The sequence below is a fragment of the Gorilla gorilla genome, chromosome 11, assembly GCF_029281585.2.
Source record: "Gorilla gorilla gorilla isolate KB3781 chromosome 11, NHGRI_mGorGor1-v2.1_pri, whole genome shotgun sequence".
In the NCBI taxonomy this organism is placed as follows: Eukaryota; Metazoa; Chordata; class Mammalia; order Primates; family Hominidae; genus Gorilla; species Gorilla gorilla.
The window spans coordinates 125352840-125424535 of NC_073235.2; the positions used below are offsets into that span (position 1 = coordinate 125352840).

At 42.1% G+C, this 71696-nt stretch overlaps 3 protein-coding genes, 1 non-coding gene and 1 pseudogene across 4 annotated transcripts; 2 read left to right on the plus strand and 3 right to left on the minus strand.

Annotated features, from left to right (window-relative positions):
* The first annotated feature begins 1370 nt into the window (after positions 1 to 1370).
* Positions 1371 to 38676, plus strand: MOGAT1 (monoacylglycerol O-acyltransferase 1). Its single transcript, XM_004033274.4, has 6 exons — positions 1371 to 1587; positions 16534 to 16712; positions 17455 to 17659; positions 22534 to 22708; positions 23261 to 23460; positions 38482 to 38676. The coding sequence occupies exons 1-6, from the start codon at positions 1494 to 1496 to the stop codon at positions 38634 to 38636; spliced, it is 1008 nt and encodes a 335-aa protein (XP_004033322.3). The 5' UTR covers positions 1371 to 1493; the 3' UTR covers positions 38637 to 38676.
* On the minus strand, positions 7383 to 12346 carry LOC109025833 (ras-related protein R-Ras2-like; annotated as a pseudogene).
* LOC115933888 (small nucleolar RNA U13) lies at positions 26063 to 26167 on the minus strand. The gene has a single exon (XR_004069731.2). It is a non-coding gene; the product is annotated as a small nucleolar RNA U13 (small nucleolar RNA).
* On the minus strand, positions 27987 to 28494 carry LOC134756682 (small ribosomal subunit protein eS17-like). Its single transcript, XM_063695239.1, has one exon. It carries the CDS (start codon positions 28470 to 28472, stop codon positions 28065 to 28067), a length of 408 nt encoding a protein of 135 aa, XP_063551309.1. The 5' UTR covers positions 28473 to 28494; the 3' UTR covers positions 27987 to 28064.
* A 14425-nt stretch (positions 38677 to 53101) lies between the features above and the next one.
* LOC101124540 (large ribosomal subunit protein eL31-like) lies at positions 53102 to 53482 on the plus strand. Its single transcript, XM_055380557.1, has one exon. The coding sequence runs from the start codon at positions 53105 to 53107 to the stop codon at positions 53480 to 53482; it is 378 nt and encodes a 125-aa protein (XP_055236532.1). The 5' UTR covers positions 53102 to 53104.
* Positions 53483 to 71696: the final 18214 nt, after the last annotated feature.

Genomic DNA, 71696 nt, shown 5'->3' on the forward strand with positions numbered 1-71696 from the left:
AGCTCTCACTCTTTGAGCTCTTCTTGGAGTTCAGCCACAGGACCTTTGCATATGTGCTTCCCTTTGCCCGGATGACTCCTGGGTTAACTAGATTTGGCTACAGCTCAAGTAAGGGCACTTCTTCAGACACTTCCCTGACCATGCAGCAGTCTTGGTTTTGGAATCTTCTAGTCATTCATAGTAGGGTCTTACTTGTAATTATACACCAAATTGTGTAGTTGTTTTGCTTATGTCTGTTTCTCCCTGTACTCTGAGAACAAGACAGTGAATAGCTTGTGTCAGGCCTCTGAGCCAAAGCTCAGCCATTATAACCTCTGTCACCTGCACGTACACATCCAGGTGGCCTGCAGGAGCCAAGAAGCCTGGAGCAGCCAAAAAAAAAAAAAACGCAAAGACGTAAAACAGCCAGTTCCTGCCTTAACTGATTAACCAACATTACAACATTTTACCATTGTGACTTGTCCCTGCCCTACCTTAGCTGGTCAATCGACTTTGTGACATTCTTCTTCTGGACAATGAGTCTTATGATCTCCCCACCCTGTACCTTGTGACCCCTTCCTCTGCTAACAATAGATAACCACCTTTTACTGTAATTTTCCATTACCTAGACAACTCCTATAAAGCAACCCCTTCCCCATCTCCCTTCGCTGACTCTCTTTTCGGACTCAGCCCACTTGCACCTAAGTGAATAAACAGCCTTGTTGCTCACACAAAGCCTGTTGGTGGTCTCTTCACACGGACGCGCTTGACAGCTGGTTATCCCAGCGCCCGGATGGTGCTCAGCACGTGGCAAGTGCTCAATAAATGTGGGTTGAATGAATGAATGGGTGAAAGGTTCCCGGAGCTCCTGTAGGGAACTGAGGACCCAAGAGTGAGGAAGCCAGGTCCCCTTCCCCCTCCCCGGGGAAATTGGAGGTGGCGGGGGGACACAGATCAATAAACTAAGAAACAAGTCTCGCTCCTCTCTCCAGCTGGTGTGCGATTCCTCAAACTAACCCTTCCCCAATCACAGAGGGTTCGAATGAAGGGGTGGGATGCTGAAGGCAAGCGCTGGGTGATCGATCAGCTGAACAATGGTCAGATCCTGGTGGAGATCCCAGGTCCTCAGCCAGGCGGCAGGAGCCCGCGCTGCCCGGCTCGGGCTGGCTGCCAATTGACCCATCTCCCCGTCCCTCGTGTCCCACGCGGCGCGCTCTCGCCAGCGCCCGGCGCGCCAGCCAATGCGCCCGGGCCGCTGCAGCTGCTCCGGGGCCAGGGCGCTGGGCCAGCTCTGGCGCCCGGCTCTTGTGATTGGCTGCCCCCAGCCTCAGCCCAGCGCGCCTTCCCACCCAGGGCGCAGTTGGGTCCCCGCTCGCTGCCTAGCCTCTGCCTTTCCTCTCCGCCCAGCCAGTGACCAGCGCGGGGCCCGGATCCGGCGGGCACTTCCCACAGGCGCCGCAGAGCAGCGTGGGTGCAGGCTGCAGTGGCTGGCGCCGTCCTCGCCCGGCCAGGCCATGAAGGTAGAGTTTGCACCGCTCAACATCCAGCTGGTGCGGCGGCTGCAGACGGTGGCCGTGCTGCAGTGGGTCCTGAAATACCTGCTGCTCGGTAAGGACCCCGCCCCCCGGGCCGCGGGGCTTGGGCTCCGTATCCTCCCTCGGGACGGTCCGGATTCCAGGACCTGCATAGAACCTTCCAACCCTCGTTCCCCTGTCGGCCAGAGCAGGCAGGTCAAAGAGAGCGTTTGGTTTCCTCACGAGAACCTCATCGCTAACGACTGTTTAATTTTATTTTCTCCTGCGTTATTTTTTTAAATTGAGGTGCACCTTGCCTACAATAAAAGGCGCAGTTATTCGGATACAGCTCAATGACTTTTGGCGACTGTATCTACCAAAATGTAACCATGACCCCATCGAACGCATGAGCACTTTAACCCCTCAAAAGTTGGCAAACTCGTTTCTCGAACTGTTGATTCATAGATGGCAAAGTAATGCCTCAGTAATTAAAACCTGGTTCCTTCCCCCTCTTTGTCTCCCCACCCTCCTGACAAAGAGCAGTGTTCCCTTTCCCGTTTTGGAGACTTCCTGGATGCATAGCAGTACCTTTCTGTAAAGAAGGCTGCACCACTCATTGCATTTGGTTGAGAGGTTTCTCTCTGGAAATAATTTGACTCAGGAGCGTGTGTGTTCCAGTTGGTTCCCAAGTTGAGCCCATGAAACATACACGAGCCGAATCATTAGATGGGGCAAAAACTTGGGTGGTTTTTGTTTTTGTTTTTTGTTTTTTCCTTCATATTTGTTCTGCTCTTGAAATAAATAGGGGTGATGTGGGAGGAGGGAGGAATTTGGGGGAGACCCTTCTATTGAAACATAAACTCTTCTGAAGACTAAGATCGTGTGTATGCTGTAAGATCATGGATTGTACAGCGTTGGGGTGGTAATAATAGTAATAAACCCATTGCATTGGAGAGTTTTACACTTTTAAAACTGCTTTTACATTTCGAAAGCCTGAATCAGTGGTTCTCAACTCTGGCTCTAGATGAGAATCACTGGAGAAGCTTCTAAAAAATACAGATGCCCAGGTTCCATCCTGGAATTTGTTTATTATTATTATTATTATTATTATTATTATTATTATTATTTTTGAGACGGAGTTTCACTCTTGTTGCCCACGCTGGAGTGCAGTGGCGCGATCTCGGCTCACCACAACCTCCGCCTCCCGGGTTCAAGTAATTCTTCTGCCTCAGCCTGCCGAGTAGCTGGGGTTGCAGGCATGTGCCACCACACCTGGCTAATTTTGTCTTTTTAGTAGAGACGGGGTTTCTCCATGTTGGTCAGGGTGGTCTCGAACTCCCAATCTCAGGCGATCCGCCCGTCTTAGCCTCCCAAAGTGCTGGGATTACAGGCGTGAGCCACCGCGCCCGGCTCATCCCTGGAATTTCTAAGTCATTTGTTTCAAAATGAAGTCTGTACACCTTTTTTTTTCCTTTTTCCTCTTTTAAGAACTCTCCAAGTGACTCTCCTGTGCTGCTAGGTAGAATTTACCAAAAAAAAAAAAAAAAAAAAAAAAAGTAATTCAAAGTGTTAACTTATTAAGTCCTCACAGGCTACACCGTGAGGCAGGGTTGCTCTGGATCAAAGCACCATGGAGATAACAACACACAACCTTATCTAGCGCTTGGTATATGCCAGGTGCTGTTCTAAGCAACATCCATGATTAACTAGCAATTTTCACAACATCCCTGTGAGGTAAGGACTATTCCTACACTCCTGGTACAGATGAGGGAACTAAGAGGTGAAGTAAATTGCTCAAGGCGATGCAGCTAGCAGGACGTGGTAGAGCTGGTTTCAAACCCAAGTATTCTGCCCAAAGTGTCTGCTTTAACCACTAAACTGCTCTCTTAAATGGCCTGAACTTGGAGTCCGACTTCCTAACCGATCATTCAACACATCTCTGATAGCCACTGTTCTTTTCTTTCATGGCACTTATCATTGCTTGTATCTGTGTATGGCTGTGGTGACTTGAGAAAGTTCTCTATGGCTGTCTTAGTCTACAAGCTTAGTGAGGAAACACACAGTATATGTCTGGCCCATGGAAGATATACACAAATACTTGAGATATACACAAATTCTTGAGATATACACAAATACTTGTTGAATGGCTGTTTCTGGTCTATCACCCAGAATAGGAATTATGCACCCACCAGATCCCTAGAGTATTAACTCATGTAATCCTCACAGCAACCTGGTGAGGGAGGGACTACCCCTTACCCTTATTTTACCAATGAAGGACCTAGGAGATAAAGGGAGTTACTCAAGATCACATGGCCCAGTAGTGGAAAGTCGAGACACATGTGACCGCATGTGAGTGGATTAGTGACGAGGACATGGCAGATGCTGAATGACCTGTGTCTAATTTGAATCAAACTACAGTGGTTCTAGATCCAATTCACCTCAATGTTTTTGTTTCACACATTTGACATTTGTGTTAGCAGGAGCATATTTTGTATTATATATCTTGGAAATTATATTGTGGGAAATTTCAAACATACAGAAACTAGAGAGAAGAGTATGAATTCCCATATACCCATGACCTAGGTTTATAATTATTTAATAATTTGCCATATGTGTTTTATCCATTATTTTGCAAAAATATTTTAAAACAAATCACTTTTTTTGTATAATTTTTTTTTAACTTTTAGGCTCAGGAGTACATGTGCAGGTTTGTTATGTAGGTAAATTGATCATCATGGGGATTGTACAGATTATTTCATCACCACAATAATTGGCATAGTACCCAGTAGGTAGCTTTTCCTCCTCATCCTCCACCCTCCACCCTCATGTGGGCCACAGTGTCTGTTGTTTCCTTCGTGTCTAGTGAATTCACACATTAAGATATTTTAATACTAAATACTTTAGTTTGCATGTTTTAAAAATAAGTATTTGGTGTGTAACCATAGTACTCTTGTCATACCTAGCATAGTTAACAAAAATTACTTAAAATCATGTAAAACAAGTTCAGATATCCTAAATTGTACCAAAACTACACCTTTTTTCTCGTTCTTTTTTCTTTTTGGTAGAAATGGGGCCTCCTTATGTTGCCCTGGCTGGTCTCCAACTCCCAGGCTCAAGTGATCCTCCTGCCTCAGCCTCCCAAAGTAACGGGATTACAGGCGCTAGCCACTGCACCCAGACGAAATACACTTTTACTGGCAATTTCTTTGAGCCCAAATCCAAATAAGACCCATGCATTATATTTGGTTTTTATGTCTTTCAGGTAGAACAGTGTCTCCCCTTTGTTTTCTTGTCAGTGAAGCCTTGATGAAACCATTTGACATGGGTCCTGCAGGATGTCTCACTTTGTGAGTTTGTCTGCTTCTTTGTAGGGTTAACTTGTTCCTCTATCCCTTGTATTTCTTTTAAAAGATGGAAGTTAGAGCTAAATGCTCGATTAGATTTAGATGAAACCTTCTGGGCAAGACTTCTTCCCAGGTGTTGCTGTGCACTTCATGTGACATCACATCAGGATGCACACAGTGTCTGCTTGTCCCATTATTTGTGTCTACAATTGGTCAGTGGGTCTAGGAAGCAAGTAATCCGAGGTGATGACTGGCATGCTGCAAACTTTCATCTAGTGATTTAAGTCGTGATGCTTGCCCGAATTACCTGTTTTATTTGAAACTGCAAAATGGTGATTTTCTTTTTTTTTTTTTTTTTTTTTTTTTTGAGACGGAGTCTCACTCTGTCGCCCAGGCTGGAGTGCAGTGGTGTGCTCTCGGCTCACTGCAAGCCCCGCCTCCCAGGTTCATGCCATTCTCCTGCCTCAGCCTCCTGAGTATCTGGGACTACAGGCGCCCGCCACCACGCCCGGCTGATTTTTTGTATTTTTAGTAGAGACAGGGTTTCACCGTGTTAGCCAGGATGGTCTCGATTTCCTGACCTTGTGATCTGCCTGCCTCGGCCTCCCAAAGGGCAATTTTCTTATTCTATCATTTATTCTTCATTTATTAGCTAGAATTTCTGCAGTTAAAAAATTTGTCTCATCATGTAGCACCATTTGACTACCCTACAATTCAATTCTTACAGGAAAGAAAGGATAAATACTCTCTTCTTTCCATTTAATTATCAAGTTTCAAGTAAGGAGTTGATATAATAGTTACTTCCAGTGGTGACGAGAGATGTTTTATTAATGATGTTTTAAGATCTCTAAATCAAAATTCCAGAATGCATTTTTCTTCCCATCACCAGGAAAGTGAGTTTAAGCTATTAGTACTTGGAATATATTTTAAAGTAGCAAAATGTTTCATTTAGTAATAAAATCAAACAGTAAGCCCTCCTTCTCTGACCCCCAACCACCCTTCCCAAGCAACCACTGATCTCCTTTTTTTTTTTTTTTTTAATGCAGACGGGGTCTCTCTATGTTGTCTAGGTGGTCTTGAACCCCCTGGCTCAAGGGATCCTCCCACCTTGACCTCTCAAAATGCTGGGATTACAGGTGTGAGCCACACTGTGCCTGATCTGATCTGATCTGATCTGTCACCACAGATTAGTTTGCATTTTCTAGAGTTTTGTATAAATGGAATCACATCATATATACTCTCTTTTTGTCTGGCTTCTTTCACTCAGTGTAATTATTTTGATACTATTTCTCATATATATCAATAGTTCATTGCTTTTTGTTTCTAAGCAGCATCCTCTTGCATGGATATATTGCAAATTGTCCAGCCATCTATTGATGAATATTTGGCTCATAGCTATTATGAATAATACCACCATGAACTTTCACCTACAGATCTTTGTATGAACATATACTTTCTTTATGCATAGGTAAACCAAGAATGTAATGCCTTGATTATATGACAGTCGCAGGTTTAACTTTTCCAGAAACCACCAAAGTTTCTTCCAAAGTATTATATCATTTTACATTCTCACTGGCAGGGCATGAGAGCTCTAATTGCTCCATGTCCTTACCATCACTTGATGTAGTCTTTTTAATTTTTGGAATTTTTTTTCTTGTGATACTGATCAATTTTAATTCTAGCACTTGAAGCTATATAAGGGTATGCTCTATAAACTTCATGGGATTTTTGTACACGTTCAATAAAGTGACAACTTTGTACTTTAGTATCTAAAAATCAGGAACATGCTTTTGAATTGTTTAAACACAATCCACAGAATTAAAAAACAAAATCAGAAGCCATCCACAATTACACTAATTGTCAACTAAAGTTTTACACTTCATACTTGAGATATAACAGTCAATATCTAGTAGGGAATACTGAAAATGATTTCAGAGTCTCATCCTGTTGTACTCTATTGGGAAGGTTTCTTGAGCAGATATGTGACTGGCCAAAGGTGGGTACAACCAAAACCAGACCAGCAAGTAAAAGTTCTACCACAGCTTCTATAGTTTCCACTTTTTATGTTTTGTCAGTTAAAAGTGAACAATAAGAATTAAATACTTATCTTTACATATTTACAAGGTATGTTGTGAAGTATATTTGCTCATAAACATATAAAAATACTTATTGGCCGGGCACAATGGCTCACACCTGTAATCCTAGCACTTTGGGAGGCCGAGGCGGGTGGATCACGAGATCAGCAGATCAAGACCATCCTGGCTAACACGGTGAAACCCTGTCTCTACTAAAAAGCTACCACGCCTGGCATATATATTTTAATGAAATCAGAAATTTTGAAGCAGCCTTGGCATTTCCTTTAAATTTGTCTGGAAATGACTGTTGTATTAGCTTCATGGGAAGGACTTACCAGCTTCTAGGTCTAAGGCGAATGTGGTGATCATTTGTCTAAGGCTAGAAAGGTACTAATGAGATGTAAACTATAAGGAGAGAAAAAGAAGATGAGGGCTTTTCCTGGAGGCTGATAGCTAAAACTCAAAGGATTCTAGAAAATGACACAGTAGCAGCCTTTCTTGTCTTTTTCTTTCCACGTCGATTCTGGTGAAGAACGAAGTTACTGCTCTTGAAATTTCCTTATAACTTGGACAAGTTAATGGAAAGCTTAATCTACATTCATTCTAATCTTTGCTAATGCCTTCTGGGTATGCTGCCTTAAGTTGCCGTACTAACTGTGTCCTTCCTGTGTTACTTGTCTTTAATGATCCAGATCTGCTTTATTGCCAAATAAAATCATTGGAAACTCATCATAATCTTTCACTCTGAGAATCTGTCTTTGAAATGTATAGATTTTTTCCAAAACTGCCTTGACCTGTGACTCAAAAGACCAACAGGAAGCCCTCACCAGTTTTGATATTCTGTTGTCTCATGGCTCCAACCAAACTCTTCTTGTTCTGCTTTATCTAAAATATCTAGCCAGCCTGCTGTGTTATCAGTCACACACTGCTTTGCATAGGAATCTTAAGTGATTGGGTCATAACCCATTAGAAAATAGGACTGGATTAACTGGATGGTGAGTGCTGACTTGCCCACACACTTCCCTCACTGACCACCAGGAGCCAAGAGAATGTTGCTGAGCCACAATTTTTGCAGTTTTAATAAGTGTGTAGTGGTGTCTCGATGTGGCTTTAATTTGCATTTCCTCAGTGACTAATGACCGTGAGCATCTTTTCATGTGCTTAGTTGCCATCTCTATTCCTTGTTGAAGTATCTGTTCAAATCTTTTGCCTGGTTTTTATTGGATTGCTTGTTTCCCTATTGCTGAGTTTTGAGAGTTCTTGTGTATTCTAGATATAAAGTCATTTAAAAGCGATGAGCTTTGTATAGATTTTTCTTTCAGTCTACGGATTATCCTTTCAATCTCTTAACAGTGTCTTTTGAAGAGCAGAAGTTTTAATTTTGACGAAGTCAATTGTATCCATTTTTTTAATAGGTTGTGTTGGGTGTCGTATCTTTAAAATCTTTGCTTAATCTGGCTGAGCGTGCTGGCTCACGCCCGTAATCCCAGCAATTTGAGAGGCCGAGGCAGGTGAATCACCTGAGGTCAGGAGTTCAACACCAGCCTGGCCAACGTGGGGACACCCTGCCCCTACTAAAAATATAAAAATTAGCTAGGCGTGGTGGCGGGTGCCTATAGTCTCAGCTACTTGAGAGGCTGAGGCAGGAGAATTGCTTGAACCCGGGAGGTGGAGGTTGCAGTGAGCTGAGATCGTGCCATTGCACTCCAGCACCTGGGTGACAAGAGCAAAAAACTCCGTCTCCAAAAAAAAAAGTTCTTTCCTTAATCTAAGGTCACAAAAATTTTCTTCTATATTTTCTCCTACCAGTGTTAATAGTTTTAGGTTTTCCATATAGATCTATGATCTATTTAGGGTTAATTTTTGTGTGTGGTACAGTGTCTAAATCCATTTTTCTGCATATATGTAATCCAATGGTTCCAGCTCTTTTTTGAAAGATCACTATCTGCTCTCTACTGCATTGCCCTTGTGCCTTTATCAAATATCAATTGCCCATATATGCATGGGTTTATTTCTAGACTCTCTAGTCTGTGCCATTGATCTGTTTATCTATCTTGATGCCAGTACCCTGTTGTTTTGATTATTATAGCTTTATAATAATTCTTGAAATCAGATACTGTTAGTCTTCAAACTTTGTTGGTGTTGTTGTTTTTCACAGGTGTTTTGATTATTCCAAGTCCTTATCAGTTCCATATGCATTTTAGGATCAGGTTAACAATTTCCACACCAAAAAAAGCCTCCTGGGACTTTGATTGGGATTGCTGTTTGATTGGAATTAGCTTATAGTTTAATTTGTAGAAAACTAACTGAACTGATTACAGTACATATGTCCTAAAACCAAGAACATTTCTCTTCCATAGCCACAGTACAATTACCCAAATCAGAAAAATAACAATACAATACTATGACCTATAGACATTATTCATATTTCAGAAGTTCCCTTGTCCTGTATAGCAAAGGAATCCACATGTTGTATTTAGTTGTGTTAAACAGAAATTTTGGACAGTCATTGTTTTGGACTCAGCTCCTGCACTAGGCTCCAGCAGACCTGAGCAAACCAAAGTGGAGCCACTCATCCTATGTGCCACATGATCAAACTTGAAACTTCAAGGAAGCAGGTAGATCTCCAAACAGACCAGTTTTCCTGAAAACAGGAGATTCAGTCTGCCTGAGTCCGTGTAATAAGGAAGTCTGCTTTGCTTTAACTTTATGAAAAAGAAACCTGAAGTGACATGACAATAGCCAATCCACTTTTTCTTCCCCCTTGTTCTGTTTTCCTTGTTTCTACCTTACCCACTGTTCCACCATTTCTCGGTAAAAGCTCTCCTTCTATTTGGCAGAATGGAGGCTGCCCTGATTCATGAATAGTGAATAAAAGTCAGTTAGCTCCATAACTAAATTTGCTGTAATTTTGTCTTTTCACATTATTTTGTCTTTTTAGTTCCTTCAATCTGGAAAATTTGGAGAAAGTACATTTTAACATTACGCAAGGGATTCTTGGGCTTTCATAAACACTAGTATGTCTCTTTTATTATGGACTATCTCCATGGATTTCAGTTTGAACTATACAAAGTATTTGTGTTTATAGAAACCTTCCTGAAAGATTTAGAACATGGGGCTGGTTTCAGCCAGATCTTTGTTATAATTTATTTGCCTTCGTCAGGCAAGGAAGTAGGTTCAATATTGACTGTGCTATAAAACAAGAAAAAGGTATTTCCCTGTATGTAACACTTTTTAAAAGCAGTGTAGAATAAACCCACATATGAAGAAAACTAGGCTGCAAAATTCCGCAAAGGGGTCTGATGAGATTTGTCTTTTAGCACAATCCTTAAAAACTCTGGGAGGCAAGTTCTCTTAAAATAGAAATTTTTAAAATCAGAAGAATTTACACTTACATTCTTATATTCTACAGATGGCATGGATAGGTATTTAAAAAATACAGTGTCTCCGGGAATAAGAAGGAAAAGAGGTGCTAATGGATTTTTGCTTGCCTCTGAATTTTACTTACTTTCTCCATACTACGTTAAATGGTTAAAATAAGTATGGAAACAGTTTTCATGCAGAAAAAAATGAAAATTTTTTGGAAGAGAATAGGAAGAAAGAATACATATACAAGTTAAAGTCTTAAATTATTTCTTAATTATGGTCATTATTTAATGCAAGTAAATAAACATTCAGTGGCTTTCACAATGTTTTGGCTGATGCAGGTTGCTCATGGAGATTTTATAGAACAATTTCACTTATTGTAAATAGCTAGGTGAGTGGAATGGAGTCAGAAAGGGTAGCGACAACAGAGGGAAAATCATTAATGTATGGGAATTGCCTGTGTAAGCACTTAAGCGCTTTCCAGAAGCCACAGACCTGGCCACCACTCCTTGCCGAAAGTCTTCAATTCATGGAAACTGAAAATTTATGTCCCTGATTTTGCTGGACCAACCCTTCTCCAAGTCTCCAGACACCAACTAGGTATTCTATAGTTCAGTTCTGATGCCGTCTACCTGCAGCTAGGTCTCACAGGTGAAGAGCTCAGTCTACAAGACTGTCCCAACTTTAGATGCCAACCACAAGTCCAGGTTGGCACTTGTGCTTCTTTCTGACGGCTACAAATTGAGGATTCACACGACCTCCTCCTCGGACTCTGTCATTTGCTACGATGGCTCATAGCACTCAGGAAAACACTTATGTTTGGCAGTTTATTATAATGGATATGATAAATGATGTAGATGATTAGGTACCCAGGAAGAGGTCTGAAAGGTTCCAAAGCACAGGAGTTTCTGTCCCCATGGCGTTGGGGTACACCAATCTCTCAGCTTGTGATTGTGTTCACCAACCCAGAAGCTGTCTGAACCCGGGACTTTATGGAGCCTTCCTCATTTAGGCATGATCAGTTACTAACATGATCAGTCACTAACTCCATTTCCAGCCCTTCTCCTCTCCCTGACGATGGGGGTGGGGCTGCAGGTTCCAAGCATCTAGTGCCTGCTTAGTCTTTCAGTGACCAGCCACCATCCTGGAGCCCACCAAGAGTTGCCTCATTAGAAGAAAAGACAATTGCTGTCACTCAGGAAGTTCCAAGGGATTGGGAGCTCAGCGTCAGGACTGGGGTCCAAATATTAAGAACAAAAGATGGAAAGATGTACCTAGCACCCCTGTTGATCAGGAAATTACAACCGTTTTAGGAGCCCTAGGCCAGGAACTGGAGGCAGAGACTAAATATTATTATGTCACAGACACGGTACTTACAACTAACAATACTGCATTATATACTTGTTTACACAAATGTTTGTTACGAGGGTAATTGCACGTTAACTGCTCTTACCACAATAAAATAAAAATTTTTGAAAACATATTCTTTTTTATCTAGATTTAGCAACTTTTTAGCATTCTGCCACATTTGCTTTCTCTCCCTCTCACCACACACACACACACATACATGTGCACACACACACTTTGTTGTTGCTGCTGAACAATTTAGAAGAAACTAAATTGTAAACATCATAACACTTCATCTCTAAATACTGTAGCATGTACCGCCTGAAAACAAGAATTTTCTGTATAATCAAAATCCTACTATCATACCCAAGAAATTTATCAGGGATATGATAATCTTATTTAATATATGGTTTATATTCAAATTTCCCTCATTGTCTTCAACTTTTCCTTTATAAGTAGACCAGTTCCTATACCTTTAATTTGTTTTTAAAGCTTTTATAAGGTTGATTATTTTTAAACAGCCCAAGCCAGTTATCTTGTAGAGTGCCCCCCAACCTGGACTTGACTAAGGTGATGGAATGTATTTCCCATTAGATCCTGTGAGGAGGCATCATGTCATTTTGTCCCTTTATTGGTGGTGCTAAATTTGATGATCACACATACACTTTGCTGGAGCCTTACTTGTTTCAAACATGTAGTAAGGTTCCAGTGATGGGGGCATTGTGGCATTCACAGTAGCCAAAGGTGGGAGCAACCCAAATGTCTGTCAACAGATGCATGAATAAGCAGATTACAGTGTATATGTACGTGGGAATATTGTTCAGCTATAAAAAGGAATGAAGTACTGATGCGTGCTACAACATGGATGAACCTCAAAACCTTGATGTTAAACAAAGGTCTGCAAAAAACTTGATGTTAAACAAAAGTCTACAAAAGGTCACATATTATACCATTCCATTCATATGAATATCAAGAGTGGGTAAATCCACAGAAACAGAATACAGCCAGGTACAGTGGCTCACACCTGTCATCCCAGCACTTTGGAAGACCGAGGCAAGTGGATCGGTGGAGCTCAGGAGTTCGAGATTAGCCTGGGCAACATGGCAAGATCCTATCTTTACAAAAACTACAAAAATTAGCCAGGTATCATGGTGCGCACCTCTAGTCCCAGCTACTTGGGAGGCTAAGGTGGTAGGATCACCTGAGCCCAAGAGGTCGAGGCTGCAGTGAGCCATGTTCATGCCATGGCACTCCAGCCTGAGTGACAAAGTGAGACCCTGTCTCAAAAAAAAAAAAACAGACTTCAGATTGGTAATTGCCAGTGGTGGAGCTGAGGGAGGAATGGGGAGTAACTCCTTAATGGGTAAAGGGTTTTATTTTGAAATAAGGGGATGTTTGGGAACTAGATGGTGGTAGTAGTTGTACAACATTGTGAATTAAATGCCACCAGAGTGTTCTCTTTAAAATTGCTGGTTTTTTATGTTATGTGAATTTCACTTAAATTAAAAAAAAAAAAAAAGGACCGGGCGCAGTGGCTCACGCTTGTAATCCCAGCACTTTGGGAGGCTGAGGTGGGTGGATCACCTGAGGTCAGGAGTTCTAGACCAGCCTGGCAAACATGGCGAAACCCCGCCTCTACGAAAAATACAAAAATTAAGCAGCCATAGTGGCACGTGCCTGTAATCCCAGCTACTTGTGAGGCTGAGGCAGGAGAATCACTTGAACCCGGGAGGTGGAGGTTCAGTGAGCCGAGATCACACCACTGCACTCCAGTCTGGGCAAAAAAGTGAGACTCCGTTTCAAAAAAAAAAGTGAGTGAGGGACAGCTTCCTCAACAATCTGGAGAAAGTAGAATCTATGAGAGCTAAGTGAAAATAGAGTGCCATTGATAGGAAGCCAAGTTGTGGTTTTTAATCCAGAATAGAGATAAATCAACCCAGCTAAAATTCAGGCCTTCAACTCAACTTGGTTTGTGAATCTAGACAACTTTTAAAGTTATCAACGTAAGTTTCGAGAGCTGCACAATGTAACAGCGTAGACCTTTGTATCTTCCTCTTCTCTTTGAACTCCAATTTAGAAGAATCAAATTACCCTGAATTGCTTAATGAGACAACAATAGAAAATAGAGGTTATCTAGTCACCTAGTTTTTATAGTGTTTTCTTCTTCTTCTTCTTTTTTTTTTTTTTTTTTTTTTTTTTGAGAGGAGTCTCTCTCTTTGTTGCCCAGCCTGGAGTGCAATGGTGCGATCTCGGCTCACTACAACCTCCGTCTCTTGGGTTTAAGCGATTCTCCTGCCTCATCCTCCCAAATAGCTGGGATTACAGGCGCCCACCACCACACCCTACCAATTTTTGTATTTTTAGTAGAGACGGGGTTTCTCCATGTTGGCCAGGCTGGTCTCAAATTCCTGACCTCAGGTATCCACCCACCTCAGCCTCCCAAAGTGCTGGGATTACAGTCACGAGCCACTGTGCCCGGCTGTGTTTTCTTCTTTTGATGTAAAACATGTAATGAGCATTAAAGAGATATGCAGCATGTATTCAGGTAGCCAGGGTTCGGTTAGTGAAATATCGAATTAGTAGCTTGGGGACATTATTTTTGGATCTGTTCCTGGCTCACTCTATGATTAAAATTAGGTCAGTTTCCTTTTGGTGTCAGTTTTTCCATCTTTGTAGAAAGGAAAACAGAACCTCCCACTTGCCTGCTTCTTTATGCTTACGAACCTGCTTAAGCACCTGTAATAAGTTAGTCTACAGTGTTATTACCATTAGCTGGAGGATAGCGTGGCTTTGTGAAAAAGTGCATGGGTTTAAGGATTAGGCAGATCCAGCTGCAAATCCTTTGGATGCTCAAATTCCCTCAGCCTCAGTTTCTACAACTGTAAAATGGGGCAGTAACGTGTACCTTGGGGTTTCAAAGAGGAATAAATGAGATGCCCTATATACAGTGAAGGATAATCGTTCTCCACTCAATAACTATTCTTTCCCTGCCCTATTTCACTGTAGCTTATCTGATCAAACTTTGAGTACAAAAGAATGAGGCCCACGTGTTTCCTGTCATTTTTTTGCACATCTTACCAAAATAAACAGAAAACTAACCAATAGTGGCAAATCATCAGTACTCAGATCTGGACAGAAGAAAGCAGAGGAAGCAAAATGGAATGATCCTGGTAGGAATGAGGGCAGAGGGCACTCTTTACAGCGTGCTTTGGACTCATGGAAGCTTTTCTGGTGGGTCCAGAAGGTAACAGGATACCCCACAGAGGTGTGGAGGACACATGCTACCTTAACCTTTCATCCAGTCTTTTAACATTTAACCAACTCTGGAGAGAGCAGCAAGTCAGTTTCCTGACTGGGTTCAATGATATATCTGAGAAATTTATTGATTTATATGTATCAAGAAATATAAATAGTCCAGGTGCGGTGGCTGACACCTGTAATCCCAACACTTTGGGAGGCTGAGACGGGTGGATCACTTGAGGTCAGGAGTTTGAGACCAGCCTGGCCAACATGGCAAAACCCTGTCTCTACTAAAAAATACAAAAATTAGCTAGGCGTGGTGGTGCGCGCCTGTAATCCTTGCTACCTGGAAGGCTGAGGCAGGAGAATCGCTTGAACCCAGGAGGCGGAGGCTGCAGTGAGCCAAGATTGCACCCATGCACTCTAGTGTGGGCAACAGAGCAAGACTCCATCTCAAAAAAAGAAAGAACAAGAAAGAAAGAAAAAAATATAAATAAATGTTCTGTTTTTGGTAAAACATGTATGTCAGTATATATGTATATATTTCAATAACAGATTAAACGCTATTTCTCAGATACTTTGGTGGATCATTTGGGGACAGGGTTGTCTTTAACAAAGTTGATTGGCAGTAGATAAGAGTTTGGGGGTGGAAATGAACCCTAGATTGGAGACTGCAGTGTGTTATAGAAGAGAAAGCAGCAACAGCATTCCTTAAAGTCATAGTAGCTGACATTTAGTGAAGATTTGCTATTTGCCAGGCTTTATGTCTTCATGTACATTCTCTTGTTAGCATGTTTCTCTTTTCATAATTTTTTAATTGTAGTATATAACATAGACATTTAAAAAATGTATAGCTGAGCTTCATGTGTTACTTGAAGGTAACCATTCTTGTCACTATCACCCAAGTCAAGTTCTGACAGTTTTTGCCCCGTGTATTTTGAAGCTATGTTATTAGGTGCATAAACAATTAGGATTGCTCTCTCATTATCACATGTTGCAAGAAGTGATGCATGCTAAGATCTGAAGAGTCCCACCTTTGCTATTTCTGTCTCTGACAGTAGAGTTCCTGAAAATGAAGTTTGTTGCTAGAATGTGCCCTTTTTGTGGGCACATGAATAATGGCTGCTTGGTCAAGGTAGGAAGATGGAATTTCCTGTAGTAGGAAATTCTCTACATCCCTCCTGTCGGTGATGATTCTTCCATATGTTCACATAGGGGAGCCAATGTAAAGCTATGACTAAGTAGTTAGACCTTAAAATCAGACAGATCAACCACTTATATGCTGTGTGGCTTGGGCAACTCACTTAACCCCTCGATAAGCTTCCATTCTCTGTTTTTTAAAAAGAACATTATGGCTTGGTGTTTCTATATCCATTCTTTCCACCTCCCCCTTCAAAAATAAAGAGTACTGTGGCTACTTTATTGGTATGTGGCTATACGAGGATTAAATAAAAATACCTTGGCAGGGTCCATAACACAATGCCTGGCATATAGTAAACACCCAATAAATGTTAAATAATACTGTGTCATCACTGTCTTGTTATATTACCTTACCTGAACTGAGGCTCAGTTTGACATATCTTATATGTATTAATCCCCCTGCCATGGGCCACTGCAGTGAGCAGATACTAACAGACTGATTCCATGAGACTTTTTCTTTTCTTACAGGGCCGATGTCCATTGGAATCACTGTGATGCTGATCATACACAACTATTCGTTCCTTTACATCCCTTATTTGATGTGGCTTTACTTTGACTGGCATACCCCAGAGCGAGGAGGCAGGAGATCCAGCTGGATCAAAAATTGGACTCTTTGGAAACACTTTAAGGACTATTTTCCAATTCATGTGAGTACAGTTGTTTTATAAAGTATTATTTTGATTTAGGAAAAGAGTGGAAATTTGTTTTCATCACATATATCTCAAGCTTCTTTTTCAGAGGGGATGTCTTAGTCTGTTTTGTGCTGCTGTAACAGAATACCAAAGACTAGGTAATTTATAAAGAAAACAAATTTTTTTCTCACAGTTGTGGAGGCTGGGATCTGGCAAGATACCAAAGATGCTGGCATCTGGCAAGAGCCTTCCTGCTGCATCAGCCCATAGCACAAGGTGGAAGGGCAGGAGAGGGCAAGAAAGAGCAAGAGGGGGTTGAATTCATTCCTTTATAAGGAACTCACTCCCAAGATAACAAACCCACTTCTGTGATAATGGCGTTAATCCATTCACTCTGCTTTCATTCCTAATTACCTCTCATTAGGCCCCACCTCCCAACACCATTGCATTGGGGATTAAGTTTTTAAACACTTACTTTTGAGGGACACATTCAAACCATAGCAGGGAGAAAGGCTGCAATTTGGTTCCAATTACTAAATGAACTGTAAGCTGACTTGACAAAATCTAGAAGGCTATATATAAAGAGATCTGGGCTCAGAAGATAGTTTAGAAATTTGGAAACAGCTCCAACCCAGGGAACAAAAATAAGTCATGTTCTCCATTTTCTCTTGACATAAAAACTAGTCCTTTTGTTTCTCATTGGAAAATAATAAGGGAAGTTTCTTTTTTTTTAAATCTCAATATGAATATGCTGTAGCTCATCAAAACTCAAGATTTGGATCCAAGTCACAACTATATATTTGGGTTTCACCCCCATGGAATAATGGCAGTTGGAGCCTTTGGGAATTTTTCTATAAATTATTCTGACTTCAAGGACCTGTTTCCTGGCTTTACTTCATATCTTCACGTGCTGCCACTTTGGTTCTGGTGTCCTGTCTTTCGAGAATATGTGATGAGTGTTGGTAAGTGATGGCAGATCACTGTTTCCACAGTGCTTTGGGGTAGCAGGAGCACACAGAACATTCCCTCCCAGGCCCATGTGTGTTTATGGTCTCTTAGAGTAAAACCTGTTTTATCCTCATCTGGCACTTCCTATGGTGTCTGGGTGTTTCCTGCCCTCCCCCACTGGACTGTAAGTGGCAGAAATACAAACTGTGTCTTCTTTTCTGTTCCATCCCAAGTATCCAGCATGGTGCCTGGAACATAGAAATGTTCAATGAATATTAACACAATGATCAAATAAAGTAATGAATGCAGTTTGTGTATTCAGATGTAGAAAAAGAAATCATGGATCAAGTAAGTGACAAATCACACCCTTGGAGAGGCACCATGCATGCTGTTACGAATACTAGAAATGGAAAACGTCTTTCATTGTGTCTTGAAGTAACAGCAGTGATAAAACTAAACATATTCAACTTGCTGTCTTCCTAGATGAAAAATAACTTGGCTCAGAAATAAGAGTCCAGGCCGGGCGCAGTGGCTCACGCCTGTAATCCCAGCACTTTAGGAGACTGAGGCGGGCAGATCTCTTGAGCCCCGGAGGTTGAGACCAGCTTGGGCCACATGGCAAAACCCTGTCTCTACAAAAAATGCAAAAATTAGCTGGGCATGGTGGCACACATCTGTAGTCCCAACTACTCAGGAGGCTGAGGTGGAAGGATCACCTGAGCTTGGGAGGTCAAGGCTGCAGTGACCGGAGATGGTGCCCCTGCACTCCAGTCTGGGTGACAGAGCGAGACCCAATCACAATTAAAAAAAAAATAAAAAGAGACGAGGGCAGTGGCTCACACCTGTTATCTCAGCACTTTGGGAGGCCGAGGTGGGCCGAATCACTTGAGGTCAGGAGTTCGAGACCAGCCTTGCCAACATAGTGAAACCCCGTCTCTACTAAAAATACAAAAATTAGGGCATGGTAGTGGGCGCCTGTAATCCCAGCTACGCAGGAGGCTGAGGTGGGGGAACTGCTTGAACCCAGGAGGTGGAGGTTGCAGTGAGCCAACATTTTGCCACTGCACTCCAGCCCGGGCGACAGAGCGAGACTCCGTCTCAAAAAAGAAAGAAAGAAAAAAAAAGAATTGTTCATGGTCTTCTAGACTTTTATTACGTCCTATTAATCTCTCAAGTCACTACCGTCATTATATACCTGGTAGGATATCACTGAGCACCCAAGTACCAGAATTCACCGCTGAGTTTTCAGGTTGTTTTCAAAGTCCAGCCTGGTCCAGAGGGCACACTAGAGGGCGCACTAAACCCTCCAAGCTACCGGAAGATCCGGCATCTGGCCTGCAGAGGGTGCACTATCCCCCTCTTAACCACCAAAGGTGGGGTGGGGGGGGAATTACTTCTCTTCCTTGTTTTGCATACATTGTGTTAGAGTTTTATAAAAGGAAGACAATTACCGAGAAAAATGTTTAAATTTCACAAAAGCACAGAAACATATTTAAAGTGTAATGTTTGCTTATTCAAAGCATTGCCGCAGGTGAGTTTGAGTCGTATAGTTAAGAGCAGGTTTGGCAAATTCATGGACAAGAGATGTAGGTACCCCCTTCTCCATAGCCTTATCAGACACATATACTCCATCTTAGAGTCTTTCTCCGTATAGTGCCCCTACAGCCACTGCAGTTTACTAGAGTTGGCTTTGGAGAGGAAAGCTGTTTGCAATCCCTGGTTTCTTTTTTTTTTTTTTTTTTTTTTTTTTTTGAGACCGAGTTTCGCTCTTGTTGCCCAGGCTGGGGAGTGCGATGGCGTGATCTTGGCTCACTGCGACCTCTGCCTCCCTGGTTCAAGTGATTCTCCTGCCTCAGCCTCCCGAGCAGCTGGGATTACAGGCGTGCACCACCATGCCGGGCTAATTTTTTTGTATTTTTAGTAGAAACGGGGTTTCACCATGTTAGCCAGGCTGGTCAAGAACTCCTGACCTCAGGTGATCCGCCCACCTCGGCCTCCCAAAGCGCTGGGATTACAGGCATTCGCCACTGCGCCCAGCAATCACTGGTTTCTGACATCATGAATTGTTTTCTGTGGTACAACCTTCAGTTCCTTAAAAGGTAAATAGAAATACTCAAACTTTCAGCCAGTGGAGGTTTGGACTATCCTTGTTTCTAAGTCTAAGGAATTATCTATACTTCCCAGAACCAGCTTCCTAGGACAGCCCTTGGTCCAAGGCTGCCCCTCTCCACCGTGCCTGCCCAAGTGGCTGCCTCTCTGGGTGTGAAAGACTGACAGACATAGGCACCAGACCTCACGTAGTAAGGAACCATAGGGCTTCAGAGGGCCTTTGTTGACAGCAGTCTGTTTTGCTCTTACCCAATAGGATTCTGCATCTGTAAGTCCTTTTAAATCCCACCTCCAACCCATTCCTCTTGTCCCATTTTGGGTGTATCTATGCCTATCAGGTGTCAGCCAGAGCCAACTGCGTTTCAGGTTCATACTTCTTTCTGTTTACCCCTTAAGGCTGGACAGGTAACAGAATCAGATCACAACAGCCTTATATATCATACAGAGGACTTTAGATTTTATCTTGTAGATAAGCCATGGGGAACTTGGAGGGATTTTGAGCAAAGGAGGGATCTGATGGATTTGGTGTGATAGAAAGATAATTCAGGCAGCAGCTTGGAACGCGGTTACAGACAGGTAGGCCTGGAGACTGATGATGGAAGCGGCCTGTTGAGTGATGAAGGGAGAGGTGATAAGGGCTAAGCTAACAGTGGCAATGGCACTGGAGATACAGAAGAGGAGATTAATATCAAAAATATCTGATACAGTCTCTAAGACTTAGTGATTGATTCATCCTCATGAAGTCAGTAACTATTTTGTCATTATTATCAATACTTAGCCCAGTACCTGGCCAGTAGCAGGTGCTCAATAAATGCTTTTAAATGAATGAATGATCAGTCAATGTGGTGGCTAAGAAAGGAGAATGTGGCTACATATGGAAGAAGCTGTGTTTTGACCAGATAGATGATGGTCCCATTCACCTTGATAAATAATGTTGGAAGAGGGACAACTTTAAGGGAGAATTTAATGCATTCGGTTTGGAGATGTGTAGTTTGAGGTGTCTTAGAGCTGTCACTGTAGAGCTGTCAATTGGGCATTTGGAGATATGGGCCTGGAACCTCAGGAGGAAGATCTCCTGACAGATGGATTTGGGAGAACTCAGCATACATAAATGGTAGTTGAATCCATGGGTGTAGATGAGGTTAGAGGACAAGAGAGATAAGGAAGGACCCCTAAGAAATAGCAGCATTGAAGGATGGCCTGAAGACAAGGAGCCTGAGGGAAAACGGAGAAGTGGCCAGAGGCAAGCTAGGAGAGCCAGGGGTGTGGAAACCCAAGAGGCCCTCTTCCTGGTGGAAGAGATGCACCCAACTCTCACTCAGGTTCACACAGAGCAGAATGGCATGTCTTGACCTCAGTGAAGGTTCAAACCCATCTAGGCAGGCTCAGGCTCTCTACCTCTAACCCAGCATCCTCTGCCTCTTAAGAGGGCAGTTGGTCATTCAGAATCCTGTCATAATTCCTCCCATAATAGAAACCCAGAGTAAAATTAGTATACCATTTTCTTCAAGTGATGAGATATGCTATGTCTTTATAAAGCCTGTCTAACACTTTCTGTTATGACTAAATAAAAATGGATAAAACCCAGAATGGAAAGAAACATAAGACATTAAAAAGTGATTATTTCTGAAATGTAGTTCAAGATTGGTTTGTATTTTTGTCTTTATTCTTTCCTATATTTTCCTCCAAGAGTATGTAGAACATGTGAAATCTGAAGAGGAATCTTTTAAGTTATTTTTACATGGGAAAGCCTGAAATACAGACCGAACAATTATCTAACTGTTTTAAATGAACAATTTACCAAAGTCAGACTATACTTATTGGAAACATGTAGAGATCTGGCAAGTGATCTAGGTTGTCAAATGTCTTGATTTTTTTTTTTTTTTAACCATTTTGTATTAGTTCGTTTTCACACTGCTGATAAAGACATATCCAAGACTGGGAAGAAAAAGAGGTTTGAAAGACTTACAGTTCTACATGGCTGGGGAGGCCTCATAATCATGGTGGAAGGCAAGGAGAAGCAAGTCATGTCTTACATGGATGGCGGCAGGCGAAGAGAGAGCTTGTGCAGGGAAACTCCTCTTTATGAAACAATCAGATCTCATGGGACTTATTCACTATCATGAGAACAGCATGAGAAAGACCTGCCCCCACGAGTCAGTTACCTCCAACTTGGTCCCTTCCATGACATGAAGGAATTGTGGGAGTTGCAATTCAAGGTGAGATTTAGGTGGGGGCACAGTCAAACGATATCACATTTATATTATAAATCCAGGTTTGGAAAATAATGATCCATATAGAATATCTGAAAACAGGCCATTATATATTCAGAAAATCCACTGCAGCCTCTTGGAGAATATACTTTTTGGTTCTGTGTAAAAATTCGCCATGATAAATATCAAGGCCACCACATACAGCTGTGCAGGTTGTGCACTGAACAACTCCAGGGGCAGGGGATCCTTTTACTTAGAATGCAATATAAATGGTGTCCTCTAGAGTTCAGCAGTGCACAACCTACCTAAACAAACAAGTGGTAGACCTAGTAATGACTGAATGACATTTTAAAGACCTAGCCCATTACCTGCCAAAATGTTAACTTATTAATAGAATACATTACTAAAGATTTGGCTATGAAAAATTACAAGCTTACAAAGTGGTCCAAAGGTAAGCAGTGTAGGAAATTTTGTTAAATGTTTACTATTGTCATGGAATATTATGATAAAACATTGTAATATTGTTAGAAAAGGATAACTAGTTACTTTTTGTTTTATTCACTAAGGGCTGGTTTCAGTTTCCAAGAAAAGTGTGTCCTACATGGTAAGCAAGGAGGGAGGTGGAAACATCTCTGTCATTGTCCTTGGGGGTGCAAAAGAATCACTGGATGCTCATCCTGGAAAGTTCACTCTGTTCATCCGCCAGTGGAAAGGATTTGTTAAAATTGCTTTGACCCATGGGTAAGTGGCTTTTTGTACAAAGTAGGGGGTCAGAAAAGTTAAGACATTATTAAACAAACCACGAAGAAGTAAGGTGATTTTCTAGCCCTTAAAGACCTCCTCCAAATCGATCTGACAGTAAAAGCAGGTGTGGATGTTCTTGGGGAATGGAATATGACCTTTTTACTACAGTAGCTCAATGCCATGACATTCAGCAATTAAACTTAACTCTAAAAGCAAAACAACGAGAACAACAACAAACACCAACATTCTATATATACAGTGTAATTTTCCAGCCAAATCAACAGTGGCCAAAGCTATAGATAAAAGAGAAGTTTCCTGGAACCCTAATTTTCTATAGAATAAAATCCTGTCAATGGCTAGCCTGCTGAAATTCCTCCCTAAAGAATGTCAAGTTTAAGACAGTTTCAATGAACGTGAAGTTAGCAATATAGGAAGGCTTGGGCACATTTAAAAAATTTTTCAGAAGTTGTTGCAAGAGTCAGCTAAACAGAATAAATTATTTGAATCCTTTTCATTGAAAATTCTCACCCGTCCCCTTTGTTATTGCAGCGCCTCTCTGGTCCCAGTGGTTTCTTTTGGTGAAAATGAACTGTTTAAACAAACTGACAACCCTGAAGGATCATGGATTAGAACTGTTCAGAACAAACTACACAAGATCATGGGGTTTGCTTTGCCCCTGTTTCATGCCAGGGGAGTTTTTCAGTACAATTTTGGCGTAATGCCCTATAGGAAAGCCATCCACACTGTTGGTATGTACATAAAATAACTACAACTATTAGCTTACTTTAAGCAATGTTTCTTGTTATTGATTGAGGTGCTAATGCAAGGGAAGTGGCTTTGAGTAAGAACTTCCTGAAACAATAATCCTGTAGATGTTATTTGAGTTTTGTTTCTGGTATTCCTTTTATTTATGAAATGACTACATTTTCCACTAGAATAGGAATTGATTACTTTCAAGAATACTGCTATTGCACTACAAGTAAAATCCAATTTTCAAAATAAAGTTTCTAATACTCTATAATGAATCTATTTCTCTGTGCCAGCCAATTATAGCGTAGCAATTCTTTGATGACAAGTCATATCAGAGTTTACAGATAGATGAACATTTCTGTATGATAAGTGTCCTCATTATGTTCAGTTCACATAAGCATCAGTTTCTATAGCAAAAGCTTTTTTTTGCAGCTAGCTATTTTATATATATTCTGCTATTCTGCTATAGACTTTTTTTTTATTTCAGTAGGTTTTTGGGGAACAGATGGTGTTTGGTTACATGAATAAATTCTTTAGTTGTGATTTCTGAGATTTTGGTGCACCCATCACTGGAGCAGTGTATACTCTACCCAATATGTAGTCTTTTATCCCTCACCCCTCTTCCACTCTTTCCCCCGAGTCCCCAAAGTCCATTGCATCATTCTTAATGCCTTTGTGTCCTCATAGCTTAGCTCCCACTTATGAGTGAGAACATACGATGTTTGGTTTTCCATTCCTGAGTTACTTCACTTAGAATAATGGTTTCCAATTCCATCCAGGTTGCTGAAAATGCCATTATTTCATTACTTCTTATGGCTAAGTAGTAGTTCATGATGTTTATATACATATATCACAATTTCCTTATCCACTCAATGATGGGCATTTGGGCTGGTTCCATATTTTTGCAATTGCAAATTGTTCTGCTATAAACATGTATGTGCAAGTATATTTTTCGTATAATGACTTCTTTTCCTCAGGGTAGATACCCAGTAGTGGGATTGCTAGATCAAATGGTAGTTCTACTTTTAGTTCTTTAAGGAATGTCTACAGTTTTCCCTAGCGGTTGTACTAGTTCACATTCCTACCAGCAGTGTGAAAGTGTTCCCTTTTCACTGCATCCACACCAACATCTATTATTTTTTGAATTTTTGATTATGGCCATTTTTGTAGGAGTAAGGTGGTATCGCATTATGATTTTGATTTACATTTCCCTGATCATTAGTGATGTTGAGCATTTTTTCATACGTTTGTTGACCATTTGTATATCTTCTTTTCAGAATTGTCTATTCATGTCCTTAGCCCTTTTTGATGGGATTGTTTGTTTTGTTCTTGCTGATTTATTTGCATTCCTTGTTGATTCTGACTCTTAATTAGACTCATTTTATTTTAAAAAGCTGCATGTTTGGGAGAATCCAGTTGAGGGAGGAGGGTGAAGACCATGTTGATAAAAATACTGAGGAGTTGGCCAAGTGTGGTGGCACACACCTGTATTCCTAGCACTTTGGGAGGCTGAGACAGGAGGAATGCCTGAGCCCAGGAGTTCGAGACCAGACTGGCAACAAAGCTGGACCTCATCTCTACTAAAAATTTTAAAAATTAGCGGGGCACCATGGCATGTGCTTGTAATCCCAGTGCTTTGGGAGGCTGTGGAAGAAGGAGCACTTGAGCCCAGGAGTTGGAGGTTGGAGTGAGCTATGATTGTGCCATGACACTATAGCCTGGGTGACAGATCAAGACCCTATCTTAGAAAAACAAAAACAAAAACAAAAAACCCAGGAGCAAAGTATTTAGCTCCCTCAGATTGGAAGAGGATTGGAGAGCTAAAATGAGAATGTGCTGAGCCAGGCACTAATAGCAGAATTACTAAAACTATAAACATATTATGAAGCTGGAAGTAATATGTTCACCATGGATAGCCCATTAAGTAAAATTCAAATATAGTCAAATATTGTTTTAGGTCTGTTTTGCTAGGCTAGGATTTTACTACCATCAGTTTATAAGTGCTTTCCATTTAATATGCAATCACATGACATTATTTTTTCCCACAGTAATTACGTTTATTATTATTAAATCTTAAGTATCTGAAAGGTATAAATGTGGGTCAAATGGAAGAAAATAGGAACTGAAATAAAACCATTGCAGACGCACATGAGGAGTGACTTTTTTTCTGGTTTTCAATCTCTCTGAAGGGAATATTGAGGAGAGTAATTCTGATATGGAACTGAGTTGGGGATATATTTCTTTCCTGGGAGAAATTCCTGTGGAAGGGAGACAATTATCAGAATCTTTTTTTTTTTTTTTTTTTTGAGATGGAGTTGCACTCTTGTCATCCAGGCCAGAGTGCAATGGCATGATCTGCAACCTCTGCCTCCTGGGCTCAAGCAATTCTCCTGCCTCAGCCTCCCAAGTAGCTGGGATTAGAGGCATGCACCACCACACTCAGCTAATTTTTTGTATTTTTAGTAGAGACAGAGTTTCACTATGTTGGCCAGGCTGGTCTCGAACTCCCGACCTCAGGTGATCCACCCGCCTCAGCCTCCCAAAGTGCTGGGATTACAGGCGTGAGCCACCGCCTGTACAGAATCTTTTTTTTTTCCTTCAGGTCAGATGGGTAATGTGCCGATGTTGTAACAAGGTTCAGAGGGTGGCACATTTCACACGTGCCCGTGAGCACCCAATCCTCATGCTCATGAACTATAGAAGGACCGAATTATCAGACTCTTAATGGACACAGGAACATATGTTTATAAGACATTGAGATTCTTATGACAAGAGACATCCCTGTAGGGAAGCAGGTCATAGACATAGCAGATGGGGTTTTTAGTGAGAGATTGGAAAATGAATAGCATGAACTGAAATAAAATAAGGATTCCTTGTGCATTTGGTGGTACAATCTGGGGAGTGATTGCTAACTTCTCATGGACTAGTTGACCGTCAGGACAAAAGATGTTACTTCCATGTATTTCCTCTACTTCAAAAAGTTTCTCGATCCCCCAGGTTTAAGGGTGACATGGAAACAGGGAGGTGACATGGAAACAGGGAGGTGACATTAGATGTTGAGAAGAAAGAAAGCTAAATGTTATCTCTAAGCCAAGAAGGTAGATAACATTATGGATTTCTGAGGCTGGTTGGTGGCATATAAACAGGACTTCTTGTGACTGGTAAATATGTGTATGGACCCTATCTCGGAAATGCTGGTGATCCTGAACAGGAAACATGAGATCCCATCTTGTACTAGTCAGAGAGATAGTCTTTCCTGCTTATGTTCCATTTCCCAGTGTCTCAAGTAGCCCTTGCACTGGCCTCACTTTCCTACTCTGTTGTTGGTAGTCGCAGCTGGAGAGTCAATCACCTTCACCTAATGGTTCAGGGAGGCTAATGGAGGGTCTCTGGCTTCACCATTGCCACCCTCCTCTCACACACATACCACCTCAACTCTCAGCAGTTCTTTGAGAAAGCCTTTCCATTGAGGATGGCCACACAGCCTCTGCTTCTTAGGGTAGTGCCATCTATTATAATATCAAAGAGTTCAGAAGAGTAAGGAGTTCCATCCTTCCATAGCCAGGCCTTGCCATTGCCCGGATGGAAGAGCCCTGTCCGATAAGAGTAGAAAAACTCAGAGTAGCTTTGAGACACAGCAAACTCCAGCATTTCTTGTGTGTTTATCTTTGGATGGTAGAGTTCTTAGCAATGCAGATATATTTACATTTTTGCCAACTTTCACTTTTTTTTTTTTTTTTTGAGACGGAGTGTCACTCTGTCACCAGGCTGGAGTGCAGTGGCACGATCTCTGCTCACTGCAACCTCGGCCTCCCAGGTTCAAGCAATTCTCCTGCCTCAGGCTCCCAAGTAGCTGGGACTACAGGCATGCGCTACCACGCCCAGCTAATTTTTGTATTTTTAGTACAGACAGGGTTTCATCATGTTGGCCAGAATGGTCTCGATCTCTTGACCTCGTGATCTGCCTGCCTCAGCCTCCCAAAGTACTGGGATTACAGGCATGAGCCACCGCTCCCGGCCAACTTTTGCTATCTTTATAGAACTGGTAGCATTTGTCCCCATACACCTATTTTTCTGGACATAGGTTGCACCTGTGTACTCCAGCTTTGTTGCAGAGCTCATGACAGAGTTTTTCAGCCACGTGCTTCAGACTTTCTGCAAGCTTCATGTTCTGGGCTGGAGGAGATTTTACCTGTTGGGAGATATTTCTTTTTTTTTTTTTTTTTTTGAGACGGAGTCTCACTATGTCACCCAGGCGGGAGTGCAGTGGCGCAATCTCTGCTCACTGCAAGCTCCGCCTCCTGGATTCAGGCCATTCTCCTGCCTCAGCCTCTTGAGTAGCTGCGACTACAGGTGCCCGCCACCATGCCCGGCTACTTTGTTTTGTATTTTTAGTAGAGACGGAGTTTCACTGTGTTAGCCAGGATGGTCTTGATCTCCTGACCTTGTGATCCGCCCATCTCAGCCTCCCAAAGTGCTGGGATTACAGGCGTGAGACACCGTGCCCAGCTTCTGTTGGGAGATATTTCTTTTTTTTTTTTTTTTTTTTTTTTTTGCTGTTGTGCCAGATTTATTGAAAATAATACAGCACTACAGAAAAAATTCAAACAGGTCCCCAAGGCGTTTTGAAATTCATCCCAACTGTAGGCTGAGTGACCTGAAGGTTGGACAGACTGCCGAAGTCCAAAAGCTTCAGCATTTCCTTAGTGTCAGGATCTACTTCAATTATCTCCTGATCCAAGGCTGAGACCTCAGGAACATAATTGTCTCTCCTTTCTCTCTCCTCCTCCTGCAGCTTGATGGAGATACCTCTTACTGGGCCTCTCTGAATTCGCTTCATCAGATGCGTGACATAGCCTGCTATCTTGTTGCGGAGCTTTTTGCTGGGGATAATGACGATCTCCTCGCACACGCGCTTGTTCGTGTGGAAGTCGTTGCCCAGGCGCGTGTAGTACTTTTCTATGATGACCCGGGCCGCCTTCTTCACGGTTTTGGTGCGAACGCGGCCCATGTTGGCGGGTCCTTGGTAAAAGAGCTGTCGGGAGATATTTCTTAATATTTCTTCCTTTTACGAGATGGTGTCTTGCTGAGTATTCGAGAGCTGGTATTAACTGAAAAACTGGAGCAGAAATGGATTTCACATGACATTATTCTTAAATGCTGTTTAATTAATACAATGGAATGTTAACAGACTTGATCAGTTAGGGTAATGGGAATTTTGAGATAAATTTAAGTTTGCAATGGTATTGTTCAAGATAAGCTGGTTACTTTTTTGGCATAACATTCATTAACCATTTTTGATCTCTTACGTGCAAAGTACTATTGTTAGCTTCGGGGATGATATAAAGGAAATTGTAAGGCATGATATTAGGAACTAAAAGTTTAATGAAATGTAACCATATGCTCACATGAAATAAGCTGTTGATGCTGAAAGCAAGCGTAGTCTGTAGGCTTAAATGATTGCACTTGTCACCTGGTTAAGCTTTTTTACTTTTTAAATGGTTTGCCATTTGATATCGCACAGTTATACCTCTACTGACAAATAATCATCAGTCAAGGGTTGAATGGAATTACTGAATCTGAATTAGTTGTCAAGACTGGAAAACTGCAACTGTATTAACTTGTTTTCACTCATACTTGTCCAATGTGCTTCTCTTAAACATTCAGAAAGGGGGAAATTGCTTCAGTCCCTCCCTCTACTTACCCTGCAAACAGTTACAATGATTAGTAGTCTGTATCATCCTCAATATCCTGTTGTTGTTTCAAACATTTAAAAACTCAAGCTAAGAATATGTTTTGTATATGTTTCATAAAGACTGACCTGCTATGATCTTAAGGTATAAGAATGGGAGTCCATAATGTAGAGCATCTCGATTTGTGTGAACTAGACCCTCAAGACTGTATTTAAAGACTTTTATTTACTTGAAAAAACACAAGTGGAGGATAGAACATTTACAATTCCATAAAAAAAGTAAAGCCATGTGTCAATCAAATGCCACAGAGAATAAAACACAATATAAGGCTGAAACAGTGATGTAAATGACTGTGTTCATTTCTATTTTAAATCATGCACTTGAAATGCAGTGTGGCTTCATTGCTGACTCCCTGACGTGAATTCTCCCTGTCCTACCCCAGGAAGGATTCAGGCAACATCTCAGAGCGGCAAGTTATTTTGTGGTCCCTCTGCTCCCTCTCCTACTTTATTAACTTAAGTAAGTGCTACCTTACGTCATAAGATAAACATCAACTCACTCAGTATTAGTTGGATTTATCCCAAATCATCACCTTAGCTAAATCCTCTCACAGGTGTCCAGAGAAGCCTGGATTCTCCATCCTTTAATAGTTTCCCATGGCTGGCCGCGGTGGCTCACGCCTGTAATCCCAGCTAGTTGGGAGGAAGAGGCATGAGAATCACTTGAACCTGGGAGGTAGAGGTTGAAGTGAGTGGAGATCGTGCCACTGCACTCCAGCCTGGGTGACAGAGTGAGACTGTCTCGAAAGAAAGAGAGAAAAAGAGAGAGAGAGAGAGGAGGAGGAGGAGAGAGAAAGAGAGAGAGAGAGAGATAAAAGGAATTAAAGAGGGAAAGAAAGGAAAGGAAAAGAGGAAGGAAGGAAGGAAAGAGAAAGAAAGAAAGAGAGAGAGAGAGAAAAATAAAGAAAGAAAGAGAGGAGAGAAAGGAAGGAAGGAAGGAAAAAGAAAGAAAGAGAGAGAGTGGGGAGGGATGGAAGGAAGGAAGGGAAAAGAAAGAAAGAGAAAGAAAGAGAGAAGAAAGAAAAGAAAGAAAGAGAAAGAAAGAAAAGAAAGAAAGAAAAAGAAAGAAAGAAGGGAGGGAGGGAGGGAGGGAGGAAGGGAGAGAAGAAAGGAAGGAAGGCGGGAAGGAAAGAGAAAGAAGAAAGAGAGAGAGATAAAGAGGAAAGAGGGGTGGGCATGGGAGGGGAGGGGAAAGGAGGGTGTTCTTTCCATCCATAGGCGTGCCCTGATGGCTTGTGGCTGATGCTCCAGCGCTGGCCACATAGAGATTGATCTTGGCATTAAGAGGCATTTATTATGCAGCAGCTGGATGTACAGAAGGAAGTGGTATGGGTTTGAGGTCTGACTCTGAGCGACTTTGAATGTTTCATTTATCTTCTCTGAACCTCAGAGTTTACAACTATGAAAGAAGAGACCGTTAAAATTATTCTGTCTTCTCACAGGGATATTATGGGGATTAAATGTCATGATACATGGGAAGGCAGTCTAGACTCCAGGTGCTAGGCAAATGCAGGTTGGTAAATGGAGTAAAGGCCTCCTGCCTAGCTTGTTGAGAGCTTTCAAATGTGTTTCTAGTTCCCTGTGTAAGTAACTTGCCAAAATGTTCATCTGAATCAAATCATGAGGAAATAATCAGACAAATCCAGATTGTGGGACATTGTACAGAACAACTGGCCTGGACTCTTTAAAAATATCAGTGTCATAAGAGACAAGAGGGAGGGGGTCCTCAGAGACATACAACACAACAGCTGTTGTAGATTGATGGGAAAACAACTATGAACGATATTGAGGTGACTGATAAAGTTTGAATTTGGATTAAGCACAAAATAATATTGTAAAGAGGTTACATTTCTTGAGTATAATAATGGTGTTGTTATATAGGACATTGTTCTTGTTTTTAAGTAATACTGCAGAAATATTTAGGGATGATTCACATGATTGAATCATTGATGTCCACAACTTACTTTCAAATGGCTCCACAAAAATAGAAATAATAATGCACATGTATATACACACATATGTGTGCACACGTGCACAAAATGCTAGAAATTGCTGCATCTAGATGGCGGTAGGCAAGTGCTTCTTGTATTCCTTCTGAAGGTTTGACTTTTTTTTCAATAAAAAAGATAGGTAAGGGAATGCATTTTATTTAAATAAAACTAGTTTGAAACCACATGAGGACAAAAGTAATCCACTGTGTTTCAAGTCACTTTTATATTCTGATGGGAAAAAAGCAGACTGAATCTGGGAGGTGGAGGTTGCAGTCACTCCAGCCATGCACTCCAGCCTGGGCAACAGAGCAAGACTCTGTCTCAAAAAAAAAAAAAAAACACAAAAAACAAACAAACAAACAAAAAACTGACTAAGTAAGGGATTTCGTAAAATATTTTTAAAAAAATAAAGAAAGGGAAACTTAATTTTTCACTGTAAAATTAAAGAGATTAAAGGAAATAATGTTAAGGGCACAAACATGGTGTTGTAGGGGAGGCAAAACTTTACCTCTAGCCTCTTAGGGTCACTGGCTGGGCCTGAGAATGAAGTTGACATCAACCAACAGGAGAAAAGCATGCAGATTTTTGCAAGTATGTGGGAACCCCCCATAAGAAAATGAAGACCCAGAGAAGGGCAAGGGCTGAGTTTATATATGAGGTTGAACAAAGAAAGGCAATTGTGGAAAAACAGCTGCAGTAAATGGGGAGACTAAAGGAAGATAAGAGTTATTTTAATAAGGTCTGAACAGATTTCTCTTGGCCTGTCTCCACATCTCTGGTGATAACGTTCCTTCCTTCCTACTATAGGGAGGGCATATGCTACAGAGGAATTTTGTTTCCTGCTTTCAGGAAGAAAAGGGGAGGTTAGAGTGCCCTTCTTGTACGTGAGGGTTTTTTTGTTTGTTTGTTTTGTTTTTTGTTTGTTTGTTTGTTTTTAGTGCCTTTAGCTCAAAATAATCTCTGTGCCAAAGTGGCATATTTTAGGGTGGCATATTCTTCCACCTTTCAGTACCCAGGACAACATATCAAGTGGTCAATGAATGTTCATGAGTGAGTGTGTCTGTGTGTGGACCTATACATACTCACATGTACACAAGCTGACATTGGGCATCTTTTGAGCCTCCACCATAAGCCACGGGCGAGCCCTGATTTGTGTTCCGGCTTCATCTGACACCCAGGTTCCTGCTCCTTTTAACCCTTGTCGGCCACACAGCCCCTGCCTGTTTTTTCTCTAATATACAGCTATGTAGCATCTTGGAGAGTAATTCCTGCATGAGACTATTAGAACAATCAACTCTACAGAATCTTTACAATTACAGAATAGTAAAACAAAGATTTTTTTTTTTTTTTTTGCTATGAATAATCTACTGGTTGCCTCCACGAGAAAAAAAATAATGCCCACTTCTAAATGCTTTTCCAGCTGTGTATACCACAAGCCCACAAAGCTCCCTCGTCTTAGGTACAGCATAGCACTGTAGAAACTGAAGCAAGATAGCTGTGTAAGGCAATACATGCATAACTAATCTTGAATTGTTGGATGGAATTGGAAAATGGAGCAGTTGAGCATACCAGCTATAAAAAGCAGTGAAACATAAACAAAAGCTATGATTCCTGACTCTGTCACAAGTAGGCGTTGGCAGCTTTTTTTCCAGGGCAAGGAATTCTATTTCTAAGAGCAGCCTGATGCAGCTGAGTTTTTTCCCCCTTTGTTTTGTAAAAAGGGAGTTTTGCAGAAGTTTCAACTTAGTCTTATGTTGAAAATGTTTTTTCTTCTCCTTAGTACTAAAATGATCTTTCTGTGGAGAGAGAAAATTCTGGCCTTCTAGGGCTCCAGGGACCCTTTTAAGAGTATCCCGGCCGGGCGCGGTGTCTCACGCTTGTAATCCCAGCACTTTGGGAGGCCGAGGCGGGTGGATCACGAGGTCAGGAGATCGAGACCATCCTGGCTAACAGGGTGAAACCCCGTCTCTACTAAAAATACAAAAAATTAGCCGGGCGTGGTGGTGGACGGCTGTAGTCCCAGCTACTCGGGAGGCTGAGGCAGGAGAACAGCGTGAAGCCTGGAGGCGGAGCTTGCAGTGAGCAGAGATCACGCCACTGCACTCCAGCCTGGGCGACGAAGCGAGACTCCGTCTCCAAAAAAAAAAAAAAGAGTATCCCAATTTGCAATAACTCAGTATGGAACAATTCCAAGTAGATCTTTTTATTTGACCCTCACAACACTGGAGTTGGGTATGGCAGGGATGTTTATTATACTGGTTTCACAGATGAGGACCTTGAGCTCTCATGATAAGTAAGAGTAAAATGTGATGAAAGCTTATAATTCATCAGGTCTTTGATGCAGGCTGAGACCCCAAGTAATTGAATGTTGGGCCTAAGGGATTGGGGTAGGTTATGATAGTGTTACAGGAGAGGGGTCCGGATTCATACCCCAAGAGAAGGCCCTTGGATCTCACACAAGAAAGAATTCAGGGCAAGTCCATAAAATGAAAGCAAGTTTATTAGGAAAGTAAAGGAATAAAAGAATGGCCACTCCGTAAACAGAGCATGGTTTTTTTTTTTGTTATTTCTTGATTATATGTGAAACAAAGGGTGGATTACTTATGCTTCCCCTTTTTAGACCATAGAGGGTAACTTCCTGACGTTGCCATGGCATTTGTAAATGTCATGGTACTAATGGGAGTGTGGCAGCGAGGATGACCAGAGGTCATACGTTGCCATCTTGGTTTTGGTGGGTTTTGGCCGACTTCTTTACTGCAACCTGTTTTATCAGCAAGGTCTTTGTGACTTGTATCTTGTGCCAACCTCCTATCTCATCCTATGACTTAGGATGCCTTAACCATCTGGGAATGCAGCCCAGTAGGTCTCAGCCTTATTTTACCCAGCCCCTATTCAAGGTGGAGTGGCACTGATTCCAGTGCCTCTGACAATAGGGCTAGGATTTGAAGCAAGCTAGGGGCCCTCAGAGCCAAGGTCCTGATCAGCTATTCTCTCCATCTGTCCTCCCTTTTGCAGAAGGTGAAGTGACTGTCTGAGAGCCAAGAGGGTGCATGGATACCTCAATGTCCTCATCTCTCTGTCTTTTGGCTGGAGCCCATTCCTTGAAGTTTTATATTTCTGACACCATCATTTGGGTTTGTGGTGTTTTTCCATGGGCTGGCTAATTAATTAGCCTTCTTGTGCCCATTGTTCTCATTTGTAAAACAGGGACAATAATGGCTGTCTTGCTAGGTTTTTCCGGGGATTTGACTTAATAACATCTAGTAGACCCTCGATAAATAATAGCTTTATTTCCAATATAGGCACAAGTTAGCTTCAGGGCAGCTATATTGGAACTGAACTCACAATAGCAGGTTGTTTTCCACTGCTAATAGGCTGGTAGCTTTCAACCTCATTTCCCTGAGATGGGCTTTTTTGAATTATTTAGTAAAGGTATGATTATGATCTGTGTTCTGTTGCTTCTGGCTTCATCCCTAAAATGCAATTGAGAAAGATTTCTTACTCTCTAATCCGGTTTGGGGTTAGTTTAAGAAGCAGGGGCAGGAATGCTGGGTTTAAGTCGTATTAATTTCCTGGGCTTTTTTGAGTGTAGTTTAGGAACTTTCAGCTCCTCACTTTTCCTACAACTAAGGCAAAGACAAGAAGATTATGTCTATCTCACAGTTTAAAGGGATAAGTCTTATGATTATAAATTCACTCTAGGCTAGGCGTGGTGGCTCACGCCTATAATCCCAGCACTTTGGGAGGCCGAGGCAGGTGGATAACCCAAGGTCAGGAGTTTGAGACCAGCATGACCAACATGGCGAAACTCTGTCTCTACTAAAAACACAAAAATTACCCTGGCATGGTGGTGCGTGCCTGTAATTCCAACTACTTGGGAGGCTGAGGCAGGAGAATTGCTTGAACCTGGGGGGCAGAGGTTGCAGTGAGCTGAGATCGTGCCACTTCACTCCAGCCTGGGAGAAAGAGCAAAACTCTGTCTAAAAAAAAAAAAAAAAAAAAAAATTCATTCCATATGTGAGCATGCTTAAGCTCTCTGGAAGAACCATCTGAAATGTAGTAAAACAATTAATGAGAAAAGAACAGGATTGAAATTAGCTGTAGGATAGCTCAGAGGAAAGAAGACTCACTAATTCAGAATGTACGAGTACTAGCTAAAGTAAGCAGAGAAGAACACACTTCATCTTCTTAGACCACTGAGTCTTTTTACTGGTCCCTTACCCCTACCCTGAATAGTTACATTGACCTCTCTCACTGGAATAATTTCACTAAGAAAACAGAAGCTATTTTAACAAAGCCACAAATTTGCTAGTAGATTTACATGTAGATTTCTCCATATCTTCCTCAAACAACAAAAAAGCTCAGTGCTGGAAGAATGCTTCAAGATCTTGGAATTCTTTTATCCTATGCATGTGAAAATTAAGGCCAGAGAGGCTGACTGTGGTGGCTCATGCCGACCTAGCACTTTGAGAGGCTGAGGCTGGTAGATCACTTGAAGCCAGAAGTTTGAAGCCAGCAAGGCCAACATAGTGAACCCTGTCTCTACTAAAAATACAAAAAAGTTGGCTGGGTGTGGTGGCACATACCTGTAATCTCAGCTACTTGGGAGGCTGAGGCACGAGAATTGCTTGAATCTAGGAGGCGGAGGCTGCAGTGAGATGAGATCACACCATTACAGTCTAGCATGGTTGACAGAGCAAGACTCCGTTTCAGAAAGAAAGAGAGACAGAAAGAAAAACAAGGAAGGAAGGAAGGAAGGAAGGAAGGGAGGGAGGGGAAAGAAAAAGAAAGAGAGAGAGAGAGAAGGAGGGAAGGAAGGAAGGAAAGGAGGGAGGAAGGAAGGAAGGAGAAAGAAAGAAAAAAGAAAGAAAGAGAAAGAAAGAAAAGAAAAGAAAAGAAAAGAGAAAGAGGGAGGGAAGGGAGGGAAGGGAGGGAAGGAAGGGAAGGGGAAAGGGAAAGGGAAAGGGAAAGGGAAAGGGAAAGGGAAAGGAAATTAAGGCCAGAGAGAAAGTCACCTGCTCAGGGCACTTACTGGTGAGCTGGGACTAGACCCAGCCCAGCCTTGTGCTTTTTGTGCAACTCCCGCTCCCATTTCCACCTCATCACTACATTGGCCTCTGCTAGTCCATATTTCCAGCCACAATTGACAGTGAGATGGTTGTTTCCAGTTCTTTGTGTTGAGTTAAACAGGACTTATGTCTACTATGTATAAATGTGACATCCAAGCTATCAAAGAAAACCACATGAGCTTTTCAAGGCTATGTGTGGTTAAATTCTTAGCAATTTGAGAATATTAATATTGCAGTAAGGATGTGTGTATGTGTGTGTGTCCTCTGTGCCCCCTCAGCTCCCATACTGATGTCATTTATCACTTCCTTCTCTGTGACTTAACATTTGTTCATATTTTGCTTAGCTAACCACCTACTCTTACTGACATGAATCAGAACCTCGTATGTGACATGGGGTGACTCAGGATAGGACAAAGGTCGCTCTACTGTGGGTCCCATTCATTACCTAGAGCCCACCTGACCTCATGCCCAAGCTAATGAGGTCAGAGGCAGCAGTTTGCTGCCTCATTGAACTTCCTGTACATTTTTTTTGTTGTTGTTGTTTGTTTGTTTGCTTGTTTGTTTGTTTTGAGACGGAGTCTTGCTCTGTCCCCCAGGCTAAAGTGCAGTGGCGCAATCCGGTCTTACTGCAACCTCTGCCTCCTGGGTTCTAGAGGTTGTCCTGCCTCAGCCTCCCGGGTAGCTGGGATTACAGGTGCCCGCCACCACGTCCGGCTAATTTTTGTATTTTTAGTAGAGACGGTGTTTCGCCATGCTGGTCAGGCTAGTGTCGAACTCCTGACCTCAGGTGATCCACCCGCCTCAGCCTCCCAAAGTGTTGGGATTACAGGCGTGAGACACTGCGCCCGGCCATCCTGTACATTTTCAACCCTTGGCATCAGTAGCAGCATCCGACCAGCAGATGGCGCAGCGAGTGCAAGAGCCAAAGCCATGGGAATTTTTGTATTTTCTAAAAATCAGAGACAAGTGAGATGTTATATAAACACCTTTTAAAATATGTATAGAGGTTGCCAGATTTGTTTTTAATTAGTGTATTTGGAAAAGCACAAATGCATTCTCATTTGTAGAAAATTTATATAATACAGTTAGAGTGAAATTTCCCCATCCCTACTTCCTTACCAAAAAGGAACTTTTATGTTTCTCTCTCTTTCCGGACTTTTTTCCATGCACTAAAAACGTATAATACTTCTAGGAATATAAACATTTTTTCCAAAAATGGATCATACTGTATTATTTTACAAATTATTTTTCCACTTAATACATTTTAGACATCTGTGTGTATTTGTGTGTGTATATGTACACATATTTATATTATTTCATTGTTTAAAAATTTCGGCCTAGGATTCTATTGAATGACTATTACATGGTTTATTTAACAGTTTTTCTATTGAGACGTTAGCTGTTTTTCAGTTACCCGCTATTACAAACAATGGAATCCACGTCATTTTTGTGTATTTCTCTAATACAGATACTTAGCTGTGAAGATATGTATATTTTAATTGTTTAGAAAGACACTCAAAAGAGGCAGACTGGGCCTGGCCAGTCGCTCACCCTTGTAATTCCAGCTTGAGGTCAGGAGTTCAAGACAAGCCTGGCCAACATGGCAAAACCTCGTCTCTACTGAAAATACAAAAAAAAAATTAGCCGGGCATGGTGGTGGGAGCCTTTAATCCCAGCTACTCAGTGGGAGGTTAAGGCAAGAGAATCGCTTGAACTCGGGAGGCGGAGTTCGCAGTGAGCTGAGACTGTGCCACTGCACTCCAGCCTGGGTGACAGAGTAAGACTCTGTCTCAAAAAAAAGAGTCAGACTAGAGGACTGCCACGTGACGTGAGGATTCACAGTCAGTAATAATCAGGGCACTGTGGTCTGGCTGTCAACTGTTCCAGAGAGAGGAAGCTGGTGACGTGGACGCACAGCTATGTCCACTCACCTCCCAGCTGCAGTCAGCACAGTAGCTCATTTGACTCAAAGTCAAAACCACCAGGGTCCCGACAATCCAGTGTCTGCTGAGGAGGAAAGTTCTTTATTTGTTATCAGATGGAGTGGTGTGACCACTGCAGGCAGCCAGTGAAATGAAACAAGGATTGGAGTGAGCAGGCTGGAGGGATTCTGATTGGCAGTTGTGTTCACAGCTGTGCATTAGGGGCGGCGGTCTGTGGTGGAGTGGTTTTAGTTCCTCACGTATGATGTATTCCCTGTTTTTGCAGTTGGCCGCCCGATCCCTGTTCGTCAGACTCTGAACCCGACCCAGGAGCAGATTGAGGAGTTACATCAGACCTATATGGAGAAACTTAGGAAATTGTTTGAGGAGCGCAAAGGAAAGTATGGCGTTCCAGAGCACGAGACTCTTGTTTTAAAATGACTTGACTATAAAAAAAAATTAAAAAATAAAAATAAATGACTTGGCTGTAATAAGGCATAAAGAAGGATAAGAGACCATCCTATTGTGAGAATAAATATTTTAAAGACGTTTATTTTTTTTCTTTTGCCTGTGGCATCAAATTTGCAACAGAAAAGTATTATTTATGGCGATGAATGTTGGTGTATCTGTGGTAAATAAAAACACAGATGACTGTAGGATAAGGTTGGAGATGACTATAAGACATCTAATAATTTTCCTTGCTTATGAAGGCAAAATCATTTTACAGGTTATGAACAAGTTTAGAATTATTCACGTGCTCTGAAAAACAAAAGAAAGCTTCAAAAAGTAATTACACCCGGCCGGGCACAGTGGCTCACGCCTGTAATCCCAGTATTTTGGGAGGCCGAGACAGGTAGATCACTTGAGGTCAGGAGTTTGAGACCAGCCTGGCCAACATGGTGAAACCCCGTCTCTACTAAAAATACAAAAATTAGCTGGGCATTGTGATGGGCACCTGTAATCCCGGCTACAAGGGAGGCTGAGGAAGGAGAATCACTTGAACCTGGGAGGTGGAGGTTGCGATGAGCCGAGATCGCACCATTGCACTCCAACCTGGGAGACAGAGTGAGACTCTGTCTCAAAAAAAAACAAAAATAATAATAATAATAATTAGACCCTCTTACTAAACATCACAATAACTTAAGGTGGTGTTTTCACAAAGTGTGACAACTGTTGTTCAGCACAGCCAGCCCATTTGGGAGACACTGTGTAAAATAGTTTGCCATATACAGCTAGAGGAAATATTTTTTTCTGCTTGAACAGGACATTTGTTAGTGAATAAAGATACTTTTAATACTTAGATAGTTTGAGCCTTTGGTCATATCAACAACAAATTTTTAAACAAAAGTGCAGGATTTTTTGCCATTTTCAAAATGGGTTGAATCTGTCATACGAAAACTCATGTGGACAGGAGAATGGCTCCTCATTTCTATTCATGCTTAGAATCATGCTCCTTTGCTGTAGAGAGGGAAATCTATTTGGAAGATAGGCTTTTGCACATGATTCAGGACTAGAAATTCTGGAAATTCCATACCAGGAAATTCCAAAAAGTTTTCATGCTAAGAGAAATGGTTTTAATTTGCTTCCTGAATGGCCTTTTCATTATAAAATAATCTCTAAAAGAAAGTGCCGGCTGGGCGTGGTGGCTGATGCCTGTAATCTCAGCACTTTGGGAGGCTGAGGCGGGTGGATCACCTGAGGTCAGGAGTTCGAGACCAGCCTGACCAACATGGTGAAACCCCATCTCTACTAAAAATACAAAAATTAGCCAGGTGTGGTGGCAGGCACCTGTAGTCCCAGCTACTCGGGAGGCCGAGACAGGAGAATTGCTTAAACCTGGGAGGCGGAGGTTGCGGTGAGCGGATATTGCACCACTACACTCCAGCCTGGGCGACAGGGTGAGAATCCATCTCAAGAAAAGAAAAAAGAAAGAAAGAAAGAAAGTGTCCTCCCTTGTGAGATACGTCCAGTTCACAGTTCGCCGGGCTTAGGACTCTTCTCTGACCCAGCATGAGCAGGGACCTTGTCCTTCCTGTTTACTGACACCCCCTCAGTGCCCAGGTCAGCTTATGGCGCTTAGTAGGCACAAAATAAGTACTTGTTTGATGAATGCATTTATAGCTGAACATGCAAACAAACTTTTCCATTAAGCAGAGAATTTTTAAAGCTGTACCATAGGATGAGATCTGTTTTAAGGTAAGACCCAGTTGCAGAAGGAGAATATTTGCTGTGTCTGATTGCTCTGAACTGGTAATCAACAATACCGTAAGCCAATTCACAGGGAGCAAGTCAGAAAGAGGTTTCTGATAATTAGTCACTAAGTGTTAAGTAACTAGTCATTCGACAAGAAGAATGTCTCGTTTCCAACCCATGTCCACTGCTAGATGTTTGCTTTTGTGCTTCCTCTTCTCTAGGTGTTCGTAGGCAACTTCAGGGAGCTGCCTCCCAACTTATTGGTAATATGTCTTCAGGCTTCCAATTTTTAAATATTCAGCTCTGGGCTAGAGGCTGGATTGGGGTTTAGTCACAGCAAAATACAGTCATGCTGGGTAATGCCTTAAGAAGGAGAGCATGTCACCTACAAAAAGCCTGAAACTTCTCAATTGCTCTACATGAAGTTTTTTGGGCCAGAATCCCTTTGGCTTCACCCTAGTTGAGGAATCCAGGGGTCCACTGACCTGTGGGCTTGAAATTACTTCAATTTTGGTCAAAGCAGGACCTTTAACTTATTTTTTAAAACCCATGAGTTGTATCCCCTTGGAGAGGTTTATTAAAAGCCCATGCCACGTCATCATTTGCAATTTCACAGAGGTATGCGTTTTAATCTCACACCTAGTAGTGAGGAGGCGAAGCTGACCACCCAACATTCTCTGGGTTATCCAGCAGGCAGTTAAAGCCCATGCTTGTAAATTGGAGGCATTAAAAAGTGAAAAAAGTTTGCTCGCATGAAATTATCTAGAATTTTGCCATTAAAAAGTCTAGACATAAGCAACTTTAATTTTGGCATACATAAAATGTTATTTTTCAGTACACATGGCAGAGGGTATGTAGGATGGGTTATCTCTTCCCGTATTACAATCTCTAGAGGTCTTAATTTGGCCATGCCAGAAGTCTTTTTATGTATTCAAAGTATACCTGTAAGTTTCATATAGTCCTGTAGATCGCTAATGATTTTTTTCATATGAATTTTTGCTACCAGACAAATGTTGGCCATATTCACTAGTATGGCTTGATGGAGATATCTTCCATTGTAAAGGTTCCCATCAACTAGGTAATTGCACATAAATTTTAAACAGTGGCCGGGTGCGGTGGCTTATGCCTACAATCCCGGCACTTTGGGAGGCCGAGGTGGGTAGATCACCTGAGGTCAGGAGTTCGATACCAGCCTGGCGGGGTTTCAACATGGTGAAACCCCGTCACTACTGAAAATACAAAAATTAGCCAGGCATGGTGGTGTGTGCCTGTAATCCCAGCTACTCAGAAGGCTGAGGCAGGAGAATCGCTTGAACCCAGGAGGCAGAGGTTGCAGTGAGGTGAGATTGCGCCACTGCACTCCAGCCTGGGTGACAAGAGTGAAACTCCATCTCAAAAAAAACAAAAACTTTTTTTTTTAAACAGCAAAGCAAAACAATGATAATGCAAATAACCGTAGAACACTGTAAGAGAAACATTTCCTTGGGAAAATGTGCATGTATGCTGTTTGATTTGGACATTTTTCCCTGTGTTTCCATTGCACCCTGGGTGCAGCCTGAGTCATTGCTTTTGTCTTGCAGCTAGAAGCATATGAAATTGTTGATGACCAGCTAAGTCTATTATGCTCACGATGAAGGTTGCAGCTTCAGTGCTTATGAAGGCCAGCCCAGTTTGATCTTTTCAAAGGGGAACAGTAAGTGATGCTAGATGTTTTGCTGCAAATCCCTTGCAACTACTATGAAAACATCAAAATGTGTATATGTTAGGGATGATGGGTGAACCTTTATTGTATGCATAGGATTAAAAGTGACATCCCTGCTTTCTGTAGAATGTATGTTTCTATCATGGGAAACATGGAGGTGGAATCTGGTTATCATGTCCACACATCTGTAACTTTACGTCTCTTTCAAACTACCTCACTGATGCAGGCTACTAAAATTTGTGATAAATATGAAAACAGTTTTGGGGTGCATTAGCTCATATTCTTTTCCTCTGACAAGAGACACCATTGGCAAGATTTGTTGATTGGTTGCTTTGTCAATAGCCCAAGATGGCTAGTTCTCATATTTGTGTTTTTTAACCTAAGTAGCCAAATGTCTATTTGTAGGGCTGGAGGAGTTACTTCAAGTAGAATTTGTATATCTTTGTAAGGGAGAAAAACAGGGCGACTTCTAAAATAACCACCCAGTTGTTCTGTTTCTCTAGGATTGCAAACACAGAAGCAGTTATTTATATTTAAAACAAAGAGATTTCTCTAGTACCTTATATTTTTATTGTTATAGTCAATCCTTCCCAAACACCTCCAGCTTAGTGCCTTACTATCTTATATCAAAAGGAGAAAGTTGATCTCAATCCACGTTAACCCATAGGATAATGAGTTCTTCAGTAGCAGAATCTGTGTCTTGTTTTCATTTTAATCCTGACCCCGACAGAGGAGGTCTCTAGTAGTCTCTTGGGGAACGTTTGTGGCACTAACCTGGAAATCTGGTGGATTGTGTCAAAGAAGCCAAGTTTTAGCACTAGAAGGGACTTCATCATCTGTCTAATTATTCCTTCTGCCGATGAAGCAGTTGAACCCCAGTGAAGTTTCATGCAGATTTAAAGTGACTTCATGTTCCTATTACTCGTCCCCAGATTGAGCAGGAGGTACTCCTAGTCCATGATTGCTGATTAATAAACCTAAAAATCCTCCTATAAAACAGAAGTGTGAAAAAAAAAGTAGAGTGTAATTAAAAATCCACTTGAAGCAAGGGATTAAACAGAGCAGAATCAAGCTGTCTTATTGGCATTGAGAACATTTTTCTTTTTGGGGGCCGGTACACCATATTGTTGATTTTTCCCTTTTGTAAGAGCTATTTTGGTGCTGTGTCTTGGGAAAAGTCCAAGTTTTCAACAACAAGTTTAGCCTCGAGAGCCTTGTGTATTGGAGCAGTGAATAAGGCAAGGTGTCATATGCCCATGACGACTGACAGACCCAGAAAAAAAGCTTCCATCAGTCGTGTTGTGATCATTAGTGCAGGCCAGAGCAATCCTATTACTCAGACAGAGGTGGAGGCCGAGCTTCTGTCACCTCATTGATGGTACTAAGCCCAGACTCAATTCTGGCTCCAGCCTCATTCATCTGAGTTATCACAGCTGCTTTTTTTTTTTTTTTTTAATAGCTCTTAGATTCTGGTTAAGAATCATCTTAGGCTCTCTTGAGAACAGACATGAACCTGATGTTGCTGGCATTCCCCAAGCCTGCTTAAATCTCTCCTACTCCATTTCCAGACCAACTTGTAGCCTTAGATCTTTCTGGTTGGATTCCAGACCCTGCGATGTGGGTTTGCAGTGATGTGGGGACAATCAGAGAACGAGAACCTGGTTGCCACATTTTTCTACTCTCCAGTCTTCCGTTTTAGATAGTCCTTCAGCCTCTGATCTTCTAGTAATTGGCTAGGTGACCTGGACTCTGTTCTTTCCTAGGTAAATAGAGTTGGGAGTGAATGATCCTCCAGGTCATTTCTGCCTGTATCTTATGGTCTCTGCCTGGCCTTTTATCTGTCAAGGCAATAACATCTAATTGGAGGTGTAGGTTTACCTGATAACTCTGCCTTTTCCTCCGCCTTTCTCACTTATTTCTGTTCCTCCAAGAAATGCAGTGAGCTGAAATGATTATCTCACTTTCTTGGTGTATGTATGTGTGCATATGTGCATATACACATACACGCACACACATGCACACGTTTTATATATATATAAAACAAATTATATAAATATATATATATGAAACAAATTGCTACTGGAATTTCTCCAGGATCACAATAATATTTAGTTATGTGTTTCTGAGAAATAATTTAATTCCCTAAATAAAAATAGGTGGAATTTATCTCAGAAGTTTCCTCCTATCATTCAAAACTATGGAATAACAGTTTATTACTTGTTAAAATCTTTATAGGAGACTGTGAAATTTGTATATTTTCTATATGGGATTCGTTGTGTTATGTTTTTTAAAAGCTTTCCATTTGTAAAAGTTTTGACCAATAAATGTGTTTTTATGCCTGAGTGATAATGTATGAGTGTGGCTTTCAACCTGGATAGAATATTTTTCATCTCCCACACTTTGGCGAGGCTGAATTAATTTAGACTTGAGGATGAATATCGGCGAGGAAACTGGTGTGAAACTGTGAGAATTGCAAATTGTCAGAGTGAGGAGTCAGTACTTTAAATTCTTTTGATGGAATATAAAATACAGCAGAAAGCGGGGGCGGGGTTAACTGACAACTGCAGGTGGACAGGAATGAAAGAAGAACTGGGGCTGGCAGGAGGAAACAAGTCGGCCAACTGCCGTGGTCTCATGTGGCTGGAGAAACAGAGAGGCTCCTCGGATTCAGAAATATTCAAAAACTAGTAGAAAAGATTGCAAATTACAAATCAAGTCAATCACTGCTAATGGGCATGGGGTTTCTTTTGGGGTGATGAAAAATGTTCTAAAATTAATCATGGTCATGGTTGCACAATGCTGCGAATATACTACCCCCCTGAAATTCTCCTTTTTAAGTGGGTAAATTTGATGGTATGTGAATTATATCTCAATAAAGCTGTGGTATAAAATCTAGTCAGTCAGACACTAGCCAAAACAATGGAAGAAGGTAAAAGTGAAATTCCTTTCTGTGTCAAGAATGAAGTTGCCTCCCTTTGGATGTCAGCGCCTTGTAGGACGAAGCTTCTACCTTGATTTGTGAGGCCTGTTTGTGTTCCTGGTGTTCATCATCAAAATCAGTGTTTTCAATACTCTTTTTAAAGTATTTTAGCCAGACACAGTGGCTCACGCCTGTAATCCCAGCACTTTGGGAGGCTGAGGCGGGTGGATCACCTGAGGTCAGCGGGTGGATCACCTGAGGTCAGCAGTTGGAAACAAGCCTGACCAACAAGGTGAAACCGTCTCTACTAAAAATACAAAAATTAGCCAGGCGTGGTGGCAGGTGCCTGTAATCCCAGCTACTCTGGAGCTTAAGACAGGAGAATTGCTGGAACCCAGGAGGCGGAGGTTGCAGTGACCCGAGATCGCACCACTGCACTCCAGCCTGGGTGACGGAGCAAGACGCCATCTCGAAAAAAAAAAAAAAAGAAGTATTTTATTGGATAAAGAACATGCTGTTGTATTACAGTGTAAACTACTGCTTGACTTTAATTTTTCCCAGTATTTTATTAATACTGTAGCATAAAACTAAGTATGCATTATGTTAACATATAAAACAATAGTCAACATTTGCCAATCAATTATCTAAAAGGTGCCAGATACAGGGTTAAATATTTTATGTATGTTGTGATATTTAGCTCTTAAAATATCCCTAGGAGGTTGGTACTGTTTTTATCCTATAGACTGGGGCTCCAAGGGGTTAAAAACTGTGCTTGAAGCAACCCTGATGGCGAGTGGTGGGGCTTAGCACAGTAATGCTGGGTCCTCTGGCCAGACCCCGTGCTCTGGATGTAGGACCCGAGAGCCTTGAGGGTATGTGATGCTTGCTGTGAGATTCTGGGTAAGTAACTGCATACCCTTTACCTATCAAAGAAGAGGAAGAGGCCGGGCGTGGTGGCTCACGCTTGTATTCCCAGCACTTCGGGAGGCCCAGGTGGGTGGATTACAAGGTCAAGAGATCGAGACCATCCTGGCCAACATGATGAAACCCCCGTCTCTACTAAAAATACCAAAAAAAAAAAAAAAAAAATTAGCGGGGCGTGGTGGTGCACGCCTGTAGTCCCAGCTACTTGGGAGGCTGAGGCAGGAGAATTGCTTGAACCCAGGAGGTGGAAGTTGCAGTGAGCTAAGATCCCACCACTGCACTCCAGCCTGAGCAACAGAGTAATACTCAGTCTCAAAAAAAAAAAAAAAAGGGAGAGGATGAGACAGGAAGGCTAAGGTTCTTTTTGGGTCTATCTAAGCTGCGATTCTATTCTAAAGCCATTTCTGAACAGCCCTCTTTTCCAAAATCCAATGGACACAGCAGCCATCCTCAGCACTGAAGACAACACCTGGGGACTCTTTATGCAATGGCAAAATGGTATGTCCATCATTAAAGGGACAAAGCCAAAAAGCTTCATAAATGGACTAACATTTGTTGTCAAAGTTAAGCATTTAAAAAGAACACCTAGCCGGGCGCAGTGGCTCACGCCTGTAATCCCAACACTGAGAGGCCAAGGTGGGCAGATCACCTGAGGTCAGGAGTTCGAAACCAGCCTGGCCAACATGGTGAAACTCTGTCTCTACTAAAAATACAAAAATTAGCTGGGCATGGTAGCAGGCACCTGTAATCCCAGCTACTCGGGAGGCTGAGGCAGGAGAATCATTTGAACCTGGGAGGTGGAGCTTGCAGTAAGCTGAGATCACACCTTTGCACTCCAGCCTGGGTGACAGAGGGAGACCGTGTCTCAATAAAATAAAAAAATAAATAAATAAATAAATAAAAAGAACACCCGTTTGGTCAAAAGTCTTGATTTTTAGTAGCTATTACTATGGTGCATAGATCATTTGCTGAGGAAAGATTGCTTTTCAAAACTATATCTTTAAATTCATTTTCTTACATGTGCATACTAAGGGTGTGTGTTTCTAAGTACCTTGACACATGTTTCTTGTAAGATGATCGCTACATGTTCCAAATTTAAGAAGAATCTTCACTGCCTTCTCTAGTTCTCCAACAACATCTTAAGAAATTCTAGATGTAAAGGAAATTTGATCTTTAATTTTACCTGGCATTGGCATTTTATGGGCTGCTGAAATAAAGGAATGGTGTAATTTATCTTAGGTTGGTTGATGATATAAGAGCAGAATCATACAATTTGTAATTTTAAATGGACTTAATTTAAAAATAACATTGGATCTATGAATGTAGAATTTTCATTCATCTCAAAGAATTGTAACAAGATTATAGAAGGGTTTATATATTATAGATAGGGTTTATATATTACATCTTTATATATTATATATGTTGTATATAATATAGATATAGATGGAGATAGATGTGGACATAGATGTAGATTCATTACTATTATTGAAATAATACCCAAACAAAGGACATTTTAAATCATTAATAAAAGCAAATGCATTTCATTTAGCCACAAACTATACCTTGAAAGATGAATTTGGGCTGGGTGCAGTGGCTCACGCTTGTAATCCCAGCACCTTGGAAGGCTGAGGCAGGAGGATTGCTTGAGCTCAGAGGTTTGAGACCAGCTTGGGCAACATGGAGAAATCCTGTCTCTACAAAAAATACAAAAATTAGCTGGGTATGGTGGTGCACGCCTGTAGTCCCAGCTACTTGGGAAGCTGAAGTGGGAAGATGGCTTGAGCCCAGGAGGTGGAGTTTGCAGTGGGCAGAGATCAGGCCACTGCACTCCAGCCTGAGTGACAGAGCAAGACCCTGTCTCAAAAAAAAAAAAAAAAAAAAGATGAATTTGATTTCTGTTTTGAATAAGATATGGTCGCGTTGTTAGGCTGCAAATTTTCTGAGCTTTTATGGCCTGCTTCCTCTTGAACACTTTGCTGCTTAGATTTCTTCCACCACATGCCCTAAATCATCTCTCTCAAGTTCAAAGTTCCACACACCTCTAGGGCAGAGGCAAAATGCAGCCAGTCTCTTTGCATAGCAAGAGTGACATTTACTGCAGTTCCCAAGTTCCTCATCTTTATCTGAGACCACCTCAGCCTGAACTTTATTGTCCATATCACTATCAGCATTTTGGTCAAAGTCATTCAACAAGTCTCTAGGAAGTTCCAAATTTTCCCACATTTTCCTATCTTCTTCTGAGCCCTCCAAATTGTTCCAACCCCTGCCTGTTACCCAATTCCAAAGTCACTTCCACATTTTCAGGTATCTTTATAGCAGTACCCCATTACCCAGTACCAATTTACTGTATTAGTCCATTTTCATACTGCTATGAAGAAATATCCAAGACTGGGTAATTTATAAAGAAAAATAGGTTTAATGGACTCAAAGTTTCACATGGCTGGAGAGGCCTCACAATCATGAGAGAAGTCAAAGGAAGAGCAAAGTCACAGCTTACATGGCGGCAGGCAAGAGAGCGTGTGCAGGGGAACTGCCCTTTATAAAACCATCAGATCTCATGAGACTTATTCACTATCATGAACAGCATGGGAAAAACCCGCCCCATGATTCAATTACTTCCCACCAGGTCCTTCTCACAACACATGGGAATTATGGGAGCTACAATTCAAGATGAGATTTGGGTAGGGACACAGCCAAACCATATCAGAAGTTCAAACTCTCCTAGCCTCATCAGACTGCTATCATAAAGATTTTTAGTATTTACCTGATTACTGTTATGAGTCCACTACCTCTTACCTAAACAACTAGACAGATGAAAATGTTAGCTGAAATTATGAGAGACTTTTAAAGTCCATTTCCTCCCCCTCAAATACTATGGTAAGTTGACGGGTGATATTATAGCAATGAGTCCAAAGATCAAATAGTCAAGTGAAAACAGAATAGTAAAATTGTTTTGTTCAGATCTGCATAGGCAAGGTGATCTTTAGAGCTATATATTTCCACTGTTATTTTTGAGAGTTCTATAAAACAAACCATCGGGACGACTTGACTGCAGTCACAGAGTTTAGATTTTTAGATGACAAAGCTTATGCAAAGCAGTGTGCCCAAATGGTTATTTGTGGCCAGAGAAAACACTCTTCATAAGAAACCATTGATAGTGAACTTTTCAATCTCACTGAAGCCCTTACCACATCCTTTTGGCCTGCCTTTATTGCAGAGGTTATTTCCCTTTCCACATCTTGATAGACTTAGAAACTGCCCCAGGGCCACCATTATTTCAAAGGAGCAATTTCTCTTCCATCTTGCCTGTGATTTCTCTTTGCTCTGGGCTCTAGATTTTGAAAACATGTGGATGCAGTGACTTCAGTCTGATACCCTATCTGGGGTATGTAATGTGTTTTCTGCTAATTCCCTCAGTTCCATCAGGGATATTTCTTTGCCAGAATTATTTGGCAAGAATCTGCTGAAGAATTACTTTCAGCTTTATTTGTGGTTAGTAGATTAAATTGGAATTTCCTGCATCTCTCTGTGATTCAAAGATCCTATGAAGGGGCTAAGGCCCAGGCTGTAAGGCGTGTTTGTGCCAGTAAACAAAGAAGTCCAGGCTGGGCCGGGTGTGGTGGCTGATGCCTGTAATCCCAGCACTTTGGGAGGCCAAGGCGGGCGGATTACGAGGTCCAGAGATCAAGACCATCCTGGCTAACATGGTGAAATCCCCTCTCTACTAAAAATACAAAAAAAAAATTAGCTAGGCGTGGTGGTGGGCACCTGTAGTCCCAGCTACTTGGGAGGCTGAGGCAGGAGAATGGTGGGAACACGGGAGGCAGAGCTTGCAGTGAGCCGAGATCGCACCACTGCACTCCAGCCTGAGTGACAGAGCGAGATTCTGTCTCAAAAAAAAAAAAAAAAAAAAGTACAGTCTGGGTGCGGTGGCTCATGCCTGTAATCTCAGCACTTTAGGAGGCTGAGGTGGGCAGATCACTTGAGGTCAGGAGTTAGAGACCAGACTGACCAACATAGTGAAACCCCGTCTCTACTAAAAATACAAAAATTACCCAGATGTCATGGTGGGCACATGTAATCCTACCTGCTCAGGAGGCTGAGGCACGAGAATCACTTGAACCTCTGATGTGGAGGTTGCAGTGAGCCAAGATCACACCACTGCACTCCATCCTGGGCAACAGAGAGAGACCCCATCTCAAAAAAAAAAAAAAAAAAAAAATTAAAATGTCCAGGCAGGTGCAGTGGCTCACACCTATAATCCCAGCACTTTGGGAGACCGAGGTGGGAGGATTGCTCAGGACAGGAGTTTGAGACCAGCCTGAACAAGATGGCAAGACCCCCATCTCTACAAATAATTTAAAAAATTAGCCAGGCATGGTGGTGCGTGCCTGTGGACCCAGCTACTTGGGATGCTGAGGTGGAGAATCACTTGAGCCCAGGCCATTGAGGCTGCAGTGAGCTGTGATCATGCCACTGCACTCCAGCCTAGGCAACAGAACAAGACCATGTCTCAAAATAAATCATAAGCCTGGATGCAGCACAGGGTCAGATGCTCAGGGCCCAGGGCTTCAATGCGTCCTCCCAGTATGTGATGGACAATTGTGATCAAGCACTGATTCAGTGAAAAGAGCCAAGGCATGGACATGTGTGCCACCCTCTCGGGGCTCACACTTAGAGAAGCATCTCATAGGAGAGAGAGTGAAGCCAGTGTCATAAGAGCAGTGCCAACCCAGTGCTTTGGGCATGTGGAGAGATTCATTCTGGCTGAAGAATCTGGAAGGGAGTTATGGGGGGAATGGAATTGACCTGGGCGTGCAAGGATGAAGAAGACTTAGTTGGGCACTAAGGGAAAGCTCATGTGAAGGATTCAGATGGGCTGACCAAATTGTCACTGTTTGCCTGAGACTTTCTTGGTTTTAGCAGTGAAAGCTCCTGTCCTAGTGATGTAGGCACACCCCAAAATTGGGGCTCAGCCCAGGAGGGTTCTCAGTTTTGTACAGGAAAGAATTTGAGAGCAAGACAACAGAGTAAAATGGCTGCTCCAGAGACAGAGCTGGGCTACCCATAGGCAGAGTGTCCCTTGTGGATTGCTGACTAGCTACATTTACAGCTACTCCTTAATTATACACTAAAGAAGGGGTGTGATATTCATGAATTTTCCAAAAAAGGGGTGTGGAGTTCCTGGAACCAAGGGTTCTTCCAACCATATAAGGTAACTTCTGGGCATTGCCATGGCATTTGGAAACTGTCATGGCTCCGGTGGGAGTGTCTTTTAGCATGCTAATGAATTGTAATTGTGTATAATGAGCAGTAAGAGCAACTAGAGGTGCTTTTCTTTGCCATCTTGATTTTAGCTGGTTTTGGCTGGTTTCTTTACTGCATCCTGTTTTGATCAGTGAGATCCTGACTGATGCACAGAAAACAAGTCCTACTTCTCTCCTACCTCAGTCCCAGGCAAAGTAGGATGGTTGGCCGTTCTAGGCAAAAATACTGTACGACCCTGGTATCCAGTGCCCAGCTAGCAGCTCTCTCTACCTTTGGAAGGGATGGTAGGGGGTGTTTTGTTTTTGTTTTTTTTGACAGGGTTTCACTCTGTCACCTGGGCTGGAGGGCAGTGGTGCCATCATGGCTCACTACAACCTCTGCTTCCTGGGCCCAGGTGATCCTCCCACCTCAACCTCCCAAGTAGCTGGGATTACAGGCATGCAAACTATGCCTGGCTAATTTTTGTATTTTTAGTAGAGATGGGGTTTTGAGCTTAAGTGATCCACCTGCCACGAGCTCTCAAAGTGCTGGGATTACAGGTGTGAGCCACTGTGCCTGGCCAGGAAGCATTTTTTTTTTTTTTTTGACATTCCAGAGGGCAGCTTTTAAACTAATTTTTGGAAAGCAACTAATTCCAACTTAGCTATATAGCCTATGATACCCTGAAATTTCCCATTTACTGGGAATTCAGTGTGAATAATGGCTTAAGGCTCTAGAAGTTCTCCATATGTTTGGGTGGGATTTTGTTCTGCGTGTCCGTTAATGCACTGTCTTGTCTGAGTGGCCACAAAACTTGACTATTCCATAAAAGTCTGAGTCCCACAGAGAGAGTTTTTCTGTGATTGTGACCGTCTTTTCTGTGCTTCAGTTTCTCTTTCTGCAGGAAGAAAACTTTTCCTATAATGGATTTCTAACATATTTTTAATGAAGATGTGCCTAGACCCTGTGGCTTTGGAAACTCAAGATATAGTTAAAGGTATGAAATGTAAGGAAATGCCCTAATCTTTATACAGCATTCACTCTAAGTTTTTACTGTATTTTGTTCATCCTTTTACTTGTTAAAAATATGCATATTGAGGCTGGGCGCAGCGGCTCATGCCTGTAATCCCAGTACTTTGGGAGGCCGAGGCGGGCGGATCACCTGAGGTCAAGAGATTGAGACCAGCCTGGCCAAGATGGTGAAATCCTGTCTCTACTAAAAATACAAAAATTAGCTGGCCGTGGTGGCATGTGCCTATAATCCTAGCTACTTGGGAGGCTGAGGCAGGAGAGTTGCTTGATCCCGGGAGGTGGAGGTTGCAGTGAGCCAAGATCGCGCCACTGCACTCCAGCCTAGGCAACAGACGGTGACTCCGTCTCAAAAAAAAAAAAAAAAAAAAATATATATATATATATATATCTTATTTATTGATGTCTTGTTCCCGAAAAGACCATGGATGGAATGGCCCTGCTAGAGATTTCATGATCTAAATTGCTATTACAAAATTTAACAATCAAGTCCTATTAAGTATTCACTTGCAATAATAAAATTATCTCTCCTCTACAAAAGATTCACTGAGTAGGCCAGGCACAGTGGCTCATGCCTGTACCCAGCACTTCGGGAGGCCGAGGTGGGTGGATCACCCGAGGTCAGGAGTTCGAGACCAACCTGGCCAACATGGTGAAACCCCATCTCTATTAAAAACACAAAAATTAGCCGGGTGTGGTGGCACATGCCTGTAATCCCAGCTACTCAGGAGGCTGAGGCAGGAGAATCACTTGATCCCAGGAGGCGGAGGTTGCAGTGAGCTGAGATCACGCCATTGCACTCCAGCCTGGGCGACAGAGAGACAGAGCGAGACTCCGTCTCAAAAAAACAAAAAACAAAAAACAAAACTTCCTTTACAACTTAGACCCGGCAGAATGGCTCCCGCAAAGAAGGGTGGCGAGAAGAAAAAGGGCCCTTCTGCCATCAACGAGGTGGTGACCCAAGAACATACCATCAACATTCACAAGCGCATCCATGGAGTGGGCTTCAAGAAGCGTGCTCCTCGGGCACTCAAAGAGATTCGGAAATTTGCCATGAAGGAGATGGGAACTCCAGATGTACGCATTGATACCAGGCTCAACAAAGCTGTCTGGGCCAAAGGAATAAGGAATGTCCTATACGGAATCCATGTGTGGTTGTCCAGAAAATGTAATGAGGGTGAAGATTCACCAAATAAGCTCTATACTTTGGTTACCTATGTACCTGTTACCACTTTCAAAAATCTACAGACAGTCAGTGTGGACAAGAACTAATCGCTGATCATCAAATACATCAAATAAAGTTATAAAATAGCAAAAAAAAAAAAAAAAGATTCACTGAGTAGTGGGAATTAGCAATGATTGATATGTTTACATCTTTGCCACAGTTAATGAGCACATTTTATCTTGAAACACAGCTTTTTAAACTTGTGTTTATGTCCCTCCTACACCAAGTCCCTTAGCAGATTTAATTTGGGCTGAGATTGAACTCCCCTCAGTTGGAATCTGTGGTTACTAACCACAATTAAATTCCTAAAGAAATGGAGATTCCCACTAGAAGCATCTGTCTAAATTATTCTCTCCCCAGTGACCATTGACAAGACTAGGTTTAGACAAACTAAACATGGCTTCAAATCAACTCCAGCTCTAGAGACAAGAAACACTGGATCTTTGACCAACATACCCAGGAATATCCTGGATAGGAGTGCTGTCAGCCTCATGCTTGTTTCATTATGGTGGCAAAATTGTCACCACAGTTCCAGATATCACATCTAGGTTAAAGTTTCCTACTTTATTTATTTATTTTTGAGACAGGGTCTCATTCTGTCACGTAGGCTGGAGTGCACTGGTCAATCATGGCTCATCGTATCCTCGACCTCCCAGGCTCAGGCGATCCTCCCACCTCATCCTCCTGAGTGGCTGGGACTACAGGCATGCACCATCACACCTGGCTAATTTAAAAACAAAATTATTTTTATTTTTATTTATTCATTATTTTATTTGTTTATTTTTTGAGACAGGGTTTCACTACTTTGCCCAGGCCGATCTCAAACTCCCGGACTCAAGTGATCCACCCTCCTTAGCCTCTCTAAGTGCTGGGATTACAGTCTTGAGCCACGACACCTGGCCGTTTTCTACTTTATTTAGGAAATGCTCTTCTTTCCCAAAATCCCTCTTGCAGACTTTCCTTGACATCTCATTGTCAGAACTGGGTCACGTGGGTCACTCCCAGGTACAAATAGGGCTGAGAAAGTATCTGACTTTCTACTCTGTATTGCAGGAGTCAACAAACTGTCTCTGTAACTACCAAGATAATAGATAACTTTGGCATTGCAGGCCTTTTGGTCTCTGTTACAACTAATCTCTGCCATTATGGTGCAAAAGCAGCCATGGATAACATATAAATGAACAAATGTGACTGTATTCCAATAAAATTTCATTTAGGGATGCTGAATTTTGAATTTCATATGATTTTCATAAAATACTCTTCTTCTTTTGATCTCTCTTCAACCATTTAAAAATATGAAAACCATTCTTAGGTCACAGCTATACAAAAGTTAGCAGCCTACTGGATTTGGGCCATGGTGTGCCAGCCCTGACCCCATGTGTGAGAGGAGTGTAGGAATGGCTTTGGGAGGTCCATCCACGGTACTGCCGCATACAGCCTCTGTGCCTTGAATGTGGGATATTGGAAAGTGATGACAAGCTCAATCTATCAGACCCACTTTAATTTTCCTGACAGCCATAAGAAAAGCCTGCTTCTAAATTATATTCTTTATCATGAGCAAATTACAGTTTACCAAATACCTTTAACACTGAAAATCTGTATTCCTGGGCCAAGAGGCCTAATGTATTTTACATATTTTGTTTTAAGTTGTCTTATAGTGCTTGCAAAATGATCAGATCTGACCTGAGAAAACTCTAGAATACAGTCTAGTACTGTAACCAGAAAATTGGCACTGTAACATAGACATTTGCATAATTGTTCAAAGGTCTGTTTGCATAAGCTTTATGAAAATTCAGAGATGAAAATACCCTAGATATATTTATTCAGAGACAGGGTCCCACAGTGTTGCCTAGGCTGGAGTACAGTGGCATGATCATAGCTCACTGAAACCTTGAACCCCTGGGCTCGAGAAATCCTCCTGCTTCAGCCTCTGGAATAGGTGAGGCTACAGACACACACCACCACATCTGCCTACTTTTTAAAAATTTTTGTAGAGACAGGGTCTGGCTATGTGGCTCAAGCTGGTCTCAAACTCCTGGCCTCGAGCAATCTTCCCTTCTTGGCTTCCCTAAGGACTGGGATTACAGGTGTGAATCACCACACCTGGGCCTAAATACTATTTAAAACAGGTGAGTGATATATTAGATATGTTGATCTATGATTATTCTTTTTGAAAATATCTTTAAAATGTTACCTGTTCATTTACTTAGAAACATGTTGTTTTTGAACTTGACAGTTAATTTTATAATTATAATGTGTGCATGTATAGATGTATAAGTATATATAAACCTATATTATATATAAGCTATATATGCATATATAATTATAACAAAATAATATAACATTATAAATATACTAATATGTATATATGCTTAATAGTCAGGACACTCTCCTCCTTAAAAAAAAATTGAGTTACATGCTGAAAAGTCTAGGGATTTAGGCACAGATCCAGATATTCAAATGCTATCATCAGGGCCGGGTGCGGTGGCTTACACCTGTAATTCCAGCACTTTGAGAGGCTGAGGCAGGCGGATCAGGAGTTCGAGACCAGTCTGGTCAAAATGGTGAAACCCGGTCGCTACTAAAAATACAAAAAATTAGCCAAGTGTAGTGGCACACACCTATAATCTCAGCTACTTGGGAGGCTGAGGCAGGAGAATCGCTTGAACCCAGGAGGCAGAGGTTGCAGTGAGCTGAGATCATGCCATTGCACTCCAGCCTAGGTGATGAGCAAAACTCAGTCTCCAAAAAACCAAAAATTAAAAAAAAAAACAAATGCTATCATCAGAATGCAGTCTTGCACCGTCTCTCCTCTCCTGTCTCCACTGTGTGGACTTCACTCTTAGACTCCTTTTGTGGTGGTAAGATGGCTACCAGCAGCTGCAGGCACACATCCCACCGGGTCAGCATTCTCTGCGGAAGAATAGCTTTTATTTTCCCTAGGACTGGGTCTCATTAAACTGACTTATCCATCTATGAACCATCAGTACGGTCAAGAGGTTGGAATATGCTGATTGCCCTGGTCTACGCTGTGCAGTTGAGTGTGCTCCCAAGAGCTAGGGGTACGATGCGGATGGCTGGTTTGTCTGAACCATGTAGACTGAGTATAGAAAATAAGGGGTTCCCCGGCCGGGCGCGGTGGCTCATGCCTGCAATCCTAGCACTTTGGGAGGCCGAGGTGGGCAGATCACGAGGTCAGGAGATCGAGACCATCTTGGCTAACACGGTGAAACCCCGTCTCTACCAACAATACAAAAAATTAGCCGGGTGTGGTGGTGGGCACTCGCAGTCCCAGCTACTCAGGAGGTTGAGGCAGGAGAATGGCGTGAACCCGGGAGGCGGAGCTTGCAGTGAGCTGAGACCGCGCCAGGGCACTCCAGCCTGGGCGACAGAGCGAGACCCCGTCTCAAAAAAAAAAAAAGAAAAAGAAAATAAGGGGTTCCCCAAAGGAAAATCAGGGTGAAACGATTCTGGAAAAACAAAACAACTGTCTGCTACAATAACATTTACATTTGACTTTTAGCAAAGGAGTCAGGAAGAGAATATGGAAACGGAGAGAAAATGAATGGGGAGGGAGAAAAACATGGGAATGTAAAGAACACATGTTTCAGTAAATTGGACAAGGTCAGTGCTTCATAATCTTGGCAATGTATCAGAAAAATCTAGGTAGTTAAAAAAAGAAAGGATTTCTGCACTGTATCCCAGACTGAGTGAATCAACATCTCTGAGAGTGGCATCTGGGATTGGTAAATATTTTAATCACCCCAGGCAATCGAAATGCGGCTTATCCATAGACTCACTTTGGGAGCCATTGAACAGGGTTGCATGAAAGCACAGGCTCAGCTGCAAAACAACCTCAAATTACAGAGGCCTGACCAAGAAGCTGATTTCTTTCTTACCTAATAGTCTGGAGGCGAATGGTCCAGGATGGTGGGTGACTCTGCTTCATGTGTTCATTTAGAGACCCAAGTCCTTTCCATCCTGCTGTTCACCAGCCCCTAGGGTGTTGTCTTTGTTGAGCTGAAGCTGGCTGCTACCACATCCACATTGCAGCCCACGGGGAAAACGGAAGGAAAGGACCAGAGAAGCACTGAGTTGTATGTTAAGGCCAAGGCTCAGAAGTGGCACACACCACTTCCACTTTCATTATATTGGCCTAAACTTAGCCACATGGCAGCAAGCTGCAAGAAATCTGGAAAGTGTAGTCTTTCTTTAACCTAAGACATAAAAATTTTTGCCTTGACTCTCTAAATACACACACACACACACACGCACACACACAGAGGTAGGTGGGCATATGCTGAGCTAAAATTAGACACCTAAAGTTAAACATTCATTACTTTCAGTTAAACATCATAAATTGAGTGCCTGCACTAATATTTATTCCTTCCCGAAACTCCGTAAATAAAGGAATAAAAATGGTCAAAAGTAAGAAAGTCCCAAAGAGAACAGGAGATGAGTAAGAGGAGAAAGTGATGTCAACACTATTTTGCAAAATGGAAAACAGAAGGACAAGTGGAAACTGACCTGGCAGAGCAGAACAGGCAGAAACTTAATGCCAGAGAGAATTGAAGGGGAAAGTCCGGTAAGGAGTAAGCTGATTCCCACTGCAGAACCTGGGAGAAGCTGAGCTATGGAAGGCACCACCTAACTCTGAAGGTTGAGGGTGGAGGGAAAATCCAGAGAGAGGAATGGGAAGTCCCTTGAAGTAGCAGTCAGGCTCTCAGATTTCCTGCCCTAGTTCCTGGAGCATAGTCACCGTCTACCTGGATAGGCACCGGAGCTTTGCTCTTGGAAATTTTAGGGAACCTCTGAGCTCTGGGACACCAGGCTCAACCAAGGGGATGGGGGTGGTGAAGTGCCCTTAAAGCAGATTCAGTGGAACTTCCTATTAGATGGTAAATTCCTTAGTCCCCTTCCCACACTAGGTTCCCATGATCCTAGGCAGCCACTTTTACATTCCTCCAACGGGAGACTGGTGAGTTCCTCTCTGGGGAAACTGACCAACAGAAGAGGGAAGACCTGCCAGGTTCCAATTTCTGTAGGTCCCCATCTGCCACACCATAGTGAAGCCCACCAACAGTCTTTTCACACAGAGCTGCCACTCAGCTTTTAGTGACAGTAATGGACATCCAGGAATCACCAGACATTTCAAGAAAGGCTTCAACAGGAGAGAATATACCAAACAAGGAACATGGGAGAGATGAAGATAGCAGGAGAAAACTTCAGAAAATGGTCATTGATATTTTTGGAAAGATAAAATTTTACAACAGTAAAACAAGAACAGAATGTAATGTAAAAAGGAACATTTATTAAAAAAAGAAGGTGACATAACTACATGGAGATGATGGGAGGAGGAGAAAAATAGGTGCAAGAATGCGAGGGAGACAAACCCTCCTGTTGCATGGGAGAGTGCTAACAGATGAGGTCTAAAATTAAAAAGTGAAGAAGCAGCAGTTTAAGCATGCAATGTAGACATATAGAAAAAGCAAAAGGAGTTGAAAATTACTGACGCTGGAAGCAGGATTGGAAGGTGAGGCAGAAGACTGCTGGTTTTCATTATAAGCTAGGACTGTTTGATTGATTAATCCATGCCCATGATGATGTTAAAATATATTTTAATATTTTTATTGGTTTTAATATTGACATTTTATACTTTAAAATAACAAAAAATACTACTTCATATTTTAAAGACCATCTTCCAAGAAGATGTTGAGATATAAATGTAGTAGAAGCCTCTATATGACGTGATCAGTGTGAGATTACTGTCGAAGCACTAAGGCGAAAAGGCAATTTAAAGGAAACTTGGACTTAAGACCTGAGACATTTGAAAGAATCCTGGAACTTTCATGTGGGAAAGTGGGAATTCCTATTTTAAGAAATCTGAGCAAACTGTTATAGGCCAAGCTGCCAAATGTCTGTAGAGGGTTGGCAGGTGTTGTAGAAACTGCAGATCCTCTGGTTTTTAAAATTTTGTTTATATACTTGAATAATAGGAAGTCAGTTTGTTTGGATAATATCTGGAAATGAGACTTGTTTTTCTTTTTAAGTTATAACAGAAATACTTTGCATAGCTTTAGTCAAACACTAGTAATTGACTCCTCAGAAAACCCCCTCCCATCCCCCCGGCTGGTGTCCCATTAAACGAGTTGGATACTTGCTTTGTCTGTCTTCCTCTCAGCCAAGAATGCCCATGTGACCTAGTTTTGGCCAATGAGATATAAGGGAGTCTACTTAGGGGCTTCTAGATGTTTCCTCCTGCCTGATGGGAGGTTAGTGCACAAGGAGAAAGATTCTGCATCCTGCTTTTGAACAGTGTGATGATATCATTTTGGAGCTGTCTGTGGTCATCTTAGCAAACCATGAGGGCAATTCCAAAGGAGTTATGAAGACAACAGTCCAAAACCCTGGCATTGATATATCCCAAACAAACACCAGTAACTAACTTAGGTCTCCCTGTTATGCAACAGCAATATAGCCAAGATCAATCTGGTTTTCTGATGTTTGCAACCAAAAGCATCCCTACTCTCACCATTGGTCCGAATATGCCATTGGGTTATTTTTACAAATGATATCGTGGTCTCAGTGATTAGGCAGTATTGAGTGAAGGGAGGTAAAATGATTTACTCACATCAATGTGATCGTTCCATTCAATTCATACTTTTGTAAGACAGTTTATAATGGAGCCCCTGAAGAGGTGTGCCTTGACACACAGATGTTGCAAGTGCGATGAATTTTTGACCCCTCAATCCTGGGGGTTAGCAAGAGAGGACTGGAGTAGCAGGAGTCTCTAGGGCTACCAGAGTCCCAGAGCAGTGAAAACTCCCTCTGGGCCTCTTTACCTGTTTACCCAAATCACTGTGCAAATCTAATCCTTTCCTCACAGTGCTGTCAAGTCAAATATGCCAGGAAGCCATACTCTGGGATTTACTTATGGCATTTATGTGCATTCTCTCTCTCTTGGTTTTCACAGAAGCATTCTGAAGTTATTATTAATCTCATCTTCCAAATGCAGAAATTGAGATTTAAATCTCAGCGCCCCAATCCGTACAGCCATTTGGTAGCAGAGTCAGAATTTGGAACTAGGGCTCCAGACTCACTCTCCTGCTGCAGAGAATAAGCATCCTTATTATTCCCAGCTCCCCATTCTCATTGTACACTTTCCTCTGAGCGTACCTGACAATGGTCGACTTTCATTGCTGAGAGGGGGTGGCGGGAGGAGGAAGCGAATGGGGTGATGTGATGTAAGCCAGGAGAACGAGGGTGGCTCAGCCAACTCAAATCTCTTTGTTCATGGTTTGTGAAGATGTGACAAGACCAGAGAAGCCAGAACAGAAGATAGAGGCCACATTGTTCTGCTGGCCTGGGGCCGAATGTACTTCCTCACCATGTGTTTCTTTAGCCTCCTGAACTTTGCTCGATGGCATTGTACTGGCCACTGTGCCAGCTGCTCAGGGTGGGAAAAAGAAGGAAGAGTTTGCGTGGGAGCAAGCTGGGCTATGTCCCAGCATATGTGGCATTTCTGCTTGTTTCTTTAACTTCTAGAGCTGTTTGTCTGAGACTTTCAGCCCTGGGGCTACTACTGGTCAGAATGTTTTATTTCCACTTGTGAACCAGGATGGTGGGGATCTGGAAGAGAACTAGAGGCATCTGGGGACCAGAGGGTTAGTCCAGCCTTCTCCAGGATGAATCCATTTCCCCAAATCACAAAACCAGTTAGTGACAGAGGCAAGAAAGGGATGAAATTCTCCCCCAAGGTAGTAGAGCTGGCTCAGGGAGAGTCCAGTTTGGAAGCCGCTTCCTGGATGTGTGACCCTGGCCAAGAAACTTCTCTCCAAGCTGGAGGTTCTCCATCTGTAAAGTAGGGATTATAAAAGTGCCTTTTCTGTAGGAATGAAAGAAGTAGTTGAGGTTATTCATGTAAATAGCAAACTCTACTGCCTGAGCACACAGGATGTACTGAAATGTTTGGTTTCTATTATTACTGATTCCTAGACAGCTTCTCTGTTCAGTTCTGCAGCTCTTTAGTGTGCTAATAGCTAACTGTGAGGATCACAACAGAAAGTGTTCCATTCATCAAAACACACTTAGAGCTGGGCTAAGTAACTCATATCTGTAATCCCAGCGCTTTGGGAGGCTGGGACTATAGGTGTGAGCTACTCAGCCCAGGTCTAAGGAGTTCAAGACCGTCTCTACTAAAAATACAAAAATTAGCCTGGCATGGTGGTGTGCGCCTGCAATCCCAGCTACTCAGGAAGCTGAGGCAGGAGAACCACTTGAACCCAGGAGGTGGAGGTTGCAGTGAGCCGAGATCGTGCCACCGCACTCCAGCCTGGGTGACAGAGTGAGACTCTGTCTCAAAAAAAAAAAAAGAAAAGAAAAGAAAAAGAAATAGAAAAAGAAAAAGACCAGCCTGGGCAACATAGACTCTATCTCTGTAAAAAATTGCCGGGCATGTGTGTGTGTGTGTGTGTCTGTGGTTCCAGCTACTCATGAGGCTGAGGCAGGAGGATCACTTGAGCCCAGATGCCTGAGGCTGCAGGGAGCTGTGACCATACCTCTGCACTCCAGCCTGGGTCACAGAGTGAGATCCTATCTTAAAACAAACAAAAAACCAAAGTCAAAACCAAAAAAACCCCCTCACTTTACTGTATGTAAGTTATAACTTAATAAAATTGAATTTGGTTTTATGTTGAAGTATTTATTCTATCACAAACCATCAAGCCTCATTAAAAACATGTAACGCTGTCATTTCAGCAGATCCTTACACAATTATAGCTGCAACTTAAACCATGACAGCAAAAGGTATCAGTTTAGAGGGAACTGAATTTTTTAAAGTGTTTTAACATTAGTCTAAGTGTAGGTGTAATGGATGTCAACTTGAGTGCAGTTATAGATATTTGCCCAGAGTATTGCTTAAGGCTTCTAAAAATCTCAGTATCCAATTTAAAAAATGTGCCTTGTGGTTAAACAATGATTGTTTGGGGGGCTTTAAGGAAATTGCTTATTTTTCCCTTGCAGTTTATATGCTTTTCCTTGCCCAAAGATTTGAACAGTTTTTAATGAACTCCAGACTTTATTTCTCTAGAGCTTTGTAAAGTCACAATACATTTTCCTGCTTTCCCCTTCACCCAAGCAGAGGTGACCTGGCTCCTTGGGAACCTGGTGTCAATGGTGGCTCTCTCATGGTGGCATCAAGATCTACCCTACATTATAATGATGTGTGAACATGTCTTATTTTCTCTTCTGGATTTTTAGCTTTTTGAAGTCAGGGGCTGTATCTAAATGATGTTCCCACTCCTAATGGTTCTGAGTATCATGCTGAATGCAAGAAAAAAATCAGCCAATCATTACTGCTAACTGATAAAATAGAATTAAGAAGTGATGTATTGTTTCATAAAGAACCTGAATAAATAGGGGGAAAAAATGAACGAAATACTGTTTCATTATTATTAATGGGTAGAAGCAGAAATTAGAAGTAATATGCTGTTTCAGAGGGGATGTTAGGTCCTTGGTTTAGTAAATAGACAATCTTCCATTAACATGTTAATTATTTCCAAATTAATGCTTCTGACTGAACCTGGAATTAGGGCACCTGGACTGTAATCCCAGCTCTGTGATTAGCAAACTGTGGAAACTTGGCCACATCCCTTGGGCTTCTGAATATCAGTTTCCTCCTCTGTACAGTGAAGGGATTGAAGTCGTTATTACATCATCACCCAAGGTCCTTCCAGTTTTAGCATCTACCAAGTGCCTCCTCTTGGTGTCATCTCAGTTCCTTGGACACAGGAGACCCTCAGGAAATGCCTGTGAGTTGACTGAGGGAGTTAGTTAAGTGGTTGGACTTTAACATTGTTTATTTTGCCAAATCTTTTTTATGGATAAATATAAAACTAAATCTCAGCCCAGCCCCTCTTTACATTAGCATAAATTCCAAATTGGCAGTTTTCAAATTACTCACATTTTATATTAGCTATTTTTAATTTGGAGTATGTCACTTTTACATCTTTCATGTCTGATCCATGAGTTACAGGGTTTTTTTTTTTCTAGACAAAAGGGATATTTAGAGATTGTCCCATCCAAGATTCTAAATCTAAGGTCTCTAAACCTATAGGCTTTAAGTACCCATGAACTCCCCCAAATGTAGCCCTCAGAATCTTGTCATTCATTATTGGTTTTCTCAACCTTCTTTTTATTAGTAGCACTTGTCACCACCTGAAATTCTCATGTATTCACTTTTGTCATCAAGTCTGTGCCAGAGCTCCGCACTGTGACTATGAGTTCCAGGAGGGTAACACTTCATTCTGTCTTATTCACCACTGCATCCCATGGTTCACAGAACAGGGCCTGACGTTCAGTAGATGCTCAATAAACATTTGATGACTGAATGAATGTGTAAGCGAAGGAAGTCCCAGTTCAATATCACATTCCACAAACTCACACATCCAATTCCACAATCCTTTTTAAACTATGTAATTTCTGGAGTTTCTAGAATAAGTAACGAAAGGAGGTGGGAATATATTCCAAATACACATCAAGCTTCCTAAAAATCCTCTTTACCCACCCATCTCTCCCACATTTCACACATCAAGGCAGAGATATCTTGAGCCGCCTTTTCTCATTCTTCCCAAAACTCTTTATGCTGGGACCTTGTCATCTTCATTTCCTCTCTCCTCTGTGCCCCCAAATCTATTCTTTTTGTTGAGATATAATTGATGTACCTTAAAATTTAACTTTTCAAAGGCTACAAATCAGTGATTTTTAGTATAGTCACAAGACTGTGCAACCATCACCAATTCCAGAACGTTTTCATCACCCCGTAAAGAAACCTGTACCCATTAGCAGTCCATCCCCATTGTTCCGTCCTTCCAGCCCCAGGTAACCACTAATCTACTGTCTGTCTCTACAGATTTCCCTGTTCTTGGCATTTTACATAAATGAAATAATACAACCTTTTATGCTTGGCTTCTTTCCTTTAGCATCATGTTTTCAAGGTTCATCCATGTTGCAGCATGATATGAGTCCCTCATTCCTTTTTATGACTGAATAAGATTCCATTGTGTAAATGTACCACATTTTGTTTACCCATTCATCGGCTGATGGGCATCTGAGCTGCTTCCACTTTTTGGTAATTATTAATAACATTGCTATGAATATTCATGTACAAATTTTTCTGTGAATATTTCTTTTCAATTCTCTTTGGTACATAGCTAGGAGTGGAATTGCTAGGTCATGTTTAGCTTTTTGAGGAACTAACAAATTATTTTCCAGGGTAGCTGAATCACTTTTACATTCCCACTAGCAATGTGTGAGGGTTCTAATTCTCCACATTCTTACCAACACTTGCTATTGTCCATCTTTTTTATACTAGCCATCCTAGTTGATGTAAAGTGGTATCTCACTGTGGGTTTTGATTTGCATTTCCCTAATGGCAAATCAGACTAATGAGACCGAATATCTTTTCATGAGCTTTTTGGCTACCTTTACTGGGGATATGTCTTTTCAAATTCCTTGCCTATTTTTAAATTTAGTTATTTGTCTTTTAATTGTTGAGTTAGTAAGAGCTCTTCACATAGTCTGGACACAAGTCCGTTGTCAGATAAATGACGTGTGAATATTTTCTCCCTTTCCATGGGTTGTTTTTCACTTTTGTAATTTTGATGAAGTCCATTTTATCTACCCCAGATCTATTCTTACCTTCTACATCAGCGCCCTGACCTTTCTTAGGTAAATCAATCCAGCCTCTCTTGTTACGTCCAGTTCTCCTCTCTACAAGTTCCTGATCTGTTTAACAAAGATCCTGAGGAGAGTAGAGCAAATACAGTATCTTCTTTAGAATGTGAAAACATGAGTAATGTTTGTCACCTATATTTTCATAGTTTTGTCCCTTTCAGATATACAAAAAATACCACCCAATGGGTTCACCTTACCCACTGCCTACACAGAGCTGATTTCTCAAGACAGGGGAATCACAATAGAGAAAGGATAATTAATGCAGAGCTGGCTGAGCAGGAGACTGGAGTTTTATTATTACTCAAATCAATCTCCCCCAACATTTGGAGATCAAAGTTTTTAAAGACAATTTGGTGGGAGGGGAGGGGCAGTGAGTTGGGGAGTGCTGATTGGTTGGGTCAAAGGTGAAATCATGGGGCGTCCTTGTCTTCTTGTGCTGAGTCATTTCCTGGGTGGGGGGGTCACAAGGTCAGATGGGTTGGTTTCTTGATCTGGGTGGTGCTGGTTGATACATCAAGGGTAGAGTCTGCAAAACATCCCTAAACTGATCTTAGGAGCAGTTTAGGGAGGGTCAGAATCTTGCAGTGCCCAGCTATGTGACTAGTAAACCATAATTTCTAATCTTGTGGCTAATGTTAGTAGTCTAGTCCCCAGGCAAGAAGGAAGTTTGTTACGGGAAAGGGCTATTATCCTCTCTTTGTTTTAAACTATAAACTAAGTTCCTCCCAAAATTAGTTCAGCCTATGTCCAGGAATGAACAAGGACAGCTTGGAGGTTAGAGGCAAGATGGAGTCGTTTAAATTGGACCTCTTTCACTGTCTCAGTCACAATTTTGCAAAGGTGGTTTCAATATTTAGGCACAATATGCATTTTTCTGAGCGGATGAGTCTATAGATTTATTTCATCAGATTTTCAAAGCTGTCCTTGATGCCAACAATATTAAGAAATGTGCATGTAGCCTCATTCTCTTGTGTTTCAGGAAAATGAGACCTAGAGCAGTTGAGTGATTTGGCCAAGGCCACCCAGCTTAGTAGTGACAGTTCTGCAGATACTCAGTATCTTGGTCTGTTTTTGTGTTGCTGTAAAGGAATATCTGAGGCTGGGTAATTTATAAAGAGAAGAGGTTGGCCTGGCACAGTGGCTTACACCTGTAATCCTAGCACTTTGGGAGGCCGAGACAGGTGGATCACTTGAAGCCAGGAGTTCAAGACCAGTCTGGCCAACATGGTGAAACTCCATCTCTACTAAAAATACAAAAATTAGCCAGGCATGGTGGCACATGCCTGTAATCCCAGCTACTTGAGTGGCTGAGGCATGAGAATCACTTGAACCCCAGGAGGCAGAGGTTGCAGTGAGCCAAGATTGTGCCACTGCACTCCAGCCTGGGTGACAGAGCAAGATCTGTCTCAAAAAACAATAAGAAAAAAAAAGAAAGAAAAGAGGTTTATTTGGCTGATGGTTCTGCAGGCTGTATAAGAAGCATGGTGTCAGCATCTGCTTCTGGTGAGGATTTCACGGAGCTTCCCCACTCATGGCGGAAGGTGAAGGGGAGCTGGTGTGTGTGGAAACCACATGGCCAGAGAGGAAGCAAGAGATGGGGCAGGCACCAGGCTCATTTTAACAACCAGCTCTGGTGAGAACGAATAGAGTGAGAACTCACTCACTGCCCCGCCCACACACAGGGAGGGCAATCATCTATTCATGAGGGATCTGCCCCATGACCCAAACACCTCCCATTAGACCCCACCTCCAACACTGGGAATCAAATTTCAACATGAGATTTGGAGAGATCAAACATCCAAACTATTGCACTCAGGTTTCCTTATCTTCCTCCCTGACTCACCACCACACCATCCCACTGTACCATGATGCCTACGGAATTTCACATTGCAGGTAAATTTCTCCTGGAGCAGCACATGAATCCAGTACCAATATTTTATCAAATATTTATTTTTCAGAGACTAAGGCCAGGCAAGATTGACTCGGAAGGCTGTGTGGGAGCTGGAGAACCAGGTGAGTCTTGGTAGGAAGCAGAAGCATCGGTCCTGAGGCTCCTCATGTTTTCAAGGTTCATCCATGTTGCAGCATGATGAGTCCCTCATTCCTTTTTATGACTGAATAAGATTCCATTGTGTAAATGTACCACATTTTGTTTACCCATTCATCGGCTGATGGGCATCTGAGCTGCTTCCACTTTTTGGTAATTATGAATAACGTTGCTATGAATATTCATGTACAAATTTTTCTGTGAATATTTCTTTTCAGTTCTCTTTGGTACATAGCTAGGAGTGGAATTGCTGTGGTCCCAGCTACCTGGGAGGATGAGGTGGGAGGATCACTTGAGCCTGTGATGTCCAGGCTGCAGTGAGCCGTGATCACGCCACTGCACTCCAGCCTGGGCAACAGAGTGAGACCCTGCCTCCAAAAAAAAAAAAAAAAAAAGCCGAAATCCTGATAAAGCTCAAATTAAAAAGTCACAAAAAGAAGAGTGGGGGAGGGGATGGTGAAGATAAGGTACATCACCACCTGGTCTGGGCTTGGATGGAAACAAACTGCAGATTTAAATCAAAGGCGGTGCATATGGTGAGAAATGGATGCGGAATCATGAAAATTAACACTTACTTAACAAAGTGGGAAACAAGAAAGATGGTACAACTGACAACCTTAAGTGATCCCTTCTCCCATTGTAGACAATTGAAGAATTTTCTTTAGGCACTACAGTGAAAGACTATCTTAGAAACTTTCAGGCCGGGCACAGTGGCTCACGCCTGTAATCCCAGCACTTTGGGAGGCGGAGGTGATCAGATCACCTGAGGTCAGGAGTTTGAGACTAGCCTGGCCAACATGGTGAAACCCTGTCTCTACTAAAAATACAAAAATTAGCTGGGCGTAGTGGCAGGCACCTGTAATCCCAGCTACTCTGGATGCCGAGGGAGGAGAATTGCTTGAACCTAGGAGGCGGAAGTTGCAGTGAGCCAAGATTGCACCACTGCACTCCAGCCTGGGTGACAGAGCTAGACACTGTCTCAACAAAAAAATAAAAAGAAACTTTCTGGCCAACTTTTTAGTTCTGGGCTTTTTTTTTTTTTTTTTTTTTTTTTTTTTAGCAGTCAGCAAATAAATTTCTAAATGCTTACTTGGGCTTCAAGGTTAATACTTTGGCTAAAAAGTCTGTCTAGTGTAGTAATATGGTACCAGTGTTTACTTCCTGATATTGGTAATTGTACTATTTATGTACAATGTTGACATAAGGGAAACTGGGTAAAGGATATGTGGGAATTCTGAACTTTTTATTACAACTTTCCTGTAAGTCTAAAATTATATCAAAATAAAAAGTTAAAAATTAAAGAGAAAAAACTTTGGCTGCATTTTTTTATTTTTTGCATTTCCAGAAATTTATGTTTTAGGAATATTTTCTTTATGAAATCATAATGCAAAATAGTAACCAATAAACAATCAAACATAACAAGCCTTACTGAACTTGTATATTTATTTTATTTTATATTTGGAGTAGATGTTATATTTTTAACATTCAAAATTTAAATATTAAAGAGTATGTAGTGAAAAATTTTCCTCCACTTTTAGCCACCACTCATACATACACACGCACGCGCATATACCACCTTTTTTTTTTTTTTTTTTTTTTGAGTTGGAGTCTCACTCAGTTGCCCAGGCTGGAGTGCAATGGCGTGATCTTGGCTCACTGCAACCTCCGCCTCCTAGGTTCAAGCAATTCTCCTGCCTCAGCCTCCCGAGTAGCTGGGATTACAGGCGTGTGGCACCACACCTGGCCAATTTTTGTATTTTTAGTAGAGATGGAGTTTCACCATTGTTGACCATGCTGGTCTCTTGGCCATGAACTCTTGACCTCGTGATCCACCCACCTTGGCCTCCCAAAGTGCTGGGTTAGGGGTGTGAGAGCCACCATGCCTGGCATATATCAACTTTTATACAAGTGGCTGCGAACTCATAAACAATTTTATTCTATTTTGAAGTTAATTTTAAGGAAACAAAAGATATTACAATAAGGCATCATCTTTGCTAACCCCACTCCTACAACAGAATATTTCATTATTATTTAGTTAGTTAGTTGAGGTGGAGTCTTACTCCGTCGCCCAGGCTGGAGTGCAGTGGCGCGATATTTACTCACTGCAACCTCCGCCCCAGGGTTCAAGCGATTCTCCTGCCTCAGTCTGCCGAGTAGCTGGGATTACAGGTACTGGCCACCATGCCCGGCTAATTTTTGTGTTTTTAGTGGAGAAGGCATTTCACCATGTTATCCAGGCTGGTCTCGAACTCCTAACCTCAAGTGATCCACTCCCCTTGACCTCCCAAAGTGCTGGGATTACAGGTGTGAGCCACTGCGCCCAGCCTATTATTATTATTATTGAAACAGGGTCTCAGTCTATCAGACAGACTGGAGTGCAGTAGTGCAATCAGGTCACTGTAACCTCAAACTCCTGGGCTCAGCCAGGGGCAGTAGCTCATGCCTATAATCACAGCACTTTGGGAAACCAAGGCAGGAGGTTACTTGAGCCCAAGAATTTGAGACTAGCCTGGGCAACATAGTGAGATCCTGTCTCTACAAATAATGAAAAAATTAGCTGGGCATAGTGGCACAATCCTGTGGTCCCAGCTACTCTGGAGGCTGAGGCAGGAGGATTGCTTGAGCCCAGGAGGTGGATGCTGCAGTGAGTCATGATCATGTCACTGCACTCCAACCTGTGCAACAGAGAACCTGTCTCAAAAAAAAAAAAAAAAGCGACCAACTCCATGTCCTCCCTTCCACTTTCTCCCTCCACCTTTCGTTCTGAAGCTTCTAACATTCAGTGATTTAAAATTTCACTTTTTGTGCCTAATGTAGTCACATGTCAATATTGCAGCAATTCCTAGTATGCCTCTTGGTAGAAGAGAGGAAAAGCAATTCCTCTGCCCTGGGGAATGCCCTCAGAGCAGCTGATGCCATCCTGCAGCAGAGTCCATTGGCATCAAGACACACACAATCAGGGCAGCTGAGCTGGTGGTGGGCTATTCACAGAGGCTAAGAAGTTATAACACAGGAAATAAGTCAAGATCCTTCTTTGCCATTTAGACTCTGAAAGCAGTGATTGGGGGCATTCTCCCGGCTTCCAACCAAACACGCCACTTCCTTTTCTTTGCTCCAGCCTCAGACTTCCTTTCTCTCTTGCTCTCGTACACACACCACGCAGCATCACAGGAAGGGCATGAGACAAGACCTTATCTGACAATTGTATCAACAAAGCCTTTGGGAAAATAAAAATGAGGACTACTAAGTAGAGTCCATATACAGTCCATAGATATATGTAATATATATATGGAGTTACCCGTCATCCTGTTTAGCAACCTTTATGCTAATTATACATTAAGTCCAGAAAAATATGCTCTCCTATCTTGGACCACCTTCTAGTGTTGACAACAATGCCAGCTGCAAGCTTGGGGTCAGGTCAGCAGATCAGCAGAAGACCAGGAAACGCAAACAGATGGCCGCCAATCTACATCTGCCCCGAGTTCTAGAAGGCACACAGGCTTAAAATAAAAAATTTCTCGTAAAAATCCTGATTTCTAGTGTCTATTTAAAAATGAGGGTGGGAGGAGGGAGAGGAGTAGAAAACATAACTATTGGGTACTGGGCTTAATTCCTGGGTGATGAAATAATCTGTACAACAAACCCACATGTACTCACAAATCTAAAATAAGTTTTTTTAAGACCGGGTGCGGGGGTCACGCTTGTAATCCCAGCACTTTGTGAGGCTGAGGCAGGCAGATCACTTGAGGTCAGGAATTCGAAACCAGCCTGGCCAACATGGTGAAACCCCATCTCTACTAAAAATATAAAAATTAGCTGGGCGTGGTGGCAGGCGCCTGTAATCCCAGCAACTTGGGAGGCTGAGGCAGGAGAATTGCTTGAACCCAGGAGGCGTTGCGGTGAGCCGAGATTGCGCCACTGCACTCCAGCCTCGGCGACTCATCTCAAAAAAAAAAAAAAAAGAAAAAAATTTTTTTTTTTTTTTTTAAAGTAAAACGAGAAGGCCTGGCAACGCTGGGGCCTGCATTTCTGCATGGCAATAAGTGTCAGGAGATGATCCGTGAGTGGGCCTGTTTAGAAAGGGCTCAAGCTCTCCCGTTTACCCCAGTTCCTCCTATTCCCTAAAGCAGACCATTTGGCTGGTTTCACTTATTTATGTTACTGGCCTGGTTTTCTGAAAACATTTGGGTTCAGGAGATCTGTGTTCTCCTTTCCCTAAACTCTGTCATGCAGGACTATGGGGTAGGAGGAAGAAAGAAAAGATAGTAGAACAGCAAAGTCCTCCAGGCTTTTTTAAAAAAAATTGTGGTGAAATACACAGAACATAAAATTTACCATCTTAACCATTTTTTTTTTTTTTTTTTTTTTGAGATGGAGTCTCCCTCTGTCGCCCAGGCTGGAGTGCAGTGGTACGATCTCGGCTCACTGCAACCTCTGCCTCCCGGGTTCAGGCGGTTCTCTTGCCTCAACCTCCCAAGTAG

Bases quoted from the DNA above. Each gene is read 5' to 3' on its own strand.
- MOGAT1 (XM_004033274.4), top strand. From the start codon at position 1,494: ATGAAGGTAGAGTTTGCACCGCTCAACATCCAGCTGGTGCGGCGGCTG. The intron at 1,588-16,533 runs GTAAGGACCCCG...CTTTTCTTACAG, and splicing joins CCTGAAATACCTGCTGCTCG to GGCCGATGTCCATTGGAATC. The intron at 23,461-38,481 runs GTATGTACATAA...CTGTTTTTGCAG, and splicing joins GAAAGCCATCCACACTGTTG to TTGGCCGCCCGATCCCTGTT.
- LOC101124540 (XM_055380557.1), top strand. From the start codon at position 53,105: ATGGCTCCCGCAAAGAAGGGTGGCGAGAAGAAAAAGGGCCCTTCTGCC.
- LOC134756682 (XM_063695239.1), bottom strand. From the start codon at position 28,472: ATGGGCCGCGTTCGCACCAAAACCGTGAAGAAGGCGGCCCGGGTCATC.